This window comes from Malaclemys terrapin, chromosome 20 (assembly GCF_027887155.1).
Source record: "Malaclemys terrapin pileata isolate rMalTer1 chromosome 20, rMalTer1.hap1, whole genome shotgun sequence".
Classification (NCBI taxonomy): Eukaryota; Metazoa; Chordata; order Testudines; family Emydidae; genus Malaclemys; species Malaclemys terrapin.
The window spans coordinates 12,640,093-12,701,040 of NC_071524.1; the positions used below are offsets into that span (position 1 = coordinate 12,640,093).

A 60,948-nucleotide genomic window follows, 5' to 3' on the forward strand; every position below is an offset into this window, starting at 1 on the left:
GGGGGCTCGGCGGGGGGCACTGGGTTGCAGGGAGCGGGGTGGGGGCTCGGCGGGGGCACTGGGTTGCAGGGAGCGGGGTGGGGGCTCGGCGGGGGGCGCTGGGTTGCAGGGAGCGGGGTGGGGGCTCGGCGGGGGCACTGGGTTGCAGGGAGGCGGGTGGGGGCTCGGCGGGGGGCGCTGGGTTGCAGGGAGCGGGGCGGGGGCTCAGCTCGGGTTCATCCCCAGCCCTAGCAGCTTGGGGAATATGTCTGCCTTGGAGCTGGGGTGTGATGCCCATGCTGGCGCTCGGGTGAGTTCGCACTACGGAGAGTGCCAGGCTAGCTGCCCAGGTACCTCCCCATAGGGTTCAGGCGGGTACCTCAGCCTCCGGCCGCTGCCCGAGCGTCACTGCTCTTTGCATTCTGCTCGCTCAGATGAGAGCTAGTGCAAGCTGAGTGTAAGAGCTGGGCATCTCCCCCTAGCTCATGGCGCTGGGGCAGGGGCACGGTGAGGGTTGTCCGAATAGCTTTAGCCCCCTTTGCCGAAGCCAAGCCATGCCCGGCCCCCCGTGCACACCACAGCAGCCTGGGGCAGCACAGAAGGGGCTGAATGTGACTCAGAATTGGGCCTGGGATCTTCTACTTCTACTTAGGGCTGTGCCCTAAAATCTCTGCAGTGTGGGGCTGAGCAGCCACTGCACAGACCAGCACTGGATGCTCAGTGTTGCTTCACCAGAATGCAGCCACTTCTGGGGTGGGGTAGGGCAGGAGGCACAGCCAGCACACCGCATCCCAGTGCTCAGGGCTGGCGGAGGAATGGGGACAGGGGACCGGTGCCACTCGCAGCAGCCAGGATTGTGGGGCCGAAGTTGTTACCTTCTACGTGGGAAATGGAGTTCAGCACATGTATGCTGCACTTTGCACATGGCATGCCGCACACTGCATGCAATACACTGCAGATGGTACGCTGCAGCCCACATGTAATCAGCATGTCACACCCTGCATGGGTCACACTGCATGGCACACTGCACACTTAATGCCACATACTACGAACAGGATGCGGCACAAGGTATACTGCACTGCACACACTGCACATGGCACACTGCATGCCACATATTGCACAGTATGCTGCACTGCACACATGGCACACTGCATGCCACATACTGCACACTGCATGCCATATGTTGCACACCACATGGCACACTGCATGCCACATATTACACAGCATACTGCACTGCACATACTGCACATGGCACACTGCATGCTACACGCTGCACACTGCAGGCCATATATTGCACCGCACACTGCACCCGGAACACTGCATGCTGCACACTCTTCTCAGGCACTGCAGTGCCTATGTTAGGAAACCCAGTGCCCTGAACCCAACCAGCCTCCGGGAGGTTGTGCCCAGTATGTAGACACACTGCCGTGGTATAACCGTGGCCAGTGTGAGACACCTGGCTAACCCCAGCCTGAGACGTGATCACCTGGGCCCAATGGGCCGGGCTGCTGCAGGGCCCGTGTGACAGTCGCCTTTGCCTGGCCCAGCTGCAAAACCGCATGGGGTGAGAGCCCCAGAATGGGCACCGTTCCTAGCCCCCCACCCAGCTGGAGCTTGGTGGCAGCCCTGAAGCAGGAGGGCTCAGAGCCAGAGCTCAGTGGGGCCTGGGCTGCCCCATAGCCTACGTGCCCGTCCATCCGTCCCACAGTCTCCTGTTATGCTCACATGACCGACACAGGCCTTGCCAGGGGTATAAAAAGAAACAGCTGGGGATGGGGGGGGGGTGCAGGGCCATTAGCCGCCTCACGAGGTGCTACTGTGTGCCCTGACCGGCCACTCAACGGTGCCGGCCTAGCCGGCGCCGTAGGCACAGACCCATCCGGCCTCACACATTCCACCGTCAACACACTGCACAGACAGGATCGGGCCCCCCGCCCAGACACTGCACAGGCAGGATCGCCCCCCCACCCGCCACCGCCCAGACAGGATTGGGCCCCCAGCCCAGACACTGCACAGACAGGCTCGCCTTCCCCCACCGCCCAGCACACTGCATAGGCAGGATCGGGCCCTCACATGCTACACGGGCAGGATCGGGCCCTCAAGCCCGCACACAAACCCGCAGGCAGCACCCCCCAGTGAGGGGCCCGTGGGCCCATCCCTCAGCCCCTGCATGTAGCAATGGTTGCGGTAATTTTAAGACACCAGCCAAGGATCACTCATGAGCAAGCCAGCGGCATTTCCCAGGTTGGACTCATTTGAACTTCAGTCCCAGTGGATGTTCTCCTCCCCCTGGCCAAGACGTTCAGTCCTTTTGGACTCTTGCTGAAGAAAAAGTCTAACAAATCCATCGCATGTAGGGTGTTTTACTGGCTTTTGAAGGGTCTGCCACTCGTACTAGCGCTAGCTAGAGTCGATGGCCTCTGGGTGTATAGGAGAGATGCGGGTTACACTTTTCTCTGCGCAAAGCTTGCCCTCCACCATGTCTTCCAGAGAAGTTGGTAGCTCCGTCAAATGCACAAGCTTGGTGGGAGGGGCAGGGCCGGTATCTCAGAGACTTCCCGCCTGGGCAGGGCCAGAATCGTAGAGACCTTCTGCCCCGGGCCAGAGGTCTCTGTGTGACGGGTTGGACCCCTTGGGAAGCCACCTGATGTGCTGAGATACCACTGAGTCTACCTGTGCGGCCAGCCTGGGCCCCCTTGAACCTGTCTTGTTGAGCCAGGCCCTGAAAACCCCCCTAACCCTGGCTGGAGCCCAGCTGTTCAGTCTTGGAGGCGGGGAGGCCACGTGGCCGGCCCAGCGGGGCCAGCCAGGTGCCTGGAAGAGCCTTGTCCCCCTGCAGGAACTGACGCCCCAGCAGCACATGCAGGGACGCTTGGCAGCGTGGGCAGACCAGACCAGTCGAGTTTATTGGTCCCTGGAGCCCACACAGGATGGCCCCAGGTTAGCGCCGAGACACGGAGGTTGAAGCATCATCCGGCCTGGTCAGCCCAGGCCCGGCCAAGCTGGAGTGAACCCGATGGCCGGGCTCTGTGTCTCTCCCCATGTGACCTTCTTGGTCAGTTCCCAGGTGAGAGCCCCCCACTCCTTCCAGAGCCGGCTCCTACCCCCACCCCCCGCCCTGCTCCCGTCCTTTGTTCTCAAACTGGGGGCTCTGCTCAGCTCCCTGTTGGGCGTGTCCATCCAGGGCTCACTGGAGCTAGCGTCTCTCTGGCCCCTTGTTGATCCGGGTCCTTAAGGACTCTTCATTCCCCCCACTCAGGGAGGTGACACCCCCCACCTGTGTCTCTTAGGGGGCCCAGAGAGCAAACTTCATCCCTTTCCCCCTCAACAGGGTAGCCATGCAAGGAAAAGGGGGAAACTGAGGCACACACCAGCCTCATCAAAATAATACAAAAAATTCCCACTCCGTCACAACATCCTGCAGCAGCACGTTCCACAGATCGGTGATCGCTTGGCTCTATTGAATGCCTTGTAGTTTAACTGAGGCCTCCCCAAGGAGAGTAGTGCTCCCTCCCACCCCCGGTATCCCCCCAGCGCCCCCTTAACTGCAGCCCCGGGCTGGAGAACATGAACGTGGCCTGAGGGCCCAGGGTGGCTCAGCCAGGATATGTGGACAGGAGCTTGGGCCCAGGCCCTGCCCTTCTGGGAAAGGCAGTAGGAAGGGAGGGCTGGGGCAAATTCCCCCCCATGTCCCCCCAGAGCTGCAGCCAGTCCCCCCGGCTAGGGCTCTGTTTGTCAGCAGGGAGGCAGGCAGGGCCCTGGGCACTAGCTGGGGGGTCTCCGTTCCCCATTTCGGCCCTGGAGGTCCCCAGCAAGGGCCCCACACCACAGGTCAGGTGGAAGGGAACAGGTGAACCCTGGCCCAGGCAGGGACTGGGAGCCCCGTGCCGCGGCCCAGCTGCGGGTCGCATTCCCATAAATCACTGCAGAGGCAGCTGCTGCGGGCGCTCACGGCCCCTCTCCACGTTAGGAAGGAGTCGGGGGCTGGGAAACCCGAGCCGGGCTGTTTTGGGCTCAGGCCTGGAGCCCGGGGCTGGCAGGAGGCTGCCAAGCTGCTCTGGGTCCAGGCCAGCTGCAGAGCAAGCGGAGGGTTGGCATTGCTGCCTATATAAAGAGCTGGGCCGCTTGGCCTGCGGGGGGCGGGGGCCATGTGCTGACAGGCCCAGTTCAGCTGGCCTAGCCCCGGGCTCCAAGCTGGCTGGGCTGGGGCGGGGCGGGGCGGGGCGGGGGACTGGCTGGCTGGCTGGGGAGGCTCAGGGGGACAGGCTGACTGGGGGAGGGGGCAGGCTGGCTGAGGTGGCAGGCTGGCAGTGGGAGAAGATGGGCTGGGAGGTTGGGGGGCAGGCAGGCGGGCTGGGGGGCCAGGCTGGATGAGGGGGACAGGTGGGGCTGAAGAGCTGGGGGGCCGGGCTGGCTAGATGGGCTGGGGGGAAAGGATGGCTGAAGGGCTGGTGGGGACAGGCTGGCTAGGTGAAATGGGGGGGACAGGCAGGTTGAGGGGCTGGGGGGACAGGCTGGCTAGGTGAGATGGGGGGACAGACAGGCTGAGGGGCTGGGGAGACAGGTGGGATGGGGGGAACAGACTGCTTGGGGGGCAGGTGAGCTTGGGGGGACAGGCAGGCTGGGGGGCTGGGGGGTCAGGCTGGCTGGGGGGAAGGTGGGCTTGGGGGTACAGGCTGGCTGGGAGCTGGGAGGCTGCCCAGTCTGGTGACTGAGGTGGCTGAGGGGGCTGGGGGGACAGGCTGGCTAGGGGGCCTGGGGGACAGTCCAGTGGTAGCACTGGCTGGGGGGCTGGGCAGACAGGAACTGAGCCCAGGCCAGTGTGTCCCAGCAGGGGGGCAGTGGCTGTGGTTGTGGAGGAGGTCCAGGGGGGTCACCTCAGCACAGCCGTGTTAAGGAATGAAGGCCCCGACCACTGGTCCCCATTGCCATAGCCAGAGGACCTCATGGGATCTGCTGGTGGAGGATGGGGCAAGGCAACAGCACCTTCTATCCCCACCCCAGCCCGACCCCCCAGACTGGGGTCACTTGTCCTTGGGTGCCCTTCACTTCATCTCTAAGGGCCTCTGACTGGTGGGGCTGGGCTGGGGATCCCCAGAACTGGCTCGCTCAGAAACAGTGCCCCCCAGGCCTCCCCAGGCTCTCTGCCCTTGTGTGGAGGAGGCACATGGAGCACACTGGGTGCCCAGACCCATGGGACACCCCCTCCAGATCTCCCCGCACGGGCGCCCCCCCGACCCTCCCTGCAGGCAGCCATGTCTGGCCATGACCCCCTCCCCCAATCCCCATTGCTGGCAACTCTGCCCAGCTATGTCCCCCAAACCCTCCCCTGCGCCCCCCCCCCGGGACTCAGCAGCACCTGGAGTCTCGCTGAGGGTGCTGGCACTGGTGCCTGAGTGGGGTTTCCTGCAGCCAGGGGGTGCCCCGATCCCTTGCAGGGTGGGGTGGGAGCTCAGAGTCTGGGAGGACACGTCCCGCTCTCAGAGGGACCCTGTCACAGTGTGGCCTGGGGGGAGGAATTTGACAGCATCTGTCCAGGGCACCTGCCCACTGGGCCTGCCCGAGCGGGAGGCGGGGTGGGGGGCAGGTGGCACCAGCCACTTGGGGCTTAGGTTAGGACGAGGGGCGGCTCCCACTCCCTAACCCAACCCTTTCCAACACTGGCAGGGCTCCAGTGCCGGATCCGCTGGCCCCTCTTCTCAGTGGTGCTGGCCCCTGGCCAGCCCCCCAGCAGCTCCTGGGGTTCGGGTGCACTGGGGTGCGGCTGGAGATGAGGCTGGGAGCAGGGAGCTCTGGCTATTCTGGCCAGGGTCCACGTCCCACAGGGGCCCTACAGAAAGCACAAACTAGAGCAGCGCCGGGGCCCAGACCCCAGATGCCAGCGGGTGCAGAGGGGACAAGTCCCTCCTTCCCCTGCCCGGCCTGGGGGTCACTGGGGCCAGGGGTGGTGTGTCAATGGGATGGCCACTGTCTGCACAGCTCCAACTGGCGGGGGGGGGGGGGGGGAGAGGGGGGACAGGCAGGGGGCTCCAAGGGAGCAGGGCTTAGTTGGCTTCATTTTTATTCATTGCTAGAGGGTCACATGTTTCCTAGCTGGTGCCAGCCAAGTGCATGGCACCCACCAGGGATTCCCTGCATCCCTCCATCCTCCCTGGGGGCCCCCACCCCCCTCTGAGCCCCTGCCAGGGATTCTGTCTGCCTCCCATACCAAAGGCTCTGGGAGGGAGTACCCCTCATGCCCCCCATTCTGCCATCCCAGGGTCCTCTAACATCCCTCACACCAGGGGCTCTGTGGGCCTCTCCTCCCCTCCTTCTAGGGGCTCCTCCCTGCCCCCCATGCCTGGAGTGTTCACGCCCCCAAGGCCCACAGCCGGGACTGGCAGTGAGGACGCTGGCACTAGGGAGCAGTCTGTCTGGAGGGGACAGATGCAGGAAACACTCAGCCCCTGTTCCTGTATGGGGAGGTTGAGTGGGTGGGGTTGAGTAGGCGGGGTTGCCCCTCCCCCCAATTATATGGATGTTGGCGTTAACGACCCATTTATTGCACCCTAGACAGCAAGGTGCCCCCATATCCCTGTTTCACCCCAAGAGCAGACGTAACTCTTTAACCCCCCTCCCCCGTAGCATTGCAATGTACATGGGGAAACTGAGGCATGTGTGGGCTTCATAAATATTGCACCGAAAATTCTCACTTTGTCACGGGGGGCTGGAGGGCTTCAGGGGCTGGTGCCTGGAGCTGGTGTGTCAGTGTAGGGTCTGCTCCAGGGAGGTTATTTTTCCAGCCTGCCACCCTGCCCCTCCCCATGCAGGGATCTCCGGCCAGGGCTGCCGGTGGAGAGCTCCCTTCTAGGACATTTCCACAGGGGGTGGTGGGAGGGACCCAGCCGGTCGTGGCCTGGGGGGGTGGATGGGATGGACCTGGCCGGTCGTGGGATGGACCTGGCCGGTCGTGGCCTGGGGGTGGATGGGATGGACCTGGCCAGTTGTGGCCCAGTGGGGGGTGGGAGGGACTCGGCTGATTGTGGCCCCGGAGGGTGGTGGGACAGACCCAGCTGGTCATGGCCCAGGGTGAGGGTGGGACAGACCTGGATGGTCTGGCCTAGGGGTAGGTGGGACGGACCCAGCCAGTCGTGGCCTTGAGGGGGTGGGATGGACCTGGCCAGTCGTGGCCCTCGGGGTGGATGGGACAGACCCAGCCGGTCACGGCCCAGGGGGTGGTGGGACGGACCCAGCTGGTTGTCGCCTTAGGGGTGGTGGGATGGACCCGGCCGGTCATGGCCCGGGGGGCGGGTGGGACGGACCGGGCCGGTCACAATGCACCAGCTGGGATTTCTCCCTGTGCTCTTTGTCTGTTTTGTTCGTCACTGGGATACAGCCGGGCCGAGATCCCGCAGCCCTCGGGCACCCAGCCAGGCCAGCTGGAGACATCCCCAAATTTTGTGCTGGGCTGGCGGCAGCAGTGTCCAATCGGGGTCGGCTGGCTGCTCGGAGCCAGCCAATGGGAGCTGGCCACAAGGTATATATGGGCAGCTCCCCTGCCGTTGTCCTGGGTCACCTGTTGCGCTGGAGTAGAGGAGTCCCCGTTGTTCTGCTGATCAGGTAACCCCTGGCGCGGGCCTGCGAGCAGCAGCTGATGGAGCCCAGGATGGGGCATGGCGGGGGAGGGACAGGTGTCTGTGCCGTCCTTGGGCAGGGCAAACAGAGAGTGCCCAGGAGCTGGGCAGGTGGGTGGGTGCTGGGTGTTCCCAGGCAGGGGGCCACAGGGAAAGGGGGCCCTGTGGGTGCAGTGTGCATGGGGAGTCAAATGTCAATGCCCCCATCGGCTTCCTGGAGGGAAGGGGAAGCCTCCTGAGGGGAGATGGGGGGGCCCAGCAGGACGGTTGGTGGCTAAGGTGCCCCCATGGAGGTGGAGGGGCTGCAGGGCCAGTGGTTGGTGCTTGGGGCATGCCCAGGGATGGCCCTTGGTTGCTGGTGACCTGGTTGACCTTGGCAGTGTCTCTGGGTCCCTGGGGGATGGTGGAGGGGCTGTGTGCAGGGTCTCTCTGCTCCCAGAGCCCTGTGGGCCGGGGCCCCATACCGGACCCTGCTGGGTCCCTCTGCTCCCAGAGCCCTGTGGCCTGGTGCCTCGGGCCCCCATATCGGAGCCCGCCGGGTCCTGGCTCCAGGAGCGCTGATCCATGCAAACGCTCCCCCTGGAATGTGGGCTCAGCTGGCAGCTGCGGCTGCTCCCGGCAGGTGCCCGGGGCCCTCTCGGGACAAGGGCAGGGGCTAAAAATAACCAACCCGGAGCAGCAGCTGAAAAAGAACCCAACTTTCCATTGGCAGCAACTAGACACGTCCCCTCCCCCTCTGCTGTCCCTCCTCCCCACCGGTGCATCGCCTCTGACCTCTGCCTGCCTGTCCCTGCTGCCCCATGGACATTCACCCGCCAGGTGCCCCCTGCCCTGACAGTGGGGTGCTGGGCTCTGCCTGAGACTGACCCTGACTCTCCTGTTCCAGGAACCCGAGCCCTTGCCTGGGGGGAGCGCCCCTTGCTGGCCCCAGCTGCCCTCCTCTGTCCTCCGTCTCTTTCCCGGGCAAGCAGGTCCCCTGGCCTCCACCTCTCGCTTTGTTCTCCAACTCCTCCGGCTGGCTCTGGCAGAGAATGGGCCCCGGCCATCAGTTGCCAGGCTACAGAGTGTCGGCCGTTGTCTGCGCCCAGGCCGCCAGCCGGCCGTCACACCTGCCCGCTAGGGGTCTCTGCAACTATCACATACCCTTGTCCCACCATCTAGATCAGGGGTAGGCAACCTATGGCACGCGCGCCGAAGGTGGCACGCCAGCTGATTTTCAGTGGCACTCACACTGCCCAGGTCCTGGCCACTGGTCTGGGGGGGCTCTGCTTTTTAATTTAATTTTAAATGAAGCTTCTTAAACATTTTAAAAACCTTATTTACTTTACATACAATAGTTGTTATATATTATAGACTTCTAGAAAGAGACCTTCTAAAAACGTTCAAATGTATGACTGGCACGTGAAACCTTAAATTAGAGTGACTAAATGAAGCCTCGGCACACCACTTCTGAAAGGTTGCCGACCCCTGATCTAGATCCCTGAGTAACACAGGGGAAACCGAGGCACACACAGTATTCCGACAAAACATTAAGAACTTCCCACTTCGTCACATGGGGTCACCCTGACTTAGGTGCCTCCACCCCCCAGGAGACCTCAGGCTGGTGCAACTAACACAGGATGCCTGGGCCCTGGAGGGAGCAGTGGGATGTACCCCTCTGTCTGGGGGGTGGCTACGCCCCCCCAGGGCTGCTCTGCTGTCGGGCCCAGGCGGGTGGGGAGATGGGCATGGGAGGCTGGCGGGATTAGCCCTCTGGGCATGGCAGAGGGGGGCTTTGGCCAGCAACCCTTGGCTCCAGCCGGCGGCTGCCCCCAGGACTCAGCAAGCCCCTGTCCCCGCAGGACTCTCCCCCGCCCGCCATCATGCCGTTCGGGAACACCCACAACAAGTACAAGCTGAACTTCTCCGCGGAGGAGGAGTTCCCCGACCTCGCCAAGCACAACAACCACATGGCCAAGGCCCTCACCCTGGACATCTACAAGAAGCTGCGAGACAAGGAGACCCCCAGCGGCTTCACCCTGGATGACATCATCCAGACCGGGGTGGACAACCCAGGTGGGTGCCGGCTGAGCCCCACTCCCAGGGCCAGACGTGTTATCTGTGACAGGGCTCTGACCCTCGCCCCCGAGAACCTCCTGCCCCTCACTCCACACCCTCCTCAGCTCTCTCGCTGCTTTGGACCCAGTCTAGCTGGGCATGACTGGGTCCCCAGCCTCCCTGCAGCCGGAGCCCTGACTCCCCAGCCCCGCCACCCGGGGGGTGGAGCAGCACCCATGCCATCCACCGTGGTACTGAGCATGGCCCTGCCAGGGGTGAGCCAGGATGGGGCCTGGGAGGTGCCTGCCACGGAGCAGGGCGAGGGCCTTGCAGACACCTGGCCTTTAGCCCTTGGCCCCTGGCGGGGGGGGGCACTAGGGGGGAGCCACCTCCTGTGAGCTCACTTCTCCCCCCCCCCCCCCAGTGCATCCAGGATCCTATGAGCCCCCCTGTCCTCCCCGTCACTGCAGCTGCCCAGCCTGGCTCCCAGCACTGTGGCAGTCTGCTGGAGACTACCCACCCCCTGGTGTCCCTTGGCCTCCCACACGGCCACCGGCAAAGGGACAGGCCGCCTGGGCGGGGGGGTGGGGAGGAGTGATCCCCTGAGCCTAGTGCAGAGGGGTGAGCCCTTCCTGCTGCCCCCCACTGCCCAGGGGCCTGGTTCCTGGCCTGGCCACCCCCTCACTGGGGAATGGGCCCAACTCACCTACCAAGGAGCAGCAGGGTGGGATGCCATCCAGCTGCGCCCTATGGCTGCACCCTACGGCAGGCCCTGTGCCCCATGGCCCCTCCCAACCTGCCCAGTCTAACCCCCCCGCGCTGCCTGCAGGGCATCCCTTCATCATGACGGTGGGCTGCGTGGCCGGGGACGAGGAGTCCTACACTGTCTTCAAGGACCTGTTTGACCCCATCATCCAGGACCGGCACGGCGGCTACAAGCCCACGGACAAGCATAAGACCGACCTGAACCACGAGAACCTGAAGGTGTGAGCGGGGGTTGGGGATTGGGGGGGGCCTGGGATGGGCGATGGAATGGGGGTGGAGGGACTGGAGTGGGGGCTGGTGGGGTTAGGACAGGGGCTGGAGCAGGGGTCGGAGGGGCTGTGATGGGGATGGAGTGGGGGTTGGGGGGCCTGGGATGGGGATTGAGTGGGGGGGGCGGGACTGGGATTTGGGGAGCAGGGATTGTGTTGGGGGAGGGACCTGACTCAGCTGGGGGCCAGCGGCTCGGGCAGGGCCCAGCCTGCAGGGACCAGGTGCTCTGGGGGCCATCCCGGGGCATTACAGGGTCTGGTTCCCTCTGGCTCACGCAGGGTGGAGACGACCTGGACCCCAACTACGTGCTGAGCAGCCGGGTGCGCACTGGGCGCAGCATCAAGGGGTACACGCTGCCCCCCCACTGCAGCCGCGGGGAGCGCCGCGCCATCGAGAAGCTCTCTGTCACTGGTAGGGGGCTGGGGCCAGGCCCCATCCGAGAAGGAGCAGGGATGGGGCGGGGGACAATGGGACAGGCTGGGGGCAGGGCACCTGCAGGCCAGCACTCAGGTGTGCTGGTATGGGGGGCTTGGGGAAGGGCTGGGTGCTCAGTGGGTTGGGGGGGTCCCCACAGGGCGTGAACTGAACATGTCTCATGGGGGGAAGGTTGGGGGGGCGTTTTGGGAGGGTGGCACTGGGCAGCTGAGATGGGGCTATAGGGGGCCATGAATGGGGTGTGGGGGTTGGGAGCAGGGCAGTGGGGTGCTCAGGGGGTTGGGCGCTGGGGGAAGGGAAGGGCTGGGCACTGAGTGCAGGGGAGTAGGGGGGCTGGGTGCAGGGGAGCAGGGTAGTGGGGCATCGAGGCGGCTGGGCACTGGGGAGCAGGGGCGGTGTGGTATTGAGGGCGCTGGGTGCAGGGGAGCAGGGCGTTGAGGGTGCTGGGCCACTGGGTGCAGGGGAGTGGGGGAGTTGGGTGCAGGAGAGTAGGAGGGGTTGGGGCGCTTAGAGTGGGGTAGTGGGACGCTGAGGGGTTTGGGCACTGGGAGGCTGAATGCAGGGCAGGGAGGATTTGGGCACTGGGTGCAGGGGAGTAGGAGGGGTTGGTTGGTGGGTGCAGGGCAGCAGGGTGCTGGGTGCAGGGGAGTGAGGGAGTTGGGTGCAGGGCAGCAGTGCAGGGGAGTAGGAGGGGTTGGCTGGTGGGTGCAGGGGAGCGAGGGAGTTGGGTGGTGCATGTGGAGAAGTGGGGGGTTGGGAGCAGGGCAGTGGGGTGCTGAGGGGGTTGGGCTCTGGAGCAGAGGAGCCATGGGGCTGGGGAACGGAGCCAGGACCGGGGCTGACCCCTGCTCTCTCCCCAGCCCTGAACAGCCTGACCGGGGAGTTCAAGGGCAAGTACTACCCCCTGAAGGACATGAGCGACAAGGAGCAGCAGCAGCTGATAGACGACCACTTCCTGTTCGACAAGCCCATCTCGCCCCTGCTGCTGGCCTCAGGCATGGCCCGCGACTGGCCCGATGCCAGGGGCATATGGTGAGCACCAGGGCCCCCAGCGCCACTGGAGGGGGAGTCTGGGCAGGGGGATTCAGTGCCAGGACTCCTGGGTTCTATCCCTGGCTCTGGGAGGGGAGTGGGGTCTAGTGGCTAGAGCAGGGGGCTGGGAGCCAGGACTCTTGGGTTTTATGCACCGATCTGTAATGGAAGAACAGGAGTACTTCAGACTAACACGGCTGTTACTCTGAAACTTGATCTGTAATGGGATGCTAAACTGTTGTGTAGTTTCACCTCCAGGTGGCGCTGCATGCGCCTTCCCTTATCCCTGCTCCCCTGGGCCCTAGGGCAGAGCATTAGGGGGGGTCTGAGAGTCGGGGAAGGATGCCCTGTAGCCCGTCCGTCCCTGGCACAGGGCTGCCCAGCTCAGAGCGGACCTGCAGGTACAAGATGGACTGGCAGATTCTGGCCCAGAGGCCAGGGCCCTTTCCCCAGCTCCGCAGCAGCTGTGACAAGGGGGGGCTGGCGCTGCCTGTCCTGTGGGGGGCAAGAGCTGATTGGGTGGAGGGGGCGAATGGGGCAGGACTGGGGGGCTGGAGAGGAGTCCCAGCCCTGGGTGTGCTGGCTGTGCCAGGCTGGGCAGAGGGGCCATGCCAGGGCTCAGGCTGTGCCGGTGCCATCACACCCTGCTCTGGGTTGCAGGCACAATGACAACAAGAGCTTCCTGGTGTGGGTGAACGAGGAGGACCATCTGCGCGTCATCTCCATGGAGAAGGGCGGCAACATGAAGGAGGTGTTCCGGCGCTTCTGTGTCGGGCTGCAGAAGGTGAGCGCCCTGCGCCCCCAACCTGGGAGACAGCCCAGCAGTCCTGGCTCCCAGCCCCCTGCTCCAAGTCACGAGACCCCACGTCACCAGACCAGAGAGACAGCCCAGCAGTCTTGGCTGCCAGACGCTGCTCTAACCACTAGACCCCTCTCCTCTCCCAGAGCTGGGATAGAACCCAGGAGTCCTGGCACCCAGGCCCCACTGTCCACCCTGGTGCTGGGAGTGGGGGTGAGGGCTGGCCAGCTGGTGTACGGGCACACTCCAGGAGAGCGGCTGCTGCACGGCCCCCTGCAGGCATGGCCCCGCCGGAGGAGAGTTTCCTGGGAGAGATGCCCAGTGCCCTGGGACCTTGAGTTTGGAGCATGTTTACCCTTCCCTGCCCAGCTTGGGTGCCAGCTGGTGGGGGCATCCCTGGCCCTGCTGGGATTGTTATTAGGGGGTAGGCCCTGGCTGGAAGGGGGTGGCTAGCAGAGGGTCTGTCTGGGGGGTCATTGTGTGGGGGGCTAGTCCTCACTGGGGTGTGTTGGGTGGAGGGTTGTTGGAAGGCCTGTGGCTGTCCTGGCCCTGGCGGGGAGTGCGGGGGGGCTGGCTGGACCCTGGCTGGGGCAGGGAGCTGTTGGGGAAGGGGCTGGCCTGACGCTGGCTGGGAGGGGTGGGGGAGGGCAGGGGGGCTGGCCTGACCCTGGCTGGGGGGCGCTGGGCTGACAGGCTCTCTCCCTACCCGGCAGATCGAGGAGATCTTTAAGAAGGCCGGCCACCCCTTCATGTGGAACGAGCACCTGGGCTACGTGCTGACCTGCCCCTCCAACCTGGGCACCGGCCTGCGGGGTGGGGTCCATGTCAAGCTCCCCCATCTCAGCAAGCACCCCAAGTTTGAGGAGACCCTCAAGAGGCTGCGGCTGCAGAAGCGCGGCACAGGTGAGGGGAGGGGGCCACAAGTGGGTGTATGGTGGGGCTGGGGTATGGGGGGGCAGGATTAGAGGCACAAGTAGGTGTGGGTTTACTGGGGGCTTGAGTTCTAGGGAGTATAGATGGGGCTACAGGTGTGTGTGGGAGTAGGGCTGGGGTTACTGATGAGGGTGGGGGGCATAGGGTTGGGGGAGAACACTCAGGTGGGGGCATAGAGTTGGGGCAGGGGCCACAGATGTGGGGAGCAGGGGTAGGGCTGGGGTTACAGGTGGGGAGAGAGCAGGGCTGAGCCCCGCAGGGGCTGTGTGCCTGCGGTGGGACCCTGCCCATCCCCCAGGCAGAGCCATGTCCTGCTACCCTCAGCCCCTGGGGTGCCCTCAAGCCGGTGTGCTACGCTGAGGGGCGTCTGAGAGGCTCTGGGTGAGACCTGGAGCGCGCAGCCTGGATGCCAGGAGTGGGGGGCAACTAGGCAGCTGTGAGGTGTGGGGGGAGGGCAGGAAATGCGCTGGGCCATGGGTGCTGTATGGGGTCTCCAGGGGCCTGGGAACTGCAGGCAGAGAGGCCAGGCTAGCGCGGTGGGGCCGCTCCGCTGCAGTGGGGTCTGGGCTCAGCTGCATGGCGCTGTGCCCCCCAGGTGGCGTGGACACCGAGGCCGTAGGTGCCGTGTTCGACATCTCCAACGCCGACCGGCTGGGCTTCTCCGAGGTGGAGCAGGTGCAGATGGTGGTGGACGGCGTCAAGCTCATGGTGGAGATGGAGAAGAAGCTGGAAAAGGGCCAGGCCATCGACGACATGGTCCCTGCCCAGAAGTAGGCACCTGCCCCCCGCCAGCGGGCACATGACCTAATAAAGTAACAGTGGCCACCTGGCAGCCTGGTCTGTGTCCATGGGGGTCCGGGCGGGAGCGCAGGTGGGGAGAACAGCCCATAATTCCAGGTGGTCTGGGGAGCAGCACGTCCCAGTGCCAGCCATGGGGCTCCGGGGCAGGGGCTGTCATACCCCCCCCCCCCCCAGCTCTTGTGCTCTGGGGAAGGTTGGGCAGGAACCGCCTCCCCAACTCCCAGGTGTGGGGGTGCCAAGTCCCTAGCTGCGGAGGGCCCTGAGTTTGGAGGGGGTCCCACGCCTGACAGGGGCAGGCCACACATCCACCAGCTGCTCTGCTCAGTTGTGGGGGGGCACTGAGCACCCAGGGCTGGAGCCCCCCTGCTGTGCGCTGGCCTCAAACTGTTTGCCCCCCATGGGCATCTCAGCCCCCCCATCTCCAAGTGCACCTGGGAGGCAGTTGCCAACTGTTTTCCAAGCCCCACAGCTGAGCCTCACCCGAGCTTGAGTGTGACGGGCTGTGGTCTGGGTAGGAGAGGCCAGGCCGGCCCCAGAGCTCCTGCTGCCCCCCCTGGCTGTTTGCAGGGGGAGGTTTGCTCGGGGCGATGCTGCCCCCTGGGGCGTGCAGCAAAATGCCCACCTCCACGCTGGGCATAACAGCCCCGGCCTGCCTGCAGGGCTCCTTGGGAGCCTGGTGCGGTGGCTTCCCCTGGCTGTGTGCAGGGGGCAGGACACGGGCCCCATGATCTGCCTGCCCAAGGAGCCACGTGCAAAAGGCCTTAGCCCGGTCTGTGCTGGGGGTGGGGCTCAGTCAGGGACAGTCTAACCCTGACCCTATTGCTCCACTGGGGGCCCTCTCCCCATGGCCCTGGCAGCAGGCGGAGGACTCATCCTAGGGCCCCTCTAAAGCCACCCTGTGTGGCAGCCTCCAGCCCTGCTTGGTGCCTGCAGCCCAGCCTGCCCTCTTCTAGAGGCTGGCACATGGCATTAGAGTCTCAGAACCCACCTGTTTGCCCAGCAAACACATCCCCTGGTGCTCAGCTTAAACCTCCTGAGAGGTAGCGAGGCCCCAGGAGCAGGGTGCCAGCTTGTGGCTGTCAGCTGCCCATCATCCCCCGATGCCGGGAAGTGGGGCTTTGAGTGAAATGCACTGAGCTGCTCCCTGGGGGGCTGGTACGGTTGGTGAATATGGGCCTGAGCCTCCAGAGAGAAATGGGGCAGCGCTGGATGTGGATGGCAGCAGTGTCTGTGCCCTCCAGCCATCCCACCCCCATGTGAGCCCCCAGCTGTGCCCCCCTGTTCCCTGGGCCTACCAACCTTCTTATCAGATCAGATCTCACCTGTGCCTTCTGGCGCCCCATGCCCTCCAGCCCCCCATTTCATGAGACATCCCAGTGTGGACAGTGCCTGTGGTGGGCAGGGCCTTGAAATCACCTACACATTAAATACAAACCCCTCTGTCCCGGCAGCGAAATCCTCTGCACTCTGCCCCATGCACACAGCCGTGGGCACGGCCCGCTCTCTTGGAGGGGTGGAGCAGGTCTCAGGACACCTGGGTTCGACCCCAGGGCAGCCTCCCCCGCCGCAGGTTTGTTTGCAAAGCACCCTGTGCTCCCAGGGTGGCAGCCCAAGGGTGGAGACGGAGGAAGGCCTGCGCCGGGGCAGTGCCAGGACAGACGGGCAAGACCTGTGCCCATGTGGCGGCGAAGCAGGAGCCAGACGGGGCAGAGGCTTCCTATGTTTATTGGGGGTCAATACAGACTGGCGCACAGGGCTGGAATAACTTAAAAATGTCCCAAGGCTCTGGCTTGGTACTCTACACAACCCTAGGGGACTCCGGGGCTATTTACAGGGGCTGTACAAGAGGGGAGGGGGAGACCCACCAGGGCTTTCCCGGGAGCTGCCTGTTGCGTTGCTCTGCTCTTTAAAAAATGGGGTGGGGGTGTCAACAGGCCCTAGCGGGGACCCCCCCACCCAGCCAGGATGCCCGCCACCTAGGGACACCCCCCATTGCCAGAATGCCTGCCACTTAGACGCACCCTCCAGCCCCATGGCCAGGACCCCTGCTGCCTTGCTTACAACCTCCTTTATTCCACCCAGCCTCCAGCCCCTCCACAGCAGCAGGGCATGAGGCCAGGCTGACCCCCTCCCCCCAGCCCTGGGCACGCGTGGGCAGCTCGTGCCTATCCAAGGGAGGTGCAGCCGTGCCAGGCCCCAGGTCGTACCAGCTCCGGTGAGGCCATGACCCACCTGGGGCCCTGCTCCCCCCATGGGGCCAAGGGGGCTGTACCCCGAGCAGCACTGAGTCCCCCTGGAGGTCTAGCTTCCCCAGGGGCTGCCTGCAGGGCCCCTCTCACCCACTGGCCCTGAGCTGAGGCAGCCAACCAGGGGGGAGGGAGGGCTGGGGTCAGAGCTGCCCCCAGGGAGGGGGCACAGTCCCTTGTGCTGCCCTGGGGGGGCTGCTGGGCAACAGGGGCGAGCACTGGGATAGCCATGGGCACCGGGGCACTTTCCCCATGGCTTCCAGCTCCATCACCCCTGCCCACGAGCTCAATCAACACTGTCCTACCCCCACCCAAGGGGCAGCCAGGGCCCGAGTCACTGCCATGGCCTAGGCTGGGACCACCCCCGAGGACCCAGCACTCGCCGTGGCACCTGCTCCGCACTGCTGTGCCTAGAGGGGGTTCCCCCTTGTCCCTGTGCTGGGGAGACTTGTGATCTCTCGGCCACCCAGGGAGATGGGGCTCCCCTCTGGCCCAGAGCTGGAGGTGGATGAAACTGTGGGCCCATTGGCTACACTGCTGTCCCAAGCGCCTAGCTTCTCACTCTGGCCCCACTGCATCGCCCCCAACCCAGAGCCCCCTGCCCTGCCCTCAGCCCACAGAGGCCTGTCAAACCTGGAGTGCCCCCCTGTATCCTGAGCCCCCCCACACCCCAGAGCATCCCACCCTGCCGCTCCCAGAGGGCCCTGCCCTGCCACTTATCACCCCACCACCTGCCAAGGTTGGGAATGCCTCCCCTACACTGGGGCCAGTGGCTCAGTGACACCCCACAATTGGCCTGGGGAGCCCCCTCCTGCGCTAGGCTGGGCATACCCCACTGGCCCCAGCCCGGCAGAGCCAGGCCCAGCCCCTCACCCCAGAGGGGAACAGTGCCTGGTGCCCGTGCTCTCCCTGTGAGCCCCTATGAGCAGCAGGGCAGGCCCCAGGCCTAGGCCCAGCAGAGGAGAGGCCGGGTTCACAGGCCAGAGAGGTCAGGGGCATTTCCCCTACAGGCCGAGCTGCTGGCCAGATCCGTCCCAGCGCTGCACTGGCTCCAGGCCAGGGAGCCTGGGGGGACCCCCCACCCCCAGTGAGGACGGGCAGGGATCTAGAGCTGCAGCTGGCTGGCAATGCTCGTCACCACGGTGCGGAAGGCCAGCGAGGTGCCGGACAGGCGCCGGAAGAGCACGCCGGTGAGGCCAAGGCGCTGCAGCCGGCACACCTCCGCCTCGAAGTGGCAGAAGTGCTCGCTGGCGCTCTTGGCGTGCGTGCAGGACAGGAGGAAGGGCTCCAGCTGGCGGCAGCGGCAGCTGGCCGAGTCCGTGGCCTGGCGCAGGGCAGCCATCATGGCCTCGGGGGGGTGGGTGCTGGTCACCTTCACATTCCAGGTACATCGGAGCAGCCGGGGTTCTGCTTCCTTTTGATTCCAAGGTAAATTGCAACTGTGGGCGGAAGGAGCAGAGGGGGCGTCAGCCGGGCGGGAAGGGGGCTGCAGGGGGCCGTGCAGGGTCCCTCGCTGGGGGGCTGGGTCGCTGCCGAGACACCGCTGGGGTGGAGGCATGTGCTGCCAGAGCGCCACAGCAAGGGGGCAATTGTGTGTGGAGGCCAGGTTCTGGGCAGCCCCAGCGGGCTGGGAAGGGACAGGGTGGGACAGGGCTATCCCAGTGGGCTGGGATGGGGCGGGGTAGGACGGGATAGGGCGGGATAGGGCTGCCCCAGCAGGCAGGTCGGGGCGGGATAGGGCTGCCCCAGAGGGCTGGGAAGGGACGGGGCGGGGCGGGACAGGGCTGCCCCAGCAGGCAGGTTGGGGCAAGACAAGGCTGCCCTAGCGGGCTGGGAAAGGACAGGGCGGGGCGGGGCAGGACAGGGCTATCCCAGCAGACAGGGTGGGGCAGGGCGGGACAGGGCTGCCCCAGCAGGCAGGTCGGGGCGGGATAGGGCAGAGCAGCACGTACCTTGTGAGCGCAGGTCCCCCGATTCTCTCAGGTTCGTCTGCGACCCTGTGGCGGGGACAGAGCTGCAGTTAGTGGCAGAGCCGAGGCGCTGTGCTGCACTCGGAGGAAGCAGCGGTGGGTGCTGGGTACGGATAGACAGGGCTGCTCCCGGCCCTCCCCGCAGGCGTATGCCCACAGCCCCAGCCCCAGGGGGCCGCATGGTTTCCTTTAAGACTGAAGATGTCTCTGGGCTGGCAGGCTGTTGATTCCTCCATAGGGCGGCAGAGTGGGGCAGAGGGGGAATGACAGAGGGCATCCGAGGCTGCTCCAGATGGGGCACGCAGCCCCCCGGGTCCCTCAGCCCTCCGAATGAATCCGCATGCTGGTAGCTAGGCCATGGGCCCGGCCGTGCTCCACCCCCAGCAGATGGGGCAAGATGGGAGCAACCAGACAGGGAGGGGCAGCATCTCTGCCACTTTGGGGGGGGGCCGGAGCAGGATGCTGCATCACGAACCCCTCTGAGAGCTGCGGAAGGAGACCCCCATTCCCCCCTCTTGCTCGCAGCACTAGGGCCCAGAAGGACCCAGCGTGGGCACCTCACCCCATGCAGCCGGGCATGGGCACCACCAGGGGGCTCAATTCTGGGGCTGCGGGTGCAGCAAGGCCCTGCCCTGGGGGAACCTCTGTGCCCAGGTGTATGGGTCACCCCGCAGGAACAGGTGGGGACAAGGGGCTTTTGGAGAGGACCCCAAGTATTCTCAGACCCCCACAATGTGAGCCCTAAATGTCTGTATGGTGGCATGGGTAGGGGTCCACACTGCCCTTGGGCACAGGAGCCACGGCCCGGCCCTGTGGATTGCAGTGCACATACAGCTCCCTGCTGTCCAGCCCGATCCCACCCCACGCCCCGAATAGAGTTCCCGGGCACTGGGAGATCCCCCGGCTTTCAGGCTGGGGAAGTCCGCTACAAGACCTGGAATGAGAAAGAAAAGGTACGAAGAGAGAGCACGCGAGGGGGGGACAGAGCGAGGGTGGGGGGACAGAGCGAGGGGGGAGCGGAAGCAGCGGCACTTACTGATTTTGGCTCCTTGAGGCACAGAGGCGCCAGAGACGCACCTGTTAGAGTTCTGCCGCTTAGACGGGTCAAGAGTGACCCTGAAACAGAGAAGGCCGGAGTGAAGGGGGAGCAGAGAGCTAGAGACCAGAGGCAGGAGGTGCCCATGCCAGGCACACGGCTCAAGCAAGGAAACTTGGCACCCAGACCCTGGGGCCCAACCTGGGGGTTCCCACAACGCCCCCTGCTGGGAGAGGCTGGCACTGGATTTGCTGGGAGCGCCACCACAGCCACCACCCCGAGCCTGCCCCCCCACAGCGCCCCCTGCAGGGAGAGGCTGGCACTAGATTTGCTGGGAGCGCCACCACAGCCACCGCCCCCACCTCGCCCCCCCCCACAGCGCCCCCTGCAGGGAGAGGCTGGCACTGGATTTGCTGGGAGCGCCACCACAGCCATCACCCCCGCCTCGCCCCCCATAGCGCCTCCTGCCAGGAGAGGCTGGGACTGGATTTGCTGGGAGCGCCACCACAGCCACCGCCCCCGCCTCGCGCCCCCCCCCAGCGCTCCCTGCTGGGAGAGGCTGGCACTGGATTTGCTGGGAGCGCCACCACAGCCATCACCCACAGCGCCCCCTGCTGGGAGATGCTGGCACTGAATTTGCTGGGAGCTCTACCACAGCGCCCCCTGCTGGAAGAGGCTGGCACTGGATTTGCTGGGAGCCCCCCACAGCCACCACCCCCAGCCTGCCCCCCATAGCGCCTCCTGCAAGGAGAGGCTGGAACTGGATTTGCTGGGAGACCCCCACAGCCACCACCCGCACCCTGCTCCCCAGAGCCCCCCTGCTGGGAGAGGCGTGGACTAGAGGAGTTGGGAGTGTTCCCCTCCACAGCCAGCACCCCGCTCCTTGCCCCACGCCGAGTGCTGGGCCGGGGGCACTCACCTCCGCGTCAGCTTGGAGGTGAGTTTGCTGAAGAGGTTGGAGGTGGCGCGGCTGCGGCTCTGAGGCAGCGGCGTGGCCTCGTGGGACAGCGTGGGGGAGGTGGGTGGCCCGTTCTGCACGGTCCCGCGCCGATCCCGCACCTGACCCCCGTGGAAGGTGCTGCGGATGGTGGTGCCACGCGAGAGGCGGGTGCGGTCTGAGGACGAGGCGATGCTGTGGGTGGAGGGCGACGCGGGGGGCACCCGGTTGGTGATGGAGCTGGGAGGAGGGGAGAGAGCCCCATTGTGAGCTTCACATACTGTTGTTCTCCCAACCACCCCCCATGCACCTCTTGCCCCATAACCTCCATGCACCCTCTCCTCCCCACCCCCTACCCCCTCCTCTTCCCCACCCCATGCACCTCCTGACCCACAACCCATCTATCCCCTGCCCCATAACCCCCACACACCCCTCTCCTCCCCACCCCTTATCTATCCCCTCCACCATAACTGCCACATATCCTCTCCTCCCAACCACCCTTCCTGCCCCACAACCCCCATGCACCCTCTCCTCCCAACCACCCTCATGCACCTCCTGCCCCATAAGCCCCAGGGACCCTCTCATCTGCACCCCTTATGTACCCCCTGCCCCATAATGCCCACAGGGTAGGTCGGGGAAGGGGGCCCTGCGAGGGTATCCCGGGATGTGTCATGGCGCTGCCCGCGGGGCACTGGGGGGCGGGGGGGTTGCTGGGGGAAGGGGGTCCTGTGAGGTTAACCCGGGATCTGTCATGGCGCTGCCCACGGGGCTCCGGAACAGGGCAAGTGGAAAGTGGCCAGGGCGGCCAGGGTCCACGGGAAGGAAGGGGTGGGGGGGGGAGTGCCTACCCCAGCGCAGCAGCCCCTCCCCCCAGGCCAGCCTGCCTGCGGGGATGGGAGAGCGACCACCTGTGGCCCTGCGCTGGGAGCCTGGAGCTGTGGCAGCCCCATCTCAGAACCTGGTATCCCCCCCCTGGGCCCATCCAGCCTGTCATCCGTCCCCTCCCCGACCAGACCCCTGGGCCCCTTCCCGGCAAGCCCCTGTCCCAGCCCGGCTACCTGTTCTCCTTGCCGTTGTGCAGCAGCGAGTGGCGGTCGGTGCCGGGCCGCTCCGTGCACACGTACGTGTTCCTCCGCGTCATTACGCTCGACGGGATGTTGTTCTGCAAGGGACCGCGTGGGGCTGAGTCCCAGATCTGCGGGGCCCACCCGGTGCCCGCTACCCGCAGGGGCAGGGACATGGGAGCACCAGCTGGCTGGGAGACAGGCCCTTCCCCTGGGCCACATGCCATTCCCCCGGCACACACCCCTACCGCCCATGCCGCATGGCCCACACCACTCCCTGAGGTACCCTGACCGTCCCCTGGGGGCACACGCCGCTCCCCACAGCACCCTGCCCTGCTACCATCCCCCGGGGGCACCCGCCACTCCCCATGGCAAATCGCCCCACTGCCCATCCCCTGGGGGCACCCGCCACTCCCCATGGCAAATCGCCCCACTGCCCATCCCCTGGGGGCACCCGCCACTCCCCATGGCAAATCGCCCCACTGCCCATCCCCTGGGGGCACCCGCCACTCCCCATGGCAAATCGCCCCACTGCCCATCCCCTGGGGGCACCCGCCACTCCCTATGGCAAATCGCCCCACTGCCCATCCCCCGGCGGCACCCACCACTCCCCATGGCAAATCGCCCCACTGCCCATCCCCTGGGGGCACCCGCCACTCCCCATGGCAAATCGCCCCACTGCCCATCCCCTGGGGCACATACCACCCTGTCACCCGGCCCAGCCTGCCTACCCCTCCTGCCAGCCCCTCTGCCTGTCCCTTTTCCCACCCCCACTGTCCAACCTGGGGCCTGCCCCCTGCCCCAGCACACCCCCTCACCGTGTTGATGGTGCTGTCCTTGCGCCGGTCGGGGATCTCTGATTTGTTGGGGTTGTTGGCGCTGCTCACCATGGGGCTGGAGGGGGGGATCCCGCGCCCGCTGCTCACCACGCTGCAGCTGGCCTTACGCGAGGGCATCCGCTCCTCCTTCAGCTCTGCCTCCCCGGTGCTCGTGGGGCTCCTCTTAGGGTGCATGGGGACCGGTGAGGGGCCACCTGTGGGCAGGGGATAGCTCTGACATCCTGCCTGGGAGCCTTGGCTGCTGCCCAGACTGGGTAGAGGGGGCAGCAGGCGGGGCTGGCTGGCATTGGGGGCTCCATCTTGCTCTCCCGTAGGGTTTTACTCAGTCACAGTCCCCCTGAACTCCCCCACCTACTGCCCTAACCCCTCCCCTGAACTTCCCACAGCTCCTCACTGCCCTGACCCCCCCTGGCTCCCCATTCCCTCTCCCCACAGCCCCCACACTGCCGTGATCCCTCCCCTGAACTCCCCATGGCCTCCCATTGCCCTGACCCCTCCCCCAAACTCCCCACTCCCATCCCCTTGAACTCCCTCCAGCCCCCACTGCCCTGACCCCTCCTCCTAAACTCCCCACAGCCCCCACACTGCCCTGACCCCTCCCCTGAACTCCCCATGGCCTCCCATTGCCCTGACCCCTCCTCCTAAACTCTCCACAGCCCCCACACTGCCCTGACCCCTCCCCTGAACTCCCCACTGCCCTGATCCCTACCCCAAACTCCCCACTCCCATCCCCCTGAACTCCCCACAGCCCCGAGCTCTCCCCTGAACTCCCCACAGCCGTCTGTACCCATTCCCCAGAACTCCCGGGCAGCACCTGGCGCCCAGCTACCCTTTCACCCTGGTGCCCCATGGGGTTCTGCTCAGCAGGTGCCCAGCAGCCCTCAGGATACAGGGACCCGCTGCTGTGCGCAGGGGCTGAGTGGGGCAGCCTGGCACTCACAGAAGTCACTGTGCCGCCGCTGCCGGTGGTAGGTGGAAGAGCTGCGCTGGCTCTTGCCATGGGAGGACGACTTGCTGGTGCCGTTGGAAACCTCGCTGGGTGCCCGCACCCGGGCCAGGGAGAGGCTGCTGCCTGTGCGTGACTCACTCCCCTCCACCTGCCGAGAGAGGACACCCGTTACCCCCGCCTTGGCAACCCTGCCCTGCACCTAGGCGCTGGCTGGAGTCCAGGTGGGTGGCGCTGGCCAGAGGTGGAAGGTGATCCCAGGGTGCCCCCTAGAGCCAGCTCCTTTGCGCCTGTGGCCAACCCGCCGTGCCGTGCTGCCAAGCCAGCGCACACCCAGCACGGAGCGTGCTGCCCAGGCCAGCCAGCGGTCCATGTCTGCCAGGGGAGCCCCTGCCTAACAGGAGCGGGGGCTGCTCCCCTCTCGCCCTTGCACCAGGGCTGGGGCCGGCCCAGTTTGGAGAAGGGAGCCTGAGCCACAGCCCCCTCCAGGAGAGAAACCTGGGGGCCGTGTCCTGTTTGCTGTCTGGTCAGTCACCCCTGGTCTCCTGGGCCCACTCCTGGGCGCTGCTCCCCAAGCCCAGACCCCGCCATGGACTCCCCCGAGTTGCCCTCGGTAACAAAGTGGAAGTTTTCTGTAATGGTTCTATGAAGCTGAGGCATGCCTCAGTTTCCCTCTGTATGTTGCACGGCTGCCCAGTGGCTGCAAAAGGGTTAACAGTGTGCGTGTGTGGAGGGGATAGCTGGCTGCCTGGGGGAACGAATTCAGCCATTGAAGAACTGGCTCAACAGTGGGTCCAGCAACACAGAGATCCCGCCAAAGGATGAACCATCCCCAAGGTGCAGCAGGACACCCAGCTGGCAGACCTGGGGAACAAGGCCTCAGGGGCTGGGATACCGGCTGCCTTCTGGAGGAGCTCAGGAGCCCAGACCTGGAGAGCTAAGGGGGATGGGGGAGGGAGCCGTCCCTGCTTGGCTGGCTCCTCAGGCTCGGCCAGGCTGGTCTCTGGCCTAGCCTCGGTCTCTGCGCTGATTCAGGCCGGTCAGAGGCGGGAGCCAGGCACTAACACATGGCTGCCTTGCTCTGCAGAGGCTCGGTGACACTCCTGGGAGCATCGTGCAGCCGTGGAAGGGGACGGTGCAGGGCTCCGCAGGACACCGACTGGGCTAGACTTGCTGCAGGGAGTCGGCGTCGCTGGCGCCCAAGGCCCAGTCTTGCTGTCCTGGATGCCGGGGGCCTGGCCCTGTGGAACCGGGCAGGTTCTCGGGGCCCGGCCCACGACAGGGGTCACTCCCCGGAGACTGATCACAGGCTGGGGAACAGACCAGCCCCTGTGACTACGTGACACCCTCTCACGCCAGCCCCAGCCCCCCTCTGGCCCCTGCAGCCAGATCTTGGCTGCAGGGCGTGGAGCTGGCAGCTGCCCCGTGTGGTTGCTGCCCCTCCCAGTTCAGAATCGCTGGCACATTTCACCCTGCCTCAAAATACCATCACAGAGGCTCAAACTATATGTATACCTCCCCCACCCCCAATCGGGAAGTGGACCAAAACATGCCCCCATGGTTAACCAGCAGAATAATAGAGATGGTTAGAGACAAAAAGACATCTTTAAAAATCCTACTGAGGGAAACAGAAAGGAGCCTAAACTCTGGCGAGGCAAGTGTACAAGTGTAACTAGGAAGGCCAAAAAACGAATTTGAAGAGCATCTAGCAAAAAACACAAAACAGCCAAAAAATAAACGTCAAACACATCAGAAGCAGGAAACCTGGCAAACAATCCGTGGGGTCGCTGGACAATGGAGGGACTAAAGGAGTGCTCCGGGAAGACAAGGCCGTTGTGGAGAAGTTAAATGAATTCTTTGCATCAGTCTTCACTGCAGAGGAGGTGAGGGAGATTCCCACCCCTGAGCCATTCTTTTTAGGTGACAGATCTGAGGAACTGTCCCAGATTGAGGTGTCGATAGAGGAGGGTTGGGGACAAATTGATCAACTAAACAGTAGTAAGTCACCAGGGCCAGATGGTATCACCCAAGAGTTCTGAAGGAACTCAAATATGAAATCGCAGAACTGCCACAAGGTTACGTACCTGTAACTGGAGGTTCTTCGAGATGTGTGGTCTCTATCTGTATTCCACTGAGGGTTAGACGCATGCGCCATGTGTCCGAGCCAGAGATTTGGAAGTAGTAGCATCTGTCGGTCCGCACATGTGCCCTTGCTCCGCCTCATGGTTTGGTCTGAGGCGATAAAGGGCAGGGTGGACTGACTGTGCCCTCAGTTCCTTCTCTCCACTGCAAGTCGCACAGATCCGCAGCAGAGGGGAAGGAGCATGGGACTGGAATTCAAATAGGGACCACACATCTTGAAGGAAAGAGAAGGTTCGTACCGAGCTCCACGGGGCCACCCCACACGTCTGTAAGCGGCACGTCGTGAAACGTGGCCGTAGCCGATGCTTGTGCTCTTGTGGAATAGGCTTGTACCTCAAGGGGCAGTGCACCTCCTGCCATGGAGACCGGACTGGGTCTCCATGGCAGGAGGTGCACTCCCGGGTTTCTCAGGCTGATGTACTGTGGGGGCAGTCCCCGGCCGGGGTCTGACTGCGGTCTCATGGCGACTTCCATGAGGTGGTTCTCGAGGCGGAGATCCCGGCCTGCCTGGGTACGGCTTGGGAAGGAGAGGCGGATACGGCACCTGGAAGCAGCATGGGCTTCTCCGAAGCAGTAAAGGCAGCACTTAGCTCGTCACTGACCAAGAATGAGTGATGGCAGGAGGTGCAGATCCTGAACCCCGATGTCTTTGGCATAACCCAGTACCCAGGCCTGGTTGCTGGTGAGGGTGAGGGGGGAGAGCAGGAGACTGGTACAATGGCATCCCGAAGTCCCTAACAATCCTAAAAACTCAATTACTGTAAAACCAACAAAAATACTAACCACATAGAGGTAGAAAACCATCTTTTCCCCCCTGCGTTTTAGAAAGGGCATCACAAGAGACAAGAGAACAGCAGAAATTCTGATTTGGACCATGCGGCGATGAGAAGGAACTGAGAGCATGGTCAGCCCACACTGCCCTTTATCGTCTCAGACAAAACCATGAGGTGTAGCAAGTGCACATGTGTGGACCAAGGGACACTACTACCGGCTCTGAATGCATGGCATGTGTGCATAACCCTCAGCGGAAGAGAATAGGGACCATCACTCGAAGAACTGTGGTATGTAACCTATTGCTTACATCAGCCTCTGTCCCAGATGACTGGAGGATAACTAATGTGATGCCAATTTTTAAAAAAGGCTCCAGAGGTGATCCTGGCTATTACAGGCCAGTGAGCCTAGCTTCAGTACCGAGTAAACTGGTTGAAACTATAGTAAAGTACACATAAATAAACGTGATATGCTGGGGAAGAGTCAATATGGGTTTTGTAAAAGGGAAATCATGCTTCACCAATCTATTAGAATTCTTTGAGGGAGTCAACAAGCCTGAGGACAAGGGTGATCCCGTGGATATAGTGTTCCTGGATTTTCAGAAAGCTTCCCTCACTAAAGGCTCTTAAGCAAAGTGAGCAGTCCTGGGATGAGAGGAAAGGTCCTCTCATGGATCAGTAACTGGTTAAAAGACAGGAAACAAAGGGTAGGAATAAATGGTCAGTTCTCACAGTGGAAAGAAGTAAATAGCGGGGTCCCCTAGGGATCCGTACAGGGACCAGTGTTGTTCAACGTATGATCTGGAAAAAGGGGCGAACAGTGAGGTGGCAAAGTTTGCAGATGATACAAAATTACTCAAGATAGTTAAGTCCAAAGCTGACCTCACTAAACTGGGTGCCTGGACAACAACATAGCAGATGAAATTCAAATTTTGATAAATGCAAAGTAATGCACATTGGAAAACATAATCCCAACTATTCATACAAAATGATGGCATTGAAATTAGCGGTTCGCACTCAAGAAAAAGATCTTGGATAGTTCTCTGAAAACATCCACTCGATGTGCAGCGGCAGTCAAAAAAGCTAACAGAATGTTAGGAACCATTAGGAAAGGGATAGATAATAAGACAGAAAATATCACAATGGCACTATATAAATCAATGGTACGCCCACACCTTGACTAATGTGTGCAGCTCTGGTCACCCCATCTCAAAAAAAGATATATTAGAGTTGGAAAAGGTACAGAGAAAGGCAACAATAATGATGAGGGGGAATGGAACAGCTTCTGCATGGGGAGAGATTAGAACAGGGGTCGGCAACCTTTCAGAAGTGGTGTGCCGAGTCTTCATTTATTCACTCTAATTTAAGGTTTCGCGTGCCAGTAATACATTTAGAAGGTCTCTTTCTATAAGTCTATAATATATATAACTAAACTATTGTTGTATGTAAAGTAAATAAGGTTTTTAAAATGTTTAAGAAGCTTCATTTAAAATTAAATTAAAATGCAGAGCCCCCCAGACTGGTGGCCAGGACCTGGGCAGTGTGAGTGCCACTGAAAATCACCACACATGCCGCCTTCGGCATGCGTGCCATAGATTGCCTACCCCTGGATTAGAAAGACAGGGACTGTTCATATTTGAACTATGGGAGTTATGACAGAGGTCTATAATTGTGACTGGTATGGAGAAAGTGAATAGGGAAGTGTTATTTACCCCTTCACATAACACAAGAACCAGGGATCACCTAATGAAATTAATAAGCAGCAGGTTAAAAACAAACATAAGGAAGCCAATGCCCAGTCAACCTGTGGAACTCCCTGCCAGGGGATGTTGTGAAGGCCAAAAGCATAACTGGGTTCAAAAATAACAAGATAAGATCATGGAGGATAGGCCCATGGATGGCTGTTAGCCAAGATGGCCAGGGACGCAACCCCATGCTCTGGGTGTTCCTAAATCCCTGACTATCAGAAGGTGGGACTGGATGAATCACTCAATAATTACCCTGTTCTGTTCATTTTCTCTGAAGCACCTGGCACCAGCTACTGGGCTAGGTGGACCATTGGTCTGGCCGCTCTTATGTGCACGGCTCTGTGACACTCCGCACCCCATAGTGCTATGATTATGGTATGGTTAGAATATAATTACGATGCATCTTGTACAAAAGATATCATGCGAGGTGTCAATGGAAAAGTTATGGTTTGCTGGATACGATTATCCTATTTGTATGCATCATGTTTGTATTTGGAGTTATAAATATTGACTATGCACCTGTCTTTCAAATGTGTTTGCTCCTGGATAACACCCACAAAGCTTTACATCCAGTCTAGCCAGCATGTTGGGATTGGCCTGTCCAAGTGGAATGGCCCATCAACAAAGACAACGGGCCATGGGAAAAGCTTATCCTCACCTGTGGACGCTTCAGTCAGCGAATGAGTAATGGCTGTCATGACTCATCGAAGCATGCAAGGGCATGTGACTAGATAAGGGGACACTGGACTCCATTTTAGTGCCTGTATTTTTCCACAAACTGGGTTGGGAGCTTGGCTTAAAACAAAGAAGTTCCTTCCACATGAAGTCACTTCCCCCTTTTACAGTTTATTCCAACACGCGGTGCCTCACTCCCTTTACAACAAAACACCTTAGGAACAAAGACTGAACAGGGGAAGGGGGATCCCAGGCAGGAAAGAAGGAAGCCTGCCTGTGCAGGGAAGCTGGGCGGACAGTTTGTACTATCTAACTATCTAATCCTAGCCAGTTTAGAGAACTTGGATTGCGGTTTTGTTTGATTTCTTATGGTAACGTACTTTGATCTGTATGCTGTTACTTATAATCACTTAAAAGGGAGCCCAGGCTGGTGAGACAGAGGGTTCAGCGATACCCCAGTTCCAGGTTGCATCCCGGGGGGCAAAAGCGTCACAGGTTCCCCACGGATCCTCCCCACCCCCCGATCAGACCCCAGGCTCCCCTGGGCCCACACTCACCTCGTTCTTCCTGCCCAGCAGGAGGTAGGTGGCCGTGACCTCGTTGTATTTTTGGCTGTTCAGGGCTTCCTTGATCTCCTCGCGGGTGTATCCCATTCCCACCATCACCTCTGGGAGAGAGGGGATGGATTCAATTCTGGCACAAACATCCCCCCCCCCCCCCGCCCCCGGGGCAGGTGCCATGCGGTGCCCAGCCCCCGCCGGATGGCACAAGCCCCGTGTCCCCTGGGCTAGATGCTGGGCCCATGGGCAGCGCCCATTTGCCCAGGTACTACTGAGCCCTGTGGGGGCTGGAATGAAGGGGTCACATCCCGGCCCTGGGACCCTGTGCAGCTGCCCTGGGGGGAGTTGGACAAGGGTCCAGGCCGTGGCCTCACTCTGTCCCACAGCCAGTCAGCTCGGGCCACTTCAGTGAGCCCTCCCCAAGCTGGCGCAAGCAGAGCCCCTCCCTGAACCCCAGAGGGACTGCGGGCAAATGATCCCCTGACGGGCGTCCCCCCCTTGGCCATCGGGGTCCAAGCAATGGTGCCCACTCAGCACAGCAGGGCCCTGGGCCCTCACCGATGCGCTTGGTGTCCCCAAAATCCTCCTCAGGCTCCTTGTAGGGCTTCAGCTCGTCGCCCTCGTAGCCGATGTTGATCCATTTGTCCTTCATGATTTGCTGAGAGAGACGGGACAGATTAGAGGGGTTCAGGCCTCCCTGATCTCGAGACCAAGCACCCCTCCCCCTCCCATGGGGACAGGGGACGCGTCTGCCTCCCACCACGCACCCAACACCCCGCCCCCACACACAACCCGGACAAGGGCTGTGTCTCCCCCCTGTCACGCACCCATCCCCCACACACACCAGGACAGGACCACGTCTGCCTCCCACCATGCACCCATCACACACACACACACACACACACACACACACACACACACAGCCCCCCACCAGGACAGGGGCCATGTCTCCCCACCACGCACTCCTCCCCCTCCACAACCGGAACAGGGGACACATCTGTCCCTTGCCACTTACCCATCACCCCCCCACACACTGGGACAGGAGCTGTGCCTTCCCCCCGCCATGCACCCATCACCCCCCCCATGGGAAGGGGCCAAGTCTCCCTGCCCCGCACCCATCACTCTGCCCCTGCCCCAGGACAAGGCCTGTCTTTCCCTGCCAGGCACCCATCATACCCCCACCCCCACTGGCACAGGGGCCGAGTCTCCCCGCCCAGCACCCCTCAGGACACAGCCTGCATCTCCCCGCTGGGGAACAGGCTGTGTCTTCCCACCAGGTGCCCCCACTGGGCAGGCCCCCCACCCCTGACAGAGCTGCAGACCAGGAATAGAGACAAAGGGCTCAGCACTCTCCTTCCAGTGCACCTGGGCCCCATCCCCACTGCTGTGGGGCAGGGAGCCCGGTAGCCCAAATTCTGGCCCCCAAGGAGCCCCCATGGGCCTGCGGGAGCTGCACCTCCCCTCCCTGCAGGCTCCGCAGACCCCACCCGCCCAGAGGGCTGAGCTCTGTGGGGGCTGCACGGAGCCTGCCTGGGTCCCAGACACCCTGTAATTATCCCCTGAGTCAATTACACTAATTACAGTCATTGGGGAGACAGCGTCAGGCAGGGCCCCGCGCAGGCAGCATCAGCTTAATGAGAGCTCGCCCCCGTGGGGATTGGTGCCACTCGGGGGGCACAGAGCAGAGGGCAAGGATGGAGTCCCAGCTCCACGGACAGAGTTGGGGGGCGGGTAAATGGGGCCACGGAGCACAGGAGCGGCAGGGTGAGGAAGTGGGAATGTTGGTAATACTTTTATGATGCCCCTGTGTGCCTCAGTTTCCCTCTGGGCTTTGCACTGCTCTGCACGGGGTGTAAAGGATTAAACAGTTACTCCGGGGGCAGAGGCGGGGCTGGGTCACCGCACTGTCTGGGGGCTGCCAACCGGTTGTTCAGGACTGGCCGTAACCGACCCAGATCGACGGAGGGCCCAGAAAGCCAGTGGCCGGGACGTTCCTGCTAGCCCCGGCTCGGCTGCCTTGCTCTGCTGAGGCTGCCGGAGTTGCTGTGAAGCATCGCACCAGGAAAGGGACGGTGCAGCCGGCTGGGCTGGACTTGCTTCAGGGAGCCGGGGTCGCGGGAGCCCAAGGCCCAATCTCGCAGTCCTGGAGGCTATGGGCCTGGTCCTGCAAAACTGGGGATCCTTGGGGCCCGGCCCACCCAAGGGACTGAGCACAGACCGGCCCCTGTGGGTCCATGACAGGGGAATGCCACGAGGTCCCAGTTCTCCCCGGGGCTCTCACCTCCAGGGTGCAGCGCTTGGCAGGGTTGAGCACCAGGAAGCGGCGCAGGATGGTCTCGCAGTCTGTGGACATGTAGAAGGGGACGCGGTACTTGCCTCGCAGCACGCGCTCCCGCAGCTCCTGGGGGGACGAGGGAGGGGCAAGTCAGGCAGGGTTCCCCCAGCCAGCCTCCCTGCCTGCCCGGGACCTGCCGAGCCATCCCCAGGGACTTAGCTAGGAGCTGGCCCCACTCCCCCTCCCCATACAATGGGGGGGGGGGTCAACTCCGCTGTGAGGCAAGGACCGGGCTCTGCTCGCAGGCCCCAGCTCTGTGCCCTGGCAATTGGGAAAGGGCAGGCTCTGGCTACAGGGGCCCAGAGCCTCTTCTGTGATGCGGGGTACAAGGCCCTGCAGAAAACACCGCCCGACCTAGAGATTGCCTTTCTGCTGGGCTAAGTGCTGGCCCTGCCACCATGCCCCCCGACACTCCCAGGACCCCCACCCCCCTGAGACACCCCCCCCATTCCCATGTCCCACCCAGACACCCCCTCATCCCCATGTCTCCCCCAGGACCCCCAGACACCTCCATTCCCATGTCCCCCCAGGACCCCCAGACACCCCCTCATCCCCATGTCTCCCCCAGGACCCCCAGACACCTCCATTCCCATGTCCCCCCAGGACCCCTCCATCCCTGTGTGCCCCATGTCCCCCATCCCCCCACCCACCCACCTTGAGGTTCTGCCCATCAAAGGGCAGCGAGCCGCTGACCAGGGTGTAGAGGATGACGCCCAGGCTCCAGATGTCGACCTCGGGCCCGTCGTATTTCTTGCCCTGGAAGAGCTCGGGGGCGGCGTACGGGGGGCTCCCGCAGAACGTGTCCAGCTTGGAGCCCAGTGTGAACTCATTGCTGAACCCGAAGTCGGCGATCTTGATGTTGGCGTCGGCGTCCAGCAGCAGGTTCTCCGCCTGGGGAGGGATGGGGGGCACAGCAGGGTCCGGCCATGCCCCCACAGCCCGGGGGCTGGGGTACGTCAGGGTCCAGCCCCACCCACAGCTGAGCGGGAGTTGGGGTACGTCAGGGTCAGGCCCCACCCCCACAGCCGGTGGGGAGGGGGTGGGAGGATAGGAGCAGTGCCTGGGAGGGAGGGAACAAGGGGGAGGGGTGCTGGGGCTCTCACCTTCAGGTCTGGTGTTTGTCTGGGGGGAGGGGAAGTACACGGGGGGCCGGGGGGATGCTCGGGCAGTGCCCTGGGCGGGGGGAGGGGCAGAACCCGGATGGGGTGACTCACCTTCAGGTCTCGGTGCACGATGTTCTTCTGGTGACAATAGTGCACAGCTGAGACGATCTGGGGGCAGAGCTGGCAGTGAGGGCAGCGAAGCGACTGACGCCATCCTCTGCCCCCCATCGCTCCCCCCACCCCCGCTCCTCCCCCAGGAGGGGAACTGCCCCTGTAAGGTGAGTGCCCTGCTGCCAGGAATCGATGGCTGGGAAGGAAGCGCCCACCTGGGTTTCCAGGCCAGCTCCCAACAGGGAGCCCTTAACCCCGCCCCCCCACACCACCACACACACATCTCACCCCTTTCACACAGCAAGGCTCTGAGTGCAACCCCCCCCCCCCTACAAAGTAAAAACACTTTTTTATATTTAACACTATTATAAATGCTGGAGGTGAAGTGGGGTTTGGGGATTGAGGCTGACAGCTCATGACCCCCCATGTAATAACTCGTGACCCCCAGTTTGAGATTCCCTGCACAAGACGGTCAGCAGCACAGCCCTTCCACCCTCCATTGCCCCCCCCCCCACTCCACACACACCACTCAGCCTTCACCCCATAGACTACGGCCAGCAACGCAGCGCTGCCACCACCTCACCCACAGAGCACGCGGTCCCCCCCCACAGGCACAGAACATGCAGCCCCCCCCCCCCCAAGTCAGAAGCACAGCCCCCCCCCACACACAGAGCACACAGCCCCCACACACACACAGAGCACGCAGCCCCCGAGCCATCAGCACAGCCCCCCCCCACAGAGCCTGCAGCCCCCCCCACACACAGAGCACGCAGCCCCCCGAGCCATCAGCACAGCCCCCCCACACACAGAGCATGCAGCCCCCCCACACAGAGCACGCAGCCCACCGAGCCATCAGCAGAGCCCCCCCAGAGAGCACGCAGCCCCCACGTGCAGAGCCAGCAGCCCCTCCCCACAAAACACACAGCCCCCACACACACACGCACAGAGCACACAGACCCCCATCCCTCAGACTAGAGCTGACCAGAGACCCCGCCCTGAGCTACAGTGACGTGCCCAACAGGGCAGGGGTTAGGGGTGCAGAACTCCCACCCTGCTCCCCACAGCACCCCCTGCTGATGGTGGTCAGGGCTCTGGTCCATTCCCCTTTCCCGATTCTGTCCTGACCTGTCTGAATTTTGCCCGGGCTTCCTTCTCCTTCATCCGTCCGTGTGACACGAGGTAGTCGAAGACTTCGCCTGGGGGGAGGGGGTGCTGTCAGGAGCAGTCGGTAGTGGCAGGGGGTAGTGCCAGGGAACCCGATGCCAGGAGGAAGGCTGGGGTGAAGGGGCTTTGGACAGATGTGCCCCTGCTGGACAGCTGCAGTCTCATGAATGCAGCTTTCCTGCTGGGAGGTCCATTACAGCAGGACATGGGGGGCATGGAGACCCCACACATTCCCCAAGAGCGGCCTCTGGCTCGCCCAGCCGCACCCTGCAGTGTCCACTGCGGGATGAGCCTGAGCCCAGGTGGCACCAGCCCGCAGGCACAGATGGGAGTCGCTCGAGGAGCCACTGGAACGGGTGGGAATGTGTACGCCCCCCGCCTGGCTCTCAGTGCCAGGGAGGCAGCTGCCAGGTGGGTGGCACCTGCAGGGGCCTGGTGGTTTGGCTTATTTTAAACCGAGCGAGGATAATTTTAGCAGCATGGGGGGAGCCAAGCAGGGCCTGTGATCAGGAGGGGCTGTGGGGGGAAGGGGGCCCATCACGCCAGGCAGAATCCCTGGTCAGGCAGGGATGTGGGGGGACTCACACCAGGCAGAGACCCTGGTCAGGAGGGAGTGGGGGCATGTCATGCCAGACAGGCCCCTGGTGAAAAGGAACTGTGTGTGTGTGTGTGTGGGGGGGTCACACTGGGCAGGGGCCCTGGTCGGGGGTGGGGAGGGGATATGCCAGGCAGGACCTGTGGAGGGGTAGTGTGGGGACATGCCAGGCAGGCCACCTGCCTATCTCCCCAGGCCGTGATTGCTGGGGAGGCTTTTGGGGTGCTGGGCCAGGCTGGCTCCCGTAGCTACCCACAGGCTCAGTGGGTCCCAGGGCCAGACTGCACCCCAGGGCAGGCTGGGGGGCCTGTAGAACATTGGCGGTGAGCTGGGCAGAGGGATCTGGGGGCCATGCAGGGAAGGGGTGTGGGAATGCAGAGGGGTCTGGAGCTCCAGGTGCGGCACAGACACACACAAGGGTTGCAGGGGGCACAGGCCTGGGGGAGCAGATGGCAGTGCAGGGGCAGGGGGGTGCCGGTGCGGCAGGGGGGCATTCTCACCAGCGCTGGCATATTCCATCACCAGGTAGAGTGTTTTCTCCGTCTCTATCACCTCAAACAACTTCACTGTAACACAGAGACACGGGTCATGGCCCAGTTCCCGACCTCACCCAGTGAGCCCCACAACCCAGGTGGTGCCTGCCGCTGGGGCCCTGGTCCGGGTCTCTCCCGTGGTGAGGCTGGAAGCATCTTCGCTCCCTGTGCAAGTCCCAGTGCCCCTAGCTCCTGGCAGTGTGGACAGGGTGGGCTGGGGAGTGGTGTCTCTGAAAACGCCCTTCGAAGCACAGCATGGACCCCTTCCAGAGTGCTGGGGGCCATGACACTGCAGAGACAGCTCTGATCTGTCATGGCAAAAAGAAGGAAATTCCCAGGCAAACCCCTCAGCTCTGTTGCCAGGTGCTGCCCGGGCCCTGCAGCGATTCCCTGCACTCCAGAGCTCCCGCCCTTGGGCAGCTGGGGCAAAGGGGGGTGGGGTGACCCAGTCCCAACGTCTGGAAATACTCGGGGAAGGTTTGCACTGTCGCCAGCCTTCACTCTACCCCTCGCTGCTGCCCCTGTCTGCTCCCTCCACAGCTCTGCCCTGTCCAGCGCCTGCTTCGCTCCCAGACACCCTGGAGCCTGCAGACAGCCCCACACGCCGGCCGGGAGATGGCAGACGCGCCCACGGCCGCACTGCCACAGACCAGAACCTCTGCACTCACACGGAGCGTGCTAGACCCTCTTCTGAAATATATGGGTCACAGTCCCCCAAACACCCTCCCAGGATGGGCCTGATCTCCCCTCCCAAACACCCTCACAGGCAGGGCCTGACCCCCCCCCCCAATGTCCCCACAGGACAGCCTGACTCCCACCCAACGCCTGCATCAAACGTTCTCATAGGATGGGCCTGCCCCTCCCTTCCCCCAGACCCATTACTGGACAGGCCTGCCCCCCTCATGGGATGGGCCTGCCCCTCCCCTGATGTCCCCCCCACACACCCTCATGGCAGGGTTCTGACCCCTGTAGTTGAGGGACCTGCAGAGGTGCCAGGGTCTGGATCCCCTTAACTAGCAGGGGCAGTTGAGGCTGGAGGACGGGGCATTCGGGACTGCCATTTGCTCAGGCCCCATCGCCCCCGTGCCGCTGAGCCCCAGAGCCAGACCCCCGGACCCCAGCTCACCGATGTTGGGGTGGTTCAGTCCCTTCATGATCCGCACTTCCCGGAAGAGCTGCAGGGGGCAGAGAGACGCGGGGAGTGGGGATGTTAACAGGCAGCCTCACAGCTCCTCCTCACCTGCCTCACCACCTCTAGCCCCCCGGGCCTTTCCCTCTAGGGGGCACCAGCTCCAATCCGGCCCCACGACAGGGAAGCAACTGGTTCAGGGGGACAGGGAATGGGACACAGGGCCTTTTCCCCTCTGGAGGGCGCCGGCTCTGATCTGACCCACGGCTGGCGAGTGGCTGAGGGGGACAGGGAATGGGACACGGGGCCTTTCCCCTCTGGGGGGCGCCGGCTCTGATCTGACCCACGGCTGGCGAGTGGCTGAGGGGGACAGGGAATGGGACACGGGGCCTTTCCCCTCTGGGGGGCGCCGGCTCTGATCTGACCCACGGCTGGCGAGTGGCTGAGGGGGACAGGGAATGGGACACGGGGCCTTTCCCCTCTGGGGGGCGCCGGCTCTGATCTGATCCACGGCTGGCGAGTGGCTGAGGGGGACAGGGAATGGGACATGCACTCTTTCCCCTCAGGGGATCGCTGGCTCTGATCTGACCCTATGGCAGGGGATGGGCTGGCTCAGGGGTTTGTTCTAATCTGCTCCCCACCCGCAGCTCCTTTGACCTCGGAATTCAACGCTAATTAGCAGCCCCTGGAGATGCCTCCGGAGTGGCTGTTACCACAGCGACCAGCCTGGCCTCTGGGTGCTAATTAGAGCAGTGATTTGAGGGAGGGGAGCCTGTGTCAATGCCAGGGGCTGGGGCAGCCAGTGGGAACTGGGGCTGGGAGTGTCCTGGGGTGGGGGGGGGACAGGAACAGGGCAAGTGCCCTGGGGAGGATGGGAAAAAGGGGCAGGTGCCTGGCAGGGTGGGTGTCCCAGGTTAGCTGGGTGGAGAGGTGCAAGGCAGGACAGGTGTCCCAGGGGGCCACTGGGCGGGGGGGGGATGTGTCCCCAGGGTAGCTGGGGGTGGCGCTGGGGGTGGCACTGGGGGTGGGACCCGAGCTCACGGTGGAAGCACAGTGAGGAAGTCGCGGGCATGGGGAACCCGAAGGCCAGGGCCAGAGCAGTGCCCCCCCCCCCCCCCCGCGTCCGGAGCACAATGGGCTCTTTGTGGAGCCTGGGAACCCAGCCGCTGGTGTCGGAGCTGCGCTGCAGGCGGCCAGCGGGAGGTGGGGGGCGACCCCCATCCAGGGTGGCCTGGAGCGGCTGCCCCTCCTGCCAGTCCCAGACCTGGCTTCCTCTGTCCCTCCAGGCCCAGCCCCCAGCAACAAGGCCCCAGCCTGGACATTGCCCCCTCCCCAGGGCATGGGGCTGCCAGCCCCTGCAAGGAGTGGGGGCCACTCCCCCCACCACTCACACTCACCTTCTGGAGGCTCGTGGGGTTCAGCTGCGTCTTGTCAATGATTTTTATTGCAACCTACAAACAAACCAGATTCTGGCTGGGGGTGGGGGGGGGGTTAGGGCACTCAGTGCCTGCGCCCCCCACTTCCCTCTGTGTGCCCCATACGCTCCTCCGCTCCCCTGCCCCATCTGCACTTGTGCTATCCTCCAGCAGCATCTGACACCTCAGCCTTCCCCACTCTTCCCAGTGCCCCCCTTGGAGATCTCCACTGGACCCCAGAGCTACTGTGCACCCCCCCCCCCAGTTTACACTACTCCAGAGAGCCCGCCCACATCCCCCACCCTCCCTGGAGTGCTGCCACATGGCTCCCCACGTCCCCCGCTCTCCCCCTCCCATATCCCCTGCCTGCCCTCCCTGAAGCGCTGCCCTATGGCCCTCTGCTCACCCCTCTGGAGTGCTGCCCCATGGCCCCCGCCCCTCACTGGAGTGCTGCCCCATGACCACCCCATAGCCTCCACCCCCACAAAGTGCTGACCTATGGCCCCCGCACCCTCACCTCTCTGCCTGTCAGGATGTGCCGGGCCAGCTTGACCTTGGCGAAGTTGCCCTTGCCAATGGTTTTGAGGAGTCGGTAGTTGCCGATGTGGGGCTGCTCGTCGGTGCAGGAGGCGATGGAGTTCCGGCAGCGCGCACCCAGCGACCGGCTGGACCACGACGAGCCCTTCTCCGAGCGGCTGCTGGCCAGGGTGGAGTGCTGCGGGGGGGAGAGACAGTGTCACCTGGGGGCAGGGGGATACCGGGCGCTGCAGGGAAAGAGTCCTGGTTCCCAGCCTTCTGCTAGAACTACCAGGCCCCACGCCCCTGCCAGAGCTGGGGCGAGATCCCAGGAGTCCTGGTTCCCAGCTCCCCGCTCTAGCCACCAGACCTCACTCCCCTCCCGGGGCTAGTGCAGAGTTTGGGCTGAAGGCATGCTGCTGCCACGCAACAGCTGGGATAAGTCAGCACAGGGGCCTGGGGGGCAGGGCCCAGCCCCATGATTTCCCCAGCCCCGAGTGCCATGTGCCCGGCTGAGCAGGAAAGCCCAATGGGGCGGAGGAGTCACTGTGCTACCAGAACCAACCGGATCCTGCCTTAGGATGATGGCATCACACATGGCAACAGGGAGGGCAGGAAGATGCCCTCCATGCCCCCCCGCCCCAGCCCCCTTCCTGGGCACTGGCCAATTGGGAACAGGATCAGGAGTACCCCAGGGAAGCTGCTGAGCGGGTGGTCCGGCGGTCAGAGCCCCCCGCTGAACCCTGGAGTCAGGCACCGCCCGGGGCACCAGGCCCGGCCCAGCAACCAGAACCGCCCTCCCCCACCGAGCCCTGGGGTCGGGCACCGCTCGGGGCACCAGGCCCAGCCCAGCAGCCAGAACCGCCCTCCCCCACCGAGCCCTGGGGTCGGGCACCGCTCGGGGCACCAGGCCCGGCCCAGCAGCGAGAACCGCCCTCCCGCACCGAGCCCTGGGGTCGGGCACCGCTCGGGGCACCAGGCCCAGCCCAGCAGCCAGAACCGCCCTCCCGCACCGAGCCCTGGGGTCGGGCACCGCTCGGGGCACCAGGCCCGGCCCAGCAGCGAGAACCCCCCGTTGAACACTGGGGCCAGGCCCAGCTGGAGGAGCAGGGGTGGGTAGTGCTGGGCAGGCGGTTGTGGGAGGTGCAGCAGGCCCTGCAGGGAAGGCTGCCTGCAGGGGTGACACTGAGCGCTGCCTGCTCAGAGTTGCTGCCCTTGCCGTGTCCTGCAGCCCGCACCAGCCCCCAGGAACCACATCTGCAGCTTCAAGGAGACTCCATCGATTCTCCCATCAGCGAGCAGTACCAGGAGAGTCCAGAGAGCAGGAGCGTCTCCTGCCTTCCCCCACGCCCCCTCATACCTGCCACAGCCCCCCACCTCCTCTCAAGACCTGCCACTGCCCCCACACAACACAAAGCCCCTCCCCACACAGCGCTGCTGTCCCCCCCAACCCTCACAGCCCTTGTCCCTCAGTACTACAAGCTCGCTATATTGGTGCAGTAAAGGTGCCCCCAAATCCCAGCCTGAGCCCCTCACAGCCCCCCCACCAATGTGCCCTGAATGCCCCTGTGCTCTCAGAGCTGCTGTCCCGAGCGGGCCAGGCCCAAGGAGCCAATCACATTAATGAGCTCAGACAGCTCAGAGCAACTTGGCACCAGGAGCTCACAGATGGATACTGGCAGCAAACCTGGCAGACCGGGGTGTCCCCCCCCCCGAACCACGGGGGGCCAGGCACTCAGCACCCCACGGCCCCAGAGGCCAGACACCACCTTCCCAGCACTGCAGGGGGCCCAGTGCTCAGCACCCCACGGCTCCACAGGCTGGGTACCACCCCCACCGCCACGGCACCCGATGGCCCCACAGTCCAGGCACCTCCTTCCCAGCACCCCACAGCCCTGCAAGTCGACATCTCCTTCCCAGCACCACAGGGGGGCCAGCACTCAGCAACCCACAGCCCCGCAAGCTGGGCACCATCCCCCAGCACCCCACAGATCGGCCCCTCCTGTTAACACCCACGTAGCCGTAGGACAAAAAGGAGGTGAGTGGGTTACAGATTATTGTAATAAACCATAAACTCAGTGTCCTTATTGAGACCATGACTTTTAGTGTCTAGTAAAGTTATGAGTTAAGGTCCCAGGCTTGTCTTTCAAAAGTGTTGAGGAAGTTTCCTTTGAGGATGAGGAAAGAGAGTTCACATAAAGAGTCACCATGCCATGAAAAAAGTGTTCACCCACGGCCAAGGGTGTTTTTGTCTTTTATCATTTTCCTCTGTGAGTTCATTCGAGAGCGCAGTGACTGTCTGGCTTCACCCGCACAGTAGTTGTTGGGGCGTTTAGTGCACATGTTGTGATAGACGTGTAGGATCCATGGATCTGGAAAGGTGTGTTATGGTGGAGATACGGCTGCAGGTTTTGCATCTGTTGTTCTGGCAGGGTCCGGTGCTGCTTTGAGTTGGTGGGTCCTGCTCTGTGGGGAGCTTGCCTCTGATGAGGATCTTGGAGAGGCTGGGGGGGTTGTTTGAAGGCCAGAAGAGGGGGTTCGGGAAAGATTTCTTTCAGAGTGGGGGCCCCATCGAGTAAGGATTGTAGTTACCATATGGGTGCCTGTGTGGGGTAGGTGACAACTAGAGGTGTGCAGTCAGAGCGGGATTTAGTTCTGCCTGTTCCCTGGTGTGTGATCTACTTCCCTGGTGGAGTGTCCTTGTTTGATGAAGGTGGTTTTGAGAATGTTAAGGTGTGTATCCTGGACTCTCTTCGTGGCATATTCTGTGGTATCTGAGAGCCTGGCTGCAGCTAACAGATTTCTTGGTGTTTGGGGTGGTTACAGGATCTGTGGAAGTAGGTGTGGGGATCCGTGGGTTTCCTGTGTACAGTTGGCTGTAGGGCTCCATTGCTGAAGCGGATTGTGGTGTTCAGGAAGTTGATGCTGGTGTAGGAGCATTCTCGAGAGAGTTTAGTTGAAGGGGATGGGGTGGTGGCTACTGAAGTTGTGGTGGAAACCTATGAGGGAGTTTGTCTGTCCAGAGGATGAAAATATCATGGATGTATCTCAGGTATATCATTGGCTTTTGTGGTGCATTTGTCCAGAAATTCTTCTCCATGGGGCCCCACCAAGAGGTTGGCATATTGGGGAACCATCCTAGTGCCCATGGATGTTCCCCTGGTTTTTGACAAAGTGTTGTTGAATGAGAACTGTTCTGGGTGAGGAGGAAAGGGATGAAGTTGGTGATGTGTTTGGGATGGACAGCTGAGGGTTGTCCATTGTCTTGTAGATATTTGAGGCAAGCACCTAGGCCATCACTGTGAGGGATATTGGTGTGTAGGAAGGTGACATACATGGTGACAAGGGTGGTGTTCAGAGGGAGGCTGTATTGTTGCAGAATTTCTGGAGGAAGTCTATTGTGCCCTGGGGGAAGCCGGACCTTTGTGTACCAAGTGGTTTGAGGATGGTTTCTAGGAGTTCGGATATTCCTTCAGTAAGCGTGCCAGGGCTGACAGGTCTGCCTGAGTTCCCTCATTTGTGCATCTTGGGAAACACACAGAAGGTCCCTGGGGTGGGTTTGTGGGGGATGAAGTTATAGAGTTTCCCTTGGAGTTGTTTGGGGAAGGATTTGATGATATTCTTAAATTCCTGGGTGAATTGTGGTGTGGGGTCATCTTTGAGTACTTTATGGCAGTTGGTGTCAGAGAGCTGTCGGTTGGCCTCTCTCTATCTGCTGATCTGATCACTATCTGATATTGTCCTCTCAGCATTGGCGAGGCTGGGGTGGATGTGATGTTTGTTGATTGCTTGCTTCAGGAAAAAAATGACTCTGCAATGTAATAATTCAGTGTGTGGTTTTGTCCACTGTGGGGCGTCCAGTCAGGCTCCCCACAGAGCAGGACACACCAACTCAAAGTGGCACCAGACGCTGCCACAACAACAGATGCAAAACCTGCACCCATAGCTCCACTGCTATGATGGTCACTGCTCCACACAACACACCTTTCAAGGTCCATGGGTCCTGGACATGCCTAGCACAATACATGGTGTAACCTCATCCAGTGCACTAAACGCCCCAATAATAATAATGCGGGTGAAACCAGACAATCCCTGCACTCGCGAATGAACTCACACAGAAAAATGATAAAAAACAGCACATCACCCGTGGGTGAACACTTTTCCCAGAATGATCACTCTGTATCTGACCTCCCAGGCCTTGTGCTCACAGGAAACCTGCACAACCCTTTCGAAAGATGAGCCTGGGAGCTTAAATTCATAACTTTACTAGACACTAAAAATCATGGTCTTAATAAAGACCAAGGATTTATGGCTTATTTCAACAATCTGTAACCCACTAACCCGCCTTTTTTATCCTCTGGCTACAGGGCTACACGGGCCACTTCACCTTGAATGGTCTCTTAGAACATGAAGACACAATATCCTGGGAACCACACAGCTACAATAGAATGTGTGTTAACTACTTATGCCAAACAATCTGGTCCACCTTTTATTGAGTTGTGATCCTCAGAACCTTTCCCAGCCCTGAAGAAGAGCTCTGTGTTGCTCAAAAGCTTGTCTCTCTCACCACCAGAAGTTGGTCCAATAAAACATATGAAAAACTATTTCACTAGGAGGGTGGTAAAGCACTGGAATAGGTACCTAGGGAGGTGGTGGAATCTCCTTCCTTAGAGGTTTTTAAGGTCAGGCTTGACCGAAGCCCTGCCTGGGATGATTTAGTTGGGGATTGGTCCTGCTTTGAGGAGGGGGTTGGACTAGATGACCTCCTGAGGTCCTTTCCAACCCTGATATTCTATGATCCACCTTGGCTCTCTAAAGTGCCAGGTAAGATTTAAGGCTAGAAGCGCTACATCGGCGCATCAGGTGAAGAGGCTCTCTGCTGACGGCAAAGAGCTTAGGTTGGTGTAACTTACATTACTCAGGGGAGTGGCTTATTCACATCCCTGAGCGACATCAGTTATACCAAAGTAAGTGGTAATGTATCTCTGGCTCTGTGAGCTCAGCTCTTAACACAGTCACCTGAGACCTCAGTCCATTGTCACCCTCCAGCAGAGCCTTGCTGAGTTCACATGCTCGATCTCTGCGGATCCTCCATGGGTTTCAGCCAGTCCTTAACCACCAACCCCCCAGATCTCCTGCTCTGCCCCACGAGCAGTTTAACCCTTCGGCTCCAACTGGGCAGTAATACCAAGTCAAATAAGTCACTGCCATGCACACCATTCATACAAATATTACAGAAAATTCCCATTTCTGTCACACGTGGCTAACTGGAAATCCAGAGTTTCCTAGCGTTTGACTTCGCAACAGCAATCTTCTTGTACTGAATGTGTGTGGGGTAGGGTGACCAGACAGCAAGTGTGAAAAATCGGGACTGGGGGTAATAGGAGCCTATATAAGAAAAAGACCCAAAAATCGAGACATCTGGTCTCCCTACCGTGGGGCATCTCCTAAGTGTTTATAAAAGGCAAACTGAAAACTTGAGTCCCATCCTATGGAACTGAACTGAACCCCTCCTGGGTCACAGGCCAGGCTGAGACTTTTACATCCACCACAAGACACTCTACCTTTTGAGCTAATGGGGTCACTGGTAGCAGTAGGAGACTGTTATCCTCCATGTGGACCAGCCACCAGAGGGGCATGAGATTCACGCTTGCCAGTGGGTGTCACTACTATTTGCTGACAGCAAAGGACTGGTGAGACTCAGGACTCCTGGGTTCCATTTCAGGCTTGGGAGGGGAGGGGAGGGGAGGGAGGGGTGAAGAGGGGGCTATAGTAGTTATAAACCCTTCTGCCCCTGTGCCCCCAGTCTGTCCCTACCCCCTCTGCTTCCACCCTTCCTCTTGGGCTCCTGGCTTTGTTCCCCACTGTCAGTCTCTCCTGCTGCTATCCCCGCAGGCTGTCCTCACCCTTCTCCCCCCAACCTAGGCCCAGCAGGGGGGCACTGACAACGCAGGAGAGATGGTCTCCGGCCTCTCAGGTCTGGGGCAGCCCTTGGCATGGGGGGCCAGATGAGTGGGGGGCAGAGAAAGTGCATTGGTTAGCAGGGGCATCGGCTGATGAGCCAGTTGGCTGGGGGTGTTGGGGGGCAGAGGAGGGCACTGGTTAGTGGGGGCTATGGTAAGGTGCCAGCAGGCAAGGAGGAGGGCGGCCCTTGGCACGGCACAACGATAACGCTGAATCCACACCAGCTGTTTCCCTGGGTGAGGGCCGCACTCCTGAGAGGGGAGAGACTGGCAGCTGCAGCTCTGTGCCAATCGCTGCGATCTCCTTGGAAACGTGTGTGTGTGTGTGTGTCCATCCCCACCCCAGCCTCACATCGGCCACGGGCTCAGTACACCGGGGCTCCCCGGCATGCGACCCCCGGGCCCCGCTCCCCTGCTGGACTCGGGGGAGCCAGGCAGCCCCAGCATCTGGTTCTACCCCAGCTGAGCGAGCGTCCCCCCCTGCGGGCTGGGTTCGGGGTCAGCAGGAAGGGCAGCGCACAGCGAGCTCAGGTGTTCGCCTGCAGGGCCTGGCTCCTACAGGGCCCTTCGCACCGCAGGAGGCTCCCGGGGCAATACCAGCCCTGGCCCTGCCCCAGCCACAGAGCACATAGGCCTGGCAAGGTGAGAGGCCCAGCGCCTCGTAGCTACCATCCATGGCCTCTGAGCCTCACAATGGCTGGGCCTGCTGCAGGGCAGGCCGGGAGGCCCTCCCCTGACACACAGGCCTGGACAGTGATAGGATCCTGCTTCCCAGGGGCTCCCAGTCTGAACTCCACAGGCCCAAACCTGCTGGCACAGGGGGCATCATGGCCCCAGCACTGCCTCAGGCTTCTCCCTTCCAGCCTCAGCCTGGCATCTGGAAACTCGGTAGCATGGCCTCACAGTGCTACGGCTGGCGCTCATCCTGCAGCAACATCCTTCAGGGCCCCAGGGCTTTGGAGCTGTGCTCCGGCTCCGCTCCGGCTCCAGGCAAAAACCTGCAGCTCCACTGCTCCGGAGCTGCTCCGTGCTCCAGCTCCGGGTTCCGCTCCAAAGCCCTGCTTCAGGCCACTAAATGACACAACATTGGCCCTCGCCTCCTTCCCACCTGCCCTGGCAGGACAGGGCAGAGAAACAAAAATGATGAAAGGTCTAGAGAATATGACCTATGAGGGAAGATCGAACAAACCCAATTCTTTCCCTCTGGAGAAGAGGAGGCTAAGAGGGGACTTGATAACAGTTTTCAAGCACATAAAAGACGGTTACAAGGAGGAGGGAGAAAAATTGTTCTCTTTAATGTCTGAGGACAGGACAAGCAATGGTCTTAAAGTGCAGCACGGGTGGTTTAGGTCGGACTTTAGGAAAGCTTCCTGTCAGGGTGGTTAAGCACTGGAATAAATTACCTAGGGAGGTTGTGGAATCTCCGTCACTGGAGGTTTTTAGGAGCAGCTTGGACAAACGCCTGTCAGGGCTCAGTCTAGAGAATACTTAGTCCTGCCACAAGTGCAGGGGACTGGACTAGATGACCTCTCAAGGTCTCTGCCAGTCCTAGGATTCTATGACTCGGGGGCAGGAACCGAGGCAGTGCCCGGGGCCATGGGCTCGGGGCCAAAGGGAGGTATTGCCAGTACAGCGGAAGAGCGGAATATCACACAAGAAGATCTTGAGGACATTGAAAACTGGAGGAATAGAAATGGGATAACATTTAATAGTGCAAAGTGCAAGGTCATGTACTTAGGGACTAACAACAAGAATTTTTGCTATAAGCTGGGGACTTATCAGTTGGAAGTGATAGAGGAGGAGAAAGACCTCAGTGTATGGGATAATCACAGGAGGACTATGTATGATGTGGCTGTGAAAAAGGCTAACACAATCCTAGGAGGCATCAGGCGAGGTATTTCCAGTAGAGACAGGGAAGCGTTAGTATCATTATACAAGGCACCAGTGAGACCTTATCTGGAATACTCTGTGCAGTTCTGGTCTCCCATGTCCAAGAAAGATGAATTCATACGTGAACAGATGCAGAGAAGGGCTACTAGGATGATCCGAGGGATGGAAAACCTACCTTATGAGAGAAGGCTGAAGGAGCTTCGCTTGTTTAGCTTGACCAAACAAAGGCTGAGGGGAGATAGGATTCCTCTCTATAAACACATCTGAGCAATAAATACAGGGCGGGAGAAAAGTTATTTAAGTTAAGGGCCAATGTGGACACTAGAACAAATGGATACAAACTGGCCATCAACAAGTTTAGGCTTGAAATTAGACCAAGGTTTCTAACCATCAGAGGGGTGGAGTTCCCAAGCAGCCTTCCAAGGGGAGCAGTGCGGGGCAAAAATCCTACCTGGCTTCAAGACTGAGCTTGGTAAGATTATGGAGGGGATGGTATGATGAGACTGCCTACAATGCCACGTGGCCCATCAGTGACTGCTGGTAGCAAATATCCCCAACGGTCGGAGATGGGGCATGTGCTGGGGAGGGCTCTGTGTTACTACAGAGAATTCTTTCCCAGGTGTCTGGCTCATGGGTCTTGCCAACATGTCCGGGTCCATTAATCGCTGTATTTGGGGTCGGGAAGGAATTTCCCCCCAGGTCAGACTGGCAGAGACCCTGGGGGTTTTTCCATCTTCCTCTGCAGCAAAGGGCATGGGTCATATGCAAGTTTAAACTAATGTAAATGGTGGATTCTCTGTAACTTGAAGTCTTTAAATCAAGATTTGAGGACTTCGGTAACTCAGCCAGAGATTCTGGGTCTATTACAGGGTGGGTTGGGGAGGTTTTGTGGCCTGTGATGTGCAGGAGGTCAGATAGATGAAGAGGAGGTTACATACCTGTAACTGGAGGTTCTTCGAGATGTGTGGTCCCTATCTGTATTCCAGTGAAGGTTATACGCATGCACCATGTGTCCTGGCCGGAGATTTTGGGAGTAGTCGTGTCCGTCAGTCCGCACACGCGCCCTTGCTCAGCCTCATGGTTTAGTCTGAGGGTGGACTGATTGCACCCTCAGTTTTCATAGATTCATAGATTCTAGGACTGGAAGAGACCTCAAGAGGTCATCGAGTCCAGTCCCCTGCCCTCATGGCAGGACCAAATACTGTCTAGACCATCCCTGACAGACATTTATCTAACCTACTCTTAAATATCTCCAGAGATGGAGATTCCACAACCTCCCTAGGCAATTTATTCCAGTGTTTAACCACAGACAGTTAGTTCCTTCTCTCCACTGCAAGTGGCACAGATCCGCAGCAGAGGGGAAGGAGGGTGGGACTGGAATTCAGATAGGGACCACACACCTTAAAGAACCTCCAGTTACAGGTAAGTAGCCTCCTCCTCCTCCAAGTGATGGTCTCTAGTGCGTTCCCCTGAGGGTGATCAACGAGCAGCACCCAGTCAGGAGGAGGGTGCGAGAAAGAGGACAGAACTGTGGAACGGAGAACAGCCACACTGAACGAGGCATCCGCTATCAAGGCGTACTGAGAAGGTTTGTACCGAGCTCCACGGGGCCGCCCCACACGTCTGTAAGCGGCACATCATGAAACGTGGCCGTAGCCGATGCTTGTGCTCCTGTGGAATGGGCTGGTACAGGGCGGAGACAGTCCGGACAACTGATAGCAGAGCGTAATGTGCACCGAAACCCACTTAAAGATCCTCTGTGTGGAGATCGCTTGCTCCTTAATCCAGTCAGCTATCGCCATAAACAGTCTCGGGGACTTGCTGAACGGTTGAGGGAGTGAAGGCGTCGCTCCTCTGCCAAGGTGCGAGTCTTCGGAAAGAAGGCAGGTAAGCGTATGGGTTGGTTGACATGAAAACAGGATACAACCTTTGGCAGAAACGTGGGGTGCAGACGCAGAGAAACCCTGTCCTTGTGGAACGTGGGATCCGCTGTCATGGCCCCCAGTTTGGCTACCCGTCTCATGGAAATAATAACTACCAGGAAGGCGGCTTTCATGGAAAGGACAGACAGGGAGCAGGAGGCCAGAGGTTCAAAGGGTGATTTCACTGAGGGTGAGAGGACGAGGGTGAGATCCCAGTGGGGGGGGCGATTGGTTGGACAGGTCCGAAGGAAGCATTTCCAAGACCTGCTAGTCAAGGGGCGCATAAAGACAGAGTGCCCCTCCACAGGGGATGGAAGACATGGCATGGATAGCAGCTACATGCACCTTGATGGAGTTGAGTGCGAGTCCTGACGCCTTCGGGGACAGAGGGCAGTCCAGAAGAAGGGGAACGTCCATGTCCTCAGGGGCAAGACCCCTCTGCCGGGCCCTGGAGGGGAAACACTTCCACTTGACCCAATAGGAGCCTCGTGGCCTCTTTCCTGCTACTAGAGAGGATGTCTTGCCCTGCGACAAACAGTCCCATTCTAGCGAAGATGCCCACCTGAAAACCAAGCTTTTGGGGGCACATCCGTGGATTGGGATGCCTGATCCTGCCTCTATGTTGCATGAACAGCTCCGGGAACATTGGCAGTGGAAGCAGGGGACACGCTGACACACGGAGCAGGGGAAACCAGAACTGGCGAGGCCAAAATGGGGTGATTAGAATAACCGTGGTCCTCTCCCACCCGATCTTGTGGAGGACCTGAGTTAGGAGCGGTTGCGTGGGAAAGTTGTAAGAATGGCATCATGGATCAGTAGAGCCACTCTGGTTGGTACCAAGGCATGCAAGGTGTCAAAAGCTGGTGCTGTTTGTCCTGTACCTCCTCCGGTGGAATGGGGAGGGCCTTAGACACTCTGCGTAACAGGTCCTGGAACTGGATGTCAGCCGGGAGCGAGGAGGGAACCGAAGACACAGCGGCGTCTGGAGATGATGAAGGGAACCACTCCTGTTCCAGCAGTACTGTCAGAACCGGGCTGAGTGGTTCATCCTCCAACACCAGTTCTGAACGCTTACTCAATAACAGCTGGAGCCATAGGTGCTGGAACAAGGGGTGCGGAGGATTATCATCATATACAGGGGTTACAGTTTGGTTCAATGGCTCTCAGCACCCCCACTGTAAAAATTGTTCCAGCGCCCCTGGCTGGAGAGGAGAGACAAGGGACTCTTCCCTTGCTGAACGGGAAGGTTCCAGAGGTGGATACCGAGGACAGGACCCCCAGTATGGCCAAGGAGACGGATCCGTCAGACGGTGCGGAGGGCCCCAAGGAACTGGGTACCAGCGGCTCCTTTGTTGGGGAAACAGAGGGTATTGCCACTGAGTTGGTGGAGCCGTCGAATATTCGTATCTACGGTAGGGGAGGGATGATCCCTGCCCTCTATCCGAATCCTCCAACGCTGAGAAGTCGGATGGCGGTACCGGCGGAACTGTATGAGCCATAGGGGAAACAACCAGAAGGAGGTACGTCCAGGTTAGAAGAGCGTACCTCCCCAGGCACCAGCTGAAGTGGAAGATGTGGAGATCTCGCCTCCTCTAAAGCAAAGAGTTCACGAGGCCCGGGCTCCAACTCTAGCCTCCCCAGCATCGGCAGTACGTGGCCCAGTCGGAACCAGAGCCAGAACGGAGCATTGCCTTGGAACCAAAGGTTCCCTTGACTCGCGGGGGTGCCGACCTGGAAGGCGTATGTGGCTCGGTGGATAGAACTGGCAGATCCGACACTCTCTGTGACTTCTTGTTGGGCTTGTGAGCCTTGGAACAAGCCGCTTCTCCGTGGCTGGAACTCGTGGAAGGCACATTCTCTCTTGGGCCTGGAGGAACATTCCCTGCCATGCTTATGCGCATGCTTCCCAGCCTCACGACTAGGCCCCAGCAGGGGTCCATAGCACTGGTACCGGCCGAACCGGACTGGGTCTCTGTGGCAGGAGGTGCACTCCTGGTTTCTCAGGCTGATGAACTGGATGAGGGGAAATCCCAGGCCTGGGCCCGACTGCAGTCTCATGGCAACCTCCATAAGGTGGTTCTTGAGGCAGAGAGTCCGAACTGCCCGGGGACGGCTTGGGAAGGAGAGGCGGACATGGCACCTGCAAGCAATGTGGGCTTCTGACAAGCAGTAAGGGCAGCGCTGCCTCGTCACTGACCGAGAATGAGTCAGGCAGGAGGTGCAGACCTTGAATCCCTGTGCCTTCTGCATAACCCCATACCCAGGCCTGGGGGAGTGGGGCGGGACCGGTATAAATGGCATCCCAAAGTCCTTAAAATCCTAAAACGACTATTAATACTAAAACTACAGTCAAAACAACAAATTAACCATGCACGAAAAAAGAAAGAGACTTTTAGTTAAGTGAGAGCCGAGACGAGAGGCTCCGACCTGGACCACACGGCGGTGAGATGGAATTGAGGGCGCAGTGGATACGCCCCACCCTTTATCACCTCGGATGAAACCATGAGGCGGAGCAAGGCAGCATGCGCAGATCAAAGGATGCTACTACTTCCAAATTCTCTGGCTCCAGGCACGTGGCGCTTGCGTATAACCCTCCCAGGAATACAGATAGGGACCAGCACTCCAAGAAGAGCATGATAATCCCTTCTGGCATTAAAGTCTATGGGTCTATGGAGCAGTTCAGAGGCTGGGCAGAGAGATCACGCTCTGTCCGTCCATCCATCTTCAGGAGAGACCATTCCCGCCTAGGAGCAGGAGGAACTACTGAGTCAAGGGCCACTGCACGCAGACCTAGCCCCAGCCCTGAAGCGCAGCTCATGCGGGTGTGGGTCTGAGGCTAGGCCCGTAGAGCCAGGAGAGCCCATGTTAGCAGGGGGCACTGATGCCAACCAGCCAACCCCAAGCGAGCAGGTGCCAGCCACCTCCAGTCCCAGCCTGTGATTCAGCCAGGAGAGTGGTGTCAGGGTGTCTGCCCGACCTGGGACCATGTGCAAAGAGCATGGCTGTGCCCAGTGCCCCGCCCGACAGAGCTGTGCTGAGCCAGCCCCAGGGCCAGCCAGGGCTTGTTGTGAGTCACTGCAGTGGCCGGCGACATGGCTGCAGAACGAGTTACTGCTGTCTGCTGCCTCACTGCCATGGAGTGGGCTGGCCTCTGGGCTGATGCCCCAACCAGTCCTGGGAGCTGGGCCTCATCAGGGCCCAAGTATGCCAGGAACCCAGATGAAGCCTACAGCAAGGGCCAGGAGTAGCCAGCGTGTCCCCCCCCGCCCAAGAGAGCTGACGGCATTGGCAGCAGCCTGGGTGCTTTGCCCTTAGCAGCTGGCTGGGCCTGGACACGCTGAGACAAGAGCGAGCGTCGGCCCAGCAAAGCCCGGGGCTGCCACACGGCATGCAGCCGGCTACATGCCACCGGAGGGGGGGCAGAGCAGCGGGGCGGGGCTCTGGCCTGCCCTCCATCCCCAGGAACTCTGGCTTCACCGCCAGCACTGCCTCCCCCCCCCCCCAAGGCTAGCATGGAGCTGGACCCCAGGGCCAACAGGCAGCTAGGGAGGGGAGTTTGCATACACTGCCACCCTCCAGCCCCTGCTGCTACCAGCCTGGCGCAGCAAGGGAAAGACACGGCCGCCAGGCTCGGCTCTCGCATGCGGGGGTGGTGATACTGAGAGCTGGTATGCCCCATCCCGGAGCCGCAGGGCCCCCCCATCCCGGCACCCCCCCATCCCAGAGCCAGCGCTGCAGGAACCCCTCCAATCTTGGCACCCCCACCCCATCCCAGAGCCAGCAACCCCCCATCCCAGCGCCGCGGATGCCAAATCCCCAAAGCAGAGGCAGTATCTCAGGGTCCCCTCCCAGCATTGGTGCCATGGAAACCCCCCATGACAAAGCCGGGGGGCCAACCCTCCCCAAATGACTCTTTAGCAGCTCAGAGATCAGCTGCTCGGCTCCCCTGAGGATGCAGCGCCCCGACTCCTCCCCAAGAAGGCAGCACCACTGCCCTGCCCAGGGAGGGTAACCCAACCCCCTCTGCCCACACCGGCTGCCTCGCTCTACGCCAGCCTCCTGGCTAGCTCGGCAAGCACCCCGCCATCTTGCCAGCCAGAGCTGGGGCCTGCTAGCCTGGATTCGGCCTCCAATGCCCACGGCGCCTCTGAGGAAGGCCTCCCCTCCCCATCAGCCCCAGACAGAGCCCTGCTCAGCGGGCGTTCGGGCCTAGAGCCGGACCAGTCCTGGGGGTCACCTGCATCACAGGACGCTGCAGCTGTCCCTAGCCAAGGTACCGAGGACATTCAGGGTTCAGGTCAGACCTAACTCCCCTCGGGTTAGGGGCTGGGGTGAGCCCTCAACTGCTTCTCTTCTGGGATGCCCGACAGGAGCCTGGCATCCCATGTAAACTCCACTGATTGCTGGTGCCACCTCCGCTCCCCCTTTCTCACTCCCCTCAGACCAGCAGGTGAGAGCAGCCCTCCCCAAACCAGCCACACGGCTGGGGACAAGCGAGGACCATGAGAGAGGGCAGCTCTCCCCAGAGGAAACCCCCCCACACACACACCAGGCCCTGTGGAAGGAGAACCCCCCCCCCAGGGTGAAGAGCATCAGGGGAAATGACCATAAAAGACCCCACTTCCCCCCAGCCCAGGCTCCCACGAGCTCTCCCGACCAGGGGTGCCTGAGCTGTCGCTCCACGTCTGCACGCTCTACCGGATCCCAGGGGCAACGCTTCCTAAAAGGCCCCTTTCAAAATTAATTTAAACTCACAAGCTAATTAACGGATTTAGCGGCACTTCTCCGAGTTCACCCAATGTGCAGGGAGGTCGCGCTGTGCGCGCTGTGCGGAACCGGTGGGTCGAGTGCCGGCTTTGAGCACCGAGCTCGACTCGCCCCGAGGACGGCCCCACGTGCAGCGCAGCCGTAACGTGCCCTGCCCTGCCCTGCCGCAGAAGCCATGGGGGGGGTGCCGACTTTGGGCCCAGGCAAGGGGGTCACTGAGTGCCGGCGAGCCAGGCCCCAGCTAGGCTGTGCTTTCGAGGCTCATTCCCAACACACCGGCTGGCTCGGGATGGGATAAGGAGACGGGAGGCTGCAGGACCCTTGGCCTTGGATCCGGCAACTCCGATGCCAACACGGCCCACGTGCAGAGCACCTGGCTGGGGCCCAGCGAGCCGAGCCGCGAGCCAAGCTGATGCCGATCTAACCCATCCCCTCCACCCATGTTCTAGGACAGGGAGCACCCATCCCAGGAGGCTCCGAAGCAGCAGGAGCTGAAAGCGCTAGCGCCGACAAACACGCGCCGGCAGCTGATCACCCCACCCTGGCCTGTCACCCACCCACTGTGCCAGGCGGGCAGAGGCCGGCGTGTCTGGCTGGACCAGCCCTGAGCATTGCGTGGGCCCCCAGACTCAGGTGTAGCTACGCCGGTCCCCGCAGTCCCATTCAGCCCATTCCCTTCGGGCACCCCTTCTGAAACGCCACTGCCCTGGGGCTGGGGGGGTCACCTGGCTTTCAACGGCAGAACGTGTTTCCCAGCCACACGCGGGGCTTTCCCAGCTGCCAAGGCTGGGGCAGCGGTGCCCTGACTAGCACGGCCCAGCTGGTATTTAACCAGGCGGGAGCGAGCAGCGAACATGTGTAAACACAACGCCCTCCCCTGCCCGGGGCTCCAGGCCTTGCTAGTTGGGGCCTGCTGGCTGACATGGTCCAAAAGCAACTGGGGGCGGGGGGCAGTGCACGGCTGGGAGGGAGGGGGTGCCAGGCCCAGACATTGCAATGGGGTGCCAGCCCTTTAAACAGGAAAGAGCGGCGCCATGCCAATGGCGGGAGGAGCCCAGAGTCTGGGCAGCAGACGCGCGGGGGCAGGGCCCACAGCAGGGCATAGTCTGCTCCCACCGCCCCAGGGAGCCGGGGCAGGTGGGGCTCAGAGGGCACACTGTGCTGTGCCCCACAGGCTGTGCTGTTCTCACAGGCAGCACTTCCCCTCGGTCGCAGCAACGTGGCCCCCGCACTCCGACTACCTCCGCTGGTCCCATCCCAGGCCTCCAGCAGGGGGTGCTCACGGGACAGGGCCCAGCCACAGAGCCTCAGGCCAAGATTTGTAGAAGTGTTAACGGACTTCGGTGCCTCTGTTTCTGGGAGCCCCAAAGCCCTTCTGAAGGCAGGGCCCCAGGCCCCTCATGCCCACCCCACAAACAGCCCCTCATTCACTGGCTACTTCCTGAAGAGTTTGGCCTCGGGCCCTGCTCTGACCGGACAGCATCCCAGCCCCACAACCCACAGCAGCCACTCAGGAACCTCCTGGCTGGCCTGAACAACCTCCTGTAGCCCCTGGGACCCCAGACCTGGACCTCTGAGCCCCATAGTTCCCCTTATGCCCCTCAACTCTGACCTGCAGCCCCCTGCTATCCCAGCCTTGGAATGCACCCCACCCCCAGCACTGCCAGTACCCCTTAACCCCTTCCCATAGCTCCCTGCTATCCCTGCCCTGGCTCCCCCCAGCCACACAGCTCTCCGGAGGCCTTCAGTCTGCCAGGCCAGTTAAGGCAGAGATGCCCAGCAGTACCAAACCCATTAGTGACATGGTCAGAAAACCACACTGGGAACTAGACAGACGCCCCGCTCCATTTCACTGGTGGCGTGAGCTGCAGAAACAGCCCTGGCCGGCAGCATCACCCAGCCAGTCCCTAGGGTGCACCGGCTGCACCCACTTGTGGGACCTGGAGTCCAGCAGGAGGGCAATGGGAGCAAGCCTAGTCCCCAACCCTTAGCAGGGGGCACAGGGGGGCAGTGACGCATGGGAGGCAGGCAGCAGTGCATTCTGGGATGCCAAACACACCCTCTCAGGTGGAGGGGGGGTCCCAGCATCCCAGGTGGCCTGAGTCCATACATAATGCACTGGAATTGCTGTGCAGTGACTTACATCCCACCACAGGGGCAGCCGAGGCCATGGGGCTGTGCCAGGCATCAGGTCAACGATGCAGGGGCCGAGTGTGGAGTGGCAGCACGTCCCAGAGAGGGCATGGCCCCCAGGCAGGGATGAAATGGGTTTGCGCCCTGCCCACCCCACTGCCCCCCATGGTGGCAAGATGTCAGCAAGGGGAGTGAGGTGCCCCACGCCCTCGGCACCAAGCCCATGGCGTCCCACAGCAGCTTCCTCTCCCTTTGACCTGGACAGAGACAGCTTGGGAAGGCCTTTGGGGCCCAGATCACCCCCTGCAAGGGTGCTAGAGATGCCATGGCCTTGCTGGGCCGCTCTCCAGCTAGGCACCTCCTGCATCACTGCAGGCCATTCCATCACCATGCCCATTCCTATCACAATCACCTGAGCCTGGCACCTCAAGCAAAGAGTCACTCCTGTGCTCAAGCTAAGCAGGCTGCAATAGGCTCACAGCTTGGAAGGGAGACCTCTAGGTGACTCTAATTGCCTTCTCAGACAGGCTTGCTGGCCTAGTAGACGGGGGACAGCAGAAGTGACATTTGAGTGAAGCGTTTGATCCAGTCTCATATGGGTTTCAACCTCTTTGCATTTGCACACCACTAAAAGATTTCAAATGGAAGTGCAGATCTTAGGCGCTCCGTGGACCACAGGTTGAGAACCCTGTCCTGGGCACAGTGGTCTAGATGAAATTACTGGCTGGTGGGTGCACAACTGGCTGAAAGACCAAGCACAGATAGCAGGCTCACTGCCCAGCTGCGAGGGTGTCTTTAGTGGGTCCCACAGGGTCAGTCAATATTTTCAGGGATGACTTGGATAATGCGGAGCAAATGGCTATAAACTCTGCAGAGGCCCCCCCAGCTGGGAGGGCAGGAAGCACTTGGAAGGCCAGGATCAGAATTCAAAGCAACCTTGACCAATTGGAGAATTGGTCTGAATTCTGACATTTATTAAAGACAACTGCAAAATACTTCCCTTAGGAAGGAAAAATCAAACGCCCAGGGACAAAGTGGGGGCTGGCTGGCTGGGTGGCAGAGCTGTTGGACAGGATCCGGGTTCTAGAGGATCACAAACTGACTATGAGTCAACAATGGGATGCAGTTGCAAAAAGGCCAATCTCATTGTGGGTGCATTACCAGGAGTGACGTAGGGAAGGCACAAGAAGTAATTGTCCCGCTCTGCTCGGCCCTGAGGAGGCCTCCACTGAAGGTAGGACAAGTAACAGGTTTACGCTGCAGCAAGGGGGCTCTAGGTTCGAGATTAGGCCAAACCTTCCTACTGTGGAAGGGGAGTTAAGCTCTGGGCTAGGTTGTGTTGGGAGGTGGTGGAAATCCCCACCATGGGAGGGACAAAGCCCTGGCAGGGTGGTCTGGGGTGACTTGGTCCAGCCTCATTGCAGGGGCTGGAGTTGATGACTTCTCGAGGTCCCTTCCAGCCTGACATTTCTATGACTGGGAGGATGGGACCAAAAGGAAATGGGGGGAGGGGGGGGAGACCCAGGTGCCAATGGGGGCAGGGCCTGCACCAGGGGCTGGGAAATCCCCTCTTCTGAGAACTCTTCAGGACAGGGCACTCCAAAAGCCTGAGGTGGGGCTTGCTTAGCCCCCAGGGAGGGGCTGGATGCTGCAAGGTGCTGACCCCCAAGCCTTCACTGGGGTGGAGGGAGCCCAGTGATCTGGGTTGATGTCTGGCCAGCAGCAGCAGCCTGGCTCCCTGGGGAGGCCCCTGTAGCACCAGCCCCCCTCTCCGCCCCAGGAGGGGAGCATAGGGCCTTGGGTCACCAAGGCAGCGGGTTTGGAGTCCTCAGGTCATGGAGCTGGATTCCCAGCAGGGCTGTGTACTCAGAGGTGGCAGGGCGAGGGTATTCCCTGGAGGGAACCCCCACACTGCCCTGTCACCCGTGCCCTGACTGGGCAGTGGACCGGGGGGGGAGGGGGTTAGGAAATGACGGAGGTTGTTGCAATCTTAAAAAGCTACTTCCCCAAAGCAGGACGAGCTGCTCCATCTCCCAGGGACAGGGAGGCAGGCGGGGTCACTGGTGGGGGAAGGGATTTAGGGACTCCTGCTCACTCAATGCCAGAGTTTGCTGGTGATGCAAGATGGCCCACCCCAGGAGTGAAGGATGTAGTCAAAGCTTCTTTTGGGGGGGGGGGTCTAGCGGGGTGGAGCTGGGGGGTCACAGAGCTGGGAACAGAACCCAGGAGTCCTGAAGGGAGTGGAGTCTGGTGGCTGGGACTCAGAGGAGTCAAGACTCCTGGGTTCGATCCCTGGCTCTAGGAGGAGAGTGGGGGCTAGTGGGGTACAGCGGGGGGAGACAGAGTATCAGGACTCCTATCCCCAGCTCTGTCTGACCCACTGGGTGACCCTGAGTCACTGCCCCTCTGTGCCTCTGTTTCCCCCATGCAAGAGAGCCACTTCACAGCTGTTTGCTGGGTGCAATGGGACCAAGCGAGTTATCCAGCTCTTTGACTAGCAGGGCCATCTCCCCAGAGAAGGTTCCCTCCTGAGGGCTGACAGCAGCACGGGGCCCACGCTGGCTTTGCTGTCCACCCCCACCTCCGGCAGCCACAGGAGGGAGCGGGTGCCCCGGCATGTCTGGGTCTCAATGCCCGCTGGGCTGTTGCCAGGACTGAACTGTCCCACCGCACAAGGGCCAGGAGAAGGGGCCGGCAGGAGATCGGGCTCCCAGGAGGCCAGGCCGGGCTCGGAGAGGGCTGCCCAATGTCACACGCAGCAGCAGGAGCATTGGAGCCACGCAGGCGAGGAGAGGAGAGAGGCTCATTGACTCGCGCTCCAGGGTATCTGCATCCCACATCAGGCCAAGTGCATGCTGGGAGCATCCAGCAGAGGCCATGGTGGGAGCAGAGCACCAGCCTTCACAGACAGATGGCTTGGCCCAGGCTGGCAGGGGGAGGGACATGGCTCCTCTCAGCCGGGAGGAGGCCACCCCAGGCGCCTTCCGCTGGGGCTCCCATGCCACGAAGCAGCCCTGCTCAGAGGTCCTGGTGCCTCCCAGGCCAAGCACACGGGCAATTCCAAGGGAAACCTCGCATTTGCCACCCTGTGTCTGAGACTGGTGTATCAGGCCGCGGAGGGAGCCAGGCGGGGGGGGGGGCCACCCCTGCGGCGCCAGGAAATGCCACCTTAGTTGCTAAGGAACTACTTTTCCCTGTAAAGTACACCCAGTGCAGGGCAGAGCTCTGGAGATTCCATGGCAAGGACACACAAGGGATCCGGGGGCAATGTCACTATGCCAGCAGGCCCACCGGCGCGCGTGGACTCTCCTCATCCCAGGCAGGGGACATGGGAGTCCATGGGCAGGGCCCACCTGACTCCTAGGAAGATTCCAGTGCGGGGTTGTGTCGGCGGGTGTGAGGAGCGTGTGAGGCTGGGGGTCTGCAGTTCCCACTGTGCGGTCTGCGTCTCGGCCTGTGTGTGTGTCAGGGAGGGGTGGTGAGCATGCACGCGTGTGCACACGTGTGGTTGACGGTCTGCAGGTCTCACCGTGCCCTAGGAGGTCATTCCCCTTCTCCTCTAGTTCCACACCCCAGGGGGGACGTTCAGGCCCAAACCACAACCTCCTTCACTGCTTCCACACACCCCCAACCCGACGAAGGCCTCCTGGCATGTCCCTGCTGCAGCAGGCTAAAACCCAAGCTGAGCCAATGCAGAGTCCTCGCCCCCCCCCCCCCCACAAGTGGTAGCCCCCCCTCCCTTCCCACAGAGACACCACGTGCCCCCTCACCGAGGCAAATGTCATTGATGACCTTAGCAGCCCACCCAGGATGCAGACGCTGCCAGCTCCCCCGCGCCCCCAGCCCAGCATAACTCCCCTCAGTTGGGGCCGGCTCAGGGACCCGACACCTCTGCTCGCTCCCGGCTGTGGGCTGGGTGGGAGCCAGCGGGGCTGGGGGAATGGCCCCAATGCTGGGCTCGCCCTGCCTGCAAGGGCCCACTGGCTAAGCCTTTGCAGAAGCACCACGCTGCAGGTGGGCGCAGCTGGGGCCCCGCTCCGCCCCGGCTCTCTGCACCGGGGGCTGGGCCCCGCTCCACCCCGGCTCTCTGCACCGGGGGCTGGGGAGACGTTCCCAGCCCGCCCCGTTCCCTCGCACACCCGATCTGCCCCCTCCCCGGCCAGCCCAGCGCAGGGGCGGCCCCGGCTCCAGCCCCACCCGGCTCCCCAGCGAGCCAAGCTCGGGCCAGGCGGTGGGAGGCGAATCGCTCCCTGGCGCTGCCCGGCGGCTCCGTCCATTGTGCGCCGCCCGCCCCACCCGCGGGGCCTGGCTCCGGCCAGGGGAAGGGGCAGCGCGGGGGACAAAGGGCCCGGCACTCACCGCGTCCGAGATCCGCTCGTTGCCAGACGCCAGGGCGGTGCGCGAAGACATCTTCCCCGGGCGCCGGGCGCGGGGGCTGGCCGGGGGGGCCGCGCGGCTCCGCGGCTAGAAGGGGGCGCTCATGGCCCAGGACGGGGGATGGGCTGCAGCAGCGGCGGCGGCCGCCGGTGGGTCCCACCCCGGGGAGCCCGGCTCCGTGCGCCCCTCGCCCGCGCACAAAGGGCAGGGGCGGCCGCGGCTCCGGGGCGCCGCCCGCTGGGAGGATGCTGGGGCGGCTGGTGCAATAGGACCCGAGCCCCTAGAGCCAGCCGCGGGCTCCGGCCATCCCGCTCCTGCTCCGGGCCCGCCGGGCGCTCACCAGCCGCGGGCTCACGCCAGGCTGCGGCTGCCGGGGACGGCCCTGGCCGGGCAGCGCGGAACCATCGGGGCGGGCGAGCGAGCGGGGTCCCCGCCTGGCCGGGGCGGCTGCAAAACAGCGAGAGAAAGGGAAGGAACCGACGTCAGGGAGCGAGCGGGGCTGGGCTGGGGCCACCCCTCCCCCCGCCTCTTAAAGGCGCAGGCTGCGCGCCCCGCGGGGATGATGGGGGGCTGGAGGGCCCCCCCTGGTTTTCCTCCCCCTGCGCCCGCGGGGCTCCGTGTCCCCGGCCTGTCCCACTGGGCCCCCGGGCGTAGGGCAGCGCGGGACCCGGAGTGGGGTGCAGTACAAAGCACTGGGATGCTTACGGGGGCAGAGTGGGGGTGTGGGTCCATAGTGTGGCTATAGAGAGAGGGGGTGGAGGGATGGATGAGGGAATGTATAAGGGTGGGGTGTGGATGGGGTGGATGGATGGGGGTGTATAGGAGTGGATGGTGAGGGGTGGACGGGCTGGAGGGATGAATGGGGGTGGGTGGATGGATGGGAGGTATAGGGATGAGGGTGTGGATGTGGGGGTGGGTAGATGGATGGGGGTGTGTTGGGGTGGGGCATGGATGGGATGGAGAGTGGAGGGGGTGGATGGTGATGGATGGGGGGTGGGGTGGGTAGATGGGGCTGTATAGCAGTGAGGTGTGGATGGATGGGGTGGAGGGATGGATGAGGGAATGTATAAGGGTGGGGTGTGGATGGGGTGGGTGGATGGATGGATGGAGGTTTATAGGGGTGGATGGGAAATTGGGAATGGATGGCGGGGTATAGAGGTGGGGGTGGATGGATGGATGGATGGATAGAAGGGTGTGTACAGGGATGGATGGATAGAAGGGTGTGTACAGGGATGGATGGATGGGAGTGGATGGGGGTGGATGGGAAATTGGGGATGGATGTGGGGTGGATAGAGGTGGGGTGGACAGAGGTGGGGTGGATGGAGGATGGATGGATGGATGGATAGAAGGGTGTGTACAGGGATGGATGGATGGGAGTGGATGGGGGTGGATGGGAAA

The 60,948-nt window shown here is 61.7% G+C and overlaps 2 protein-coding genes across 3 annotated transcripts; one reads left to right on the plus strand and one right to left on the minus strand.

The window, feature by feature from the left end:
- Window positions 1-7,485: 7,485 nt before the first annotated feature.
- CKM (creatine kinase, M-type) lies at window positions 7,486-14,693 on the plus strand. Its single transcript, XM_054010119.1, has 8 exons — window positions 7,486-7,578; window positions 9,434-9,647; window positions 10,459-10,613; window positions 10,943-11,075; window positions 11,960-12,131; window positions 12,792-12,915; window positions 13,644-13,833; window positions 14,459-14,693. The coding sequence occupies exons 2-8, from the start codon at window positions 9,455-9,457 to the stop codon at window positions 14,635-14,637; spliced, it is 1,146 nt and encodes a 381-aa protein (XP_053866094.1). The 5' UTR covers window positions 7,486-7,578; window positions 9,434-9,454; the 3' UTR covers window positions 14,638-14,693.
- A 1,680-nt stretch (window positions 14,694-16,373) lies between these two features.
- Window positions 16,374-59,995, minus strand: MARK4 (microtubule affinity regulating kinase 4). Of its 2 annotated transcripts, XM_054010092.1 has the most exons (18): window positions 59,533-59,995; window positions 38,500-38,697; window positions 37,965-38,018; window positions 36,565-36,613; window positions 35,406-35,471; window positions 34,272-34,342; window positions 33,147-33,203; window positions 32,587-32,823; window positions 31,879-31,998; window positions 30,156-30,255; window positions 29,595-29,704; window positions 23,697-23,853; window positions 22,736-22,950; window positions 21,912-22,015; window positions 20,836-21,093; window positions 19,917-19,996; window positions 18,863-18,907; window positions 18,185-18,349 (listed from the first exon to the last, which is right to left on the minus strand). In XM_054010092.1, the coding sequence occupies exons 1-18, from the start codon at window positions 59,581-59,583 to the stop codon at window positions 18,285-18,287; spliced, it is 2,037 nt and encodes a 678-aa protein (XP_053866067.1). In that variant the 5' UTR covers window positions 59,584-59,995; the 3' UTR covers window positions 18,185-18,284. The 2 variants fall into 2 exon arrangements, with proteins under 2 accessions (XP_053866066.1, XP_053866067.1); XM_054010091.1 differs by lacking the exon at window positions 19,917-19,996 and having other exon boundaries at window positions 16,374-18,349.
- Window positions 59,996-60,948: the final 953 nt, after the last annotated feature.

Bases quoted from the DNA above. Each gene is read 5' to 3' on its own strand.
- CKM (XM_054010119.1), top strand. From the start codon at position 9,455: ATGCCGTTCGGGAACACCCACAACAAGTACAAGCTGAACTTCTCCGCG. The intron at 12,132-12,791 runs GTGAGCACCAGG...TCTGGGTTGCAG, and splicing joins CCCGATGCCAGGGGCATATG to GCACAATGACAACAAGAGCT. The intron at 12,916-13,643 runs GTGAGCGCCCTG...CCTACCCGGCAG, and splicing joins TCTGTGTCGGGCTGCAGAAG to ATCGAGGAGATCTTTAAGAA.
- MARK4 (XM_054010091.1), bottom strand. From the start codon at position 59,583: ATGTCTTCGCGCACCGCCCTGGCGTCTGGCAACGAGCGGATCTCGGAC. The intron at 34,343-35,405 runs GTGAGAATGCCC...CCCTCCCCCCAG, and splicing joins GATGGAATATGCCAGCGCTG to GCGAAGTCTTCGACTACCTC. The intron at 31,999-32,586 runs GTGGGTGGGTGG...TCGTCCCCCCAG, and splicing joins TTGATGGGCAGAACCTCAAG to GAGCTGCGGGAGCGCGTGCT.